General features: G+C 47.1%; 7 protein-coding genes across 8 annotated transcripts; 3 read left to right on the top strand and 4 right to left on the bottom strand.

Moving 5' to 3' along the window:
* Positions 1 to 679: 679 nt before the first annotated feature.
* LOC133922886 (phytochrome-interacting ankyrin-repeat protein 2-like) lies at positions 680 to 3,482 on the bottom strand. The gene is made up of 3 exons (XM_062368414.1): positions 2,730 to 3,482; positions 1,694 to 1,865; positions 680 to 1,223 (listed from the first exon to the last, which is right to left on the bottom strand). The coding sequence occupies exons 1-3, from the start codon at positions 2,841 to 2,843 to the stop codon at positions 1,012 to 1,014; spliced, it is 498 nt and encodes a 165-aa protein (XP_062224398.1). The 5' UTR covers positions 2,844 to 3,482; the 3' UTR covers positions 680 to 1,011.
* A 1,071-nt stretch (positions 3,483 to 4,553) lies between these two features.
* Positions 4,554 to 8,440, bottom strand: LOC133923279 (uncharacterized). The gene is made up of 9 exons (XM_062368681.1): positions 8,322 to 8,440; positions 8,126 to 8,202; positions 7,903 to 7,973; positions 7,610 to 7,663; positions 6,041 to 6,252; positions 5,852 to 5,925; positions 5,641 to 5,711; positions 5,068 to 5,121; positions 4,554 to 4,859 (listed from the first exon to the last, which is right to left on the bottom strand). Exons 1-9 carry the CDS (start codon positions 8,438 to 8,440, stop codon positions 4,749 to 4,751), a joined length of 843 nt encoding a protein of 280 aa, XP_062224665.1. The 3' UTR covers positions 4,554 to 4,748.
* Positions 8,441 to 9,185: 745 nt separating this feature from the next.
* Positions 9,186 to 10,605, bottom strand: LOC133923280 (uncharacterized). Its single transcript, XM_062368682.1, has 3 exons — positions 10,452 to 10,605; positions 9,709 to 10,201; positions 9,186 to 9,597 (listed from the first exon to the last, which is right to left on the bottom strand). The coding sequence occupies exons 1-3, from the start codon at positions 10,603 to 10,605 to the stop codon at positions 9,204 to 9,206; spliced, it is 1,041 nt and encodes a 346-aa protein (XP_062224666.1). The 3' UTR covers positions 9,186 to 9,203.
* A 24,957-nt stretch (positions 10,606 to 35,562) lies between these two features.
* LOC133922887 (E3 ubiquitin-protein ligase UPL3-like) lies at positions 35,563 to 44,922 on the top strand. Of its 2 annotated transcripts, none has more exons than XM_062368415.1 (18): positions 35,563 to 36,509; positions 36,685 to 36,795; positions 36,899 to 37,015; positions 37,118 to 37,285; positions 37,375 to 37,536; positions 38,458 to 38,694; positions 38,792 to 38,913; positions 39,057 to 40,467; positions 40,841 to 40,936; positions 41,271 to 42,827; positions 42,949 to 43,179; positions 43,254 to 43,376; positions 43,485 to 43,565; positions 43,637 to 43,705; positions 43,797 to 43,925; positions 44,030 to 44,149; positions 44,253 to 44,468; positions 44,584 to 44,922. In XM_062368415.1, the coding sequence occupies exons 1-17, from the start codon at positions 35,793 to 35,795 to the stop codon at positions 44,316 to 44,318; spliced, it is 5,517 nt and encodes a 1,838-aa protein (XP_062224399.1). In that variant the 5' UTR covers positions 35,563 to 35,792; the 3' UTR covers positions 44,319 to 44,468; positions 44,584 to 44,922. The 2 variants fall into 2 exon arrangements, with proteins under 2 accessions (XP_062224399.1, XP_062224400.1); XM_062368416.1 differs by having other exon boundaries at positions 43,272 to 43,376.
* Positions 44,923 to 46,114: 1,192 nt separating this feature from the next.
* On the top strand, positions 46,115 to 47,895 carry LOC133922891 (SKP1-like protein 1). Its single transcript, XM_062368419.1, has 2 exons — positions 46,115 to 46,562; positions 47,502 to 47,895. Exons 1-2 carry the CDS (start codon positions 46,233 to 46,235, stop codon positions 47,673 to 47,675), a joined length of 504 nt encoding a protein of 167 aa, XP_062224403.1. The 5' UTR covers positions 46,115 to 46,232; the 3' UTR covers positions 47,676 to 47,895.
* Positions 47,896 to 48,380: 485 nt separating this feature from the next.
* Positions 48,381 to 51,517, top strand: LOC133922890 (glycerate dehydrogenase). Its single transcript, XM_062368418.1, has 13 exons — positions 48,381 to 48,754; positions 48,855 to 48,938; positions 49,027 to 49,167; positions 49,256 to 49,377; positions 49,496 to 49,577; positions 49,793 to 49,865; positions 50,027 to 50,118; positions 50,216 to 50,290; positions 50,401 to 50,508; positions 50,668 to 50,745; positions 50,858 to 50,902; positions 50,994 to 51,108; positions 51,255 to 51,517. Exons 1-13 carry the CDS (start codon positions 48,632 to 48,634, stop codon positions 51,275 to 51,277), a joined length of 1,161 nt encoding a protein of 386 aa, XP_062224402.1. The 5' UTR covers positions 48,381 to 48,631; the 3' UTR covers positions 51,278 to 51,517.
* Positions 51,292 to 53,662, bottom strand: LOC133922888 (GDSL esterase/lipase EXL3-like). The gene is made up of 2 exons (XM_062368417.1): positions 52,969 to 53,662; positions 51,292 to 52,738 (listed from the first exon to the last, which is right to left on the bottom strand). Exons 1-2 carry the CDS (start codon positions 53,384 to 53,386, stop codon positions 51,927 to 51,929), a joined length of 1,230 nt encoding a protein of 409 aa, XP_062224401.1. The 5' UTR covers positions 53,387 to 53,662; the 3' UTR covers positions 51,292 to 51,926.
* Between the last annotated feature and the right edge of the window lie 7,750 nt (positions 53,663 to 61,412).

The following is a 61,412-nucleotide window of genomic DNA, read 5'->3' on the forward strand; positions in this document are numbered from 1 at the left end:
ATTGGAAAAAATGATAACTCCACTTGTCGCTGGCCAATCAGCTAAAACTTAAGACTATAAAACTCTTTCAACATCATTGTACGGGATGTCATTGCTATACAACTCACAATATTTATTTATTCCATACATAAATTAAGAAATTATTACGAGACAACTGAAAAGACAATCCCTGAAATGAGTTGATTGTTGAATCATTTCAAAACTATAGATCAATACATAAGGCAGATTATAAAACGACACCAATATACTTGCCCTAAGCATGCATCTACTATTTAGATCATTGATACCTTGTTTTTAAAACACTTCTCGTAGTTTTGTGGTTTGACAGGAGTATGATTTAAACCTTAAAAAGAAACTAGTGGCTAAAGCTGCCAGCTGCGTCTTTGTCCAAAATGCAGCGTCGCTGCATCGTGAACGGAGCAGCAGAGAAATTGAGCTCACATATCGATCGGACGACATGCATGAGCAAGGAATATATGCTTATGTACAACGTTAATCGACGCATATGATGCGGACGACAAGCAAAGGCAACATATGATGCATACTGCAGGACCATTCATTGAAGAACAGACACTGCTATTGTTTCATTAGCTTCGGTTGGGCAGACAGATAAAACATCAGTTTTCACGAACAAGAAACCAATCGCGCTGACTGCAAGCCATCGCCAGCACAAGAGAGAGAAACACCCAACACCCTATGATTTACTTGAATTAATATGTTCACTCACATATTAAAATGTGTAGCGGAGGCCATTTGTACCAACGTAGCAGAGTACAATGCAGTAACATACATAGCACCAGGACCCTTCCAGCAGAGCATATGGAATCAAAATATCCATGTAGCAGAGGACACGCAATGTTGGTTACCAACACAACATGGTAGCGACTTCAGGACATATGCTCGTGACACCACGCGCTACAACATGATATTATAAATCCAGTTCCAGCATTACCAAACAGCATGATGTACCTCCTCCATGTTTGGAAACTGTCAAAGTGCACTTGCCTCCCTCTAGTTCTCCGAGCTCAAGGAAGTTTCACCAGCCGAGTTGCTTTCATCTTGCACGCGTTTCATCTCATATGCCCATTCTAACCCAGAGCAGTAATGGAGGGGAGGATTGAACCTGTGATCATTCATCTCTGGAGGCAGGAATGCACCATTCTCAATCAGGAATCTCACAGCCTTCTTGTTTCTTTCCTTGGCAGCAATGTGTACAGGTGTCCCTGGATTGAACCAAAAAAGAAGGCATGAAACTCCCAAGACAAAAGCAAGTTCACTCATATTGTTATTTTGTAAGCATGTTTTAATGATTTTCAACCACTACGGAAGTAGGAGAGCATAGAATTGAATCAACAAATGATTTATTCCAGATATGAATGGAAACCATACATGTACATCATTCACATAAATTTTCTGATTATAAATGAGTGAAGTTTAGGTCCAGAATAAGCAAGGCCTCGCTATTGCAGATTTGTAAACTAGATGCATATTAACAGCAGATTACTAGATGGAAGGGCAACTAAGCAGATGCATATCAACAGCAACAAGCCAGACAGCACATGATGGAAAGTATGCGCATACAATGGCATTAACTACTAAAACAATATGACGAATGACTTCAGCAAATACACATACATTAAAACTCTACTCTCTAAAAAAAGCAGGCAACGACTCTGAGGAAGTGTGAACTTACAGCCACAAGCCCCTTTTGTTCGAGCATCAATATTTGCACCACGCTCCAGTAATTCATCCATGATTTTAACATGCCCGCCTTGAGCAGCCAGATGGAGTGCAGTAGCACCAGGTGATTTCGGTCCCCATGTAGGTCCATTGACGTCCATCCCCTCATCCAGGAGACGTCGGACCTAGCAAGAAAGAAAATACCACACTTAACATTCTGCAAGGTACTAACAATAGAAAAAGAGAGAAAACCTGAACTAAAAGATGGCCTAGGATCAATGTCAATCTAAAGAACTAAAAAAGTATTAAATTTTGAGTGAATATATGCCAATTCTTAAATATTCATCCATCTAGTGTTTAGTTTATTGCTAGACAATGCTAACAATAACATAGCATCAAGGAATGAGAACAAGAGCGATCAATATGTACAGCCAGTCACGGATGAATGCTCTCAAAAGAACTGAGAGGAGCAAGAAATGAGGATCCAAACGATCAATATGTTATAACAAGTAACAGATGAAGGCTTGCATATTAGCTAGACAAGCGTTTCAGATTCTATATGGGATAATCTTCCAGAGCTAGGAGTAATTTGTTTGGATACATCAACTGAAAATCTGAGACTAGTTTTTGCTCTCTTTTTTTTTTTCCTTAGCTACGGTGCGCTAAGGCGAAATCATGATATAATGAAGCCCTGATTATCTTAACACGAATGTATGTGCTCATGTATGATGTGTGCACGCAGCAGCCCAAGTAATGTATGTTGCGATCTGTATCTGCTAGGCTGCTGAAATCTATTCATGTTCTCAGTATTTCCAGCTTGCCGCCTATTTTAAATTACATTACTACTCATGTAGTCATGTATTCGCTTTGCTGTGGAAACATATGTATATACCTTGGATTCTTATCATTTCAATCATATAAATCATAGTTGCTTTGCCAAACAATGAATACTAGTGCAGTCAGTTGATGAGAAGCTGCGAACTAGGCAATAGCAGTTGTACAGAAATTATGAAATGAAAACAAGAAAGAGTATGCATGCATGATAATACCTCCTTGAGGTCTCCCTTGCGAGCGGCGACATGGAGCAGGTTCCAGCCGCGGTCATCAGCATCGTGGCTGCTCCGCAGCCGGCTCATGCTGAGCGACCTGCGCACCTGCACCATGCTAGTCTTGCACTCGGCGTGGGGTCTTGGGAAGATCAGGCGAGCCGGCCTTAGATCCAAAGCAATCAAGCAAGCAAAAGGGGCACGCACCAGAGAGGGAGGAGGGAGAAGCCGGAGTCGGAAATCGCTTATAATGATGAGCAGCAGCAAACGGGAGATTGAGAGGAGGAGATGATTAGCGGGAGGAAGGAGAGGAGTAGTTGCCCATGCCGAAGGGAGCGAAGGGATTCAAGCCAGGGCCGAGCGCGCGGAGGTTCTTGTGTAGCATCGGCGAGGAAGAAGACGACGGCGATGGGCGGCGCGGGGTGTGCACCATAGTATGCAGGCGCGTGCTCGTGGTGGTGGATCTGTTCAATCGAATCCGAATTCGATTGCGAGGCGAATTCAGAGGAAGGGGGAAGGCGAGGACGAGTTGGGGATCATAGCGAGACGATTATTATGCTTCTGATTCTGCCGACGTGGGATTTGGGAAGGGAAGAAGCGATGAACAACCAAACCCTAGAAATCGAAATCGAAATCCTCTCCTCCTCCTCTTCGAGATCGAGATCGAGAGAAAGATAGTAGGATGGATTTGTGGACCAGAATATCCCTTGATTGAAAGAGGAGAAGAATAATGAGATTGGTTGGGGGCACTAATGGTCTTATTTGTGGCTCCTTATAAATATTATAGTTTTGAAGTATGTTATTACAAATTCAATATTTAAAATATATTATTATAATTTTTTAATTATATTTTATATTACTATCATTGTAAATCAGACATATGTCATCGTAACTTGAATTTAATTTTAAAAGATTTATGATAGAATAAAATTTAATTTTAAAAATTTGTAATCGTATAGATCTAATTGTTAGAAAATTAGTTATGATATAAATATAAGTTTAAAATACTCATAATATTATTTTGCAAGGAGGGCAAAGAGGAGGATGACCATAACGACAACTAGGAGGAGGACTACTTGGGCGTCAAGCCCCTCATCGAAAAGTTCAGAGGGTGTATTATGAAGTGATAAATGCTAAGAGCCAACAGTAGCCGGTTAGTAGCATTATTACATGTCTATCTGCAACAGAACTTGAGGAGACATTAGCATAAAGTTACCTATCAGTATGAGTTGTTTTGGTATTTATTATATTCTTCGGTCACGTATAAGTGTTGCTTTGGTTACGTGTAATTAATATTTTTAAATTTAAGTTATAAATTACTCTTTATATATTAAATTTGGATATTTAAAAATGATACGGATAGATTTGTTTTAAAAGTGGTTTTATAATAATATTACTTTGCTATATTCTATAAATATTATATAAAAAATACTAGTTAAAGATGTGTTTTGAGCTATGTTTGATACTAAAACGAAACGACACGTTGCAAAACGGAGAGAGTATAGTTTATTCTCCCTGCATACCGTTGTGTACGGATGACGGATTAAATTAGTTGAACACAGACAATTGGTTTCCTATGTGAAACTATCAAGGACTTGATCATCTGTGCAGGGAAAGACTGAAAGACATGGGGTGGAATACTTCCAGTTGCGTGTAGCTAAATATCTGACTGATGGAATGCATGGGTGCATCAGCGCATTAGCTTGGTGTCAGTTGGAGCATTTCTTTGCCGTCATTTGTGAGCTGATACATGAGCAAGCGCAGACATGCCACTGATGATCTCCAAATGCAGTACTAACTAGTTGCTGTCTTCTGAAAATAATATAATTGTAGAAACGAAAATGTAAGATGGTGATTTATTCAGGTACATATTATTGATACAGTATCACCACAATGACTGATGGGTGTTGCATACAGATTCAGACAGTAGCAGGACAATACTAATATATGGGTGTTGCATTCCCTTGCGTTTATTTTGACACAGGAGCAGAAGAGTAGATGAATTGCAGGCACTGGATTCATTCAGGCGTTGGGTGTGGGTGTGGCCTGCTTGTCATCGGGGATGTGGACGGGGAAGCCATTGTCCACCCAGGCGATGTAGCCACCTCCCATGTTCTTCACGTTCTTGAATCCCTGCAGGCATGCGGATAAGATCGATCACAGATGCAAACATTATGCCCTCTATATTGGAGCTGCTGTTAACTGCTCGCAAACTGTATATATAATCGTCATATATAGACGTATATACAGAGAGGCATCGACATCGAGCATGGACAAGGAACATAGACGTACGTATATACAGAGAGGAAAGTAGCGGATCAAGAGTAGAAAGATAACATACTGCTGCTTGGAGATCAATACATGCCAGCTCGGATCTCTTGCCGCTTTGGCACCCCTGCTCGATCGAATGAATACTAGTTAATCAGAGGAGTGTGTTCTATTGTCAATGAGGTACCATCAAATTATACCGTCGGTGTTACCGAAATTTAATATCTAGTACCCAATTTAGGAGTTTTTTTAAAGTAATATTAATTTAATGAAAAAATGCAAAATAATATGTATTTTTTAAAAATTACAAAAATAGTATCCTATCATGATTTGCTGACCGGTGGTTAGACACATGTGGGCTCCTTTGGGAATAAAAGTATGTTGGCAAATTAATTGTCGATAGGTGCTTGTTGGTAGGCCAATTACCGACATGGTACTGTTTTTACACTTTTTAAAAAATACACATAATCTTTTCAAAATTTCATTAAATTGTTATTGTTTTAAAAAATCAAATTTTAGTACATCTCTAGTTATAATTTTTAGTACCTCCCAAAAAGGGTTAAAAAAACTCTAATCAAAATCGTCCAACAATTGGAAACGGATTAAGAGAGAGAGAGAGAGATAAAGGCGACGGCCGGTGACGTACCACAACGACGTGTTCCTGTTTGGTGAAGAGCGACGCAACCCGCTCCACGAACGCAGGATTCTTCATCCGCCCTGCTTGCTCGTGCATTACATATGCGCATGTTAGCTACGTCGTGCTACTTAGGTAAGATCGTTGGTATCGATGTTGTAATGAACTTATATTTGAGATAGAGAGTATTTAGCTAGGTACTATCAGTGAACTGATTGCTTGCCTTGCGGGGTGATGAACATATAGGGCACATTGAGAGTGTTCTCCAGATGCCCCTTGCTCAATTCCTCCTCCGTCCTACAATGGAATGAATTACAAATCACATCAATTGACAAACTTAAGCTTAAGTATGTTGATGCATGTAACTGACACCGGCATAATTGATTGAGCAACCAAATGTAATGGACCTGACCTGACATCCAGGTAGCGGTGGCCGGCAGAGGTGACAAGATCCCTCGCCGCCGTCACGTCCGCCGTCACCACCGCCGGTATTTCTGCTGCCGGGCTGCTGCCGTCGCTCTCGTGGGGAGGAGGCGCCATGACCGACCCACAAGATGAGAGAAAGAAAGGAGTAGCTAGATCGTGGGAGGAGCCTGCTCTGCTCTGCTTCTTTTGTTGCTTCTCCTACTTTTCTGGCATGGTATTGGCAGCTTCTTTTATCTCATTCCCTCACCAATAAAATACTGTTCCTGTAGGAAGCACAGACTGGCCCCGCATATAGATTCATTTCCACAAGGATATGATGCAATTGATGATGTCATCCTGCTCCTCTGATTTTCTGTGATCAGAAGCATGCGATAATGTATGTATTGGGTTTTCATAGACCACACGTCCACACGCCTCACGGGGTAGCTTGCCAAAAATAAATAAATTATGCTGTCAGAGTACTACGTGATCTTTCTTTCTTAAATGGAGCATTGTACCAATTATGCTTCACCGCTGCCTAGGCGGACGGAAGAATGCTTTTCACGCAAAAGTCTACGGGTGCATACTTAGGATCTACTTGTTTTAGCTGTGATTTAAAAAACAGTTTATAAATTATGAATCGTAAAAAATTAAATTATAAAAATATTTTAAATTGTAAATATATAAAAAAAAAAATCAATTCAGTAAAACGGAAAAAAAAAACTTAGTAAAATCAACTTTTTAGATTTCTAAGATCCACCAAACAAATTATAAAAAGCTATTACAAAGAACTATCTTTGTTTCAGTTTTTAATTATAAAAGCTGAAAGAAATAAAGGTACCTTAGTTGACGGCTTGACTTTTGGGCCTTTCTCTTTCCTTTTACATAAACCCATCGCTCCATCAGGCCGGCAACAAGGTGTCGATGGAGACAACAAGTGAGCCGGTGTGCTTGCATGCGACCTGGCATCAGGCCGAGGAGCGGCTCCAACTTGTGCACGCATACTTGTGCGCTCCCATCACTCCACAGAGGTGCCAAGGTCGCCACCTACCACGCCGGTATCAGCTGGCGCGCGCAGTGCCGGCGTCGCCACTCTCTCCGGCAAGTTGGAGCCCTCCATACACAAAGGGGGTTTTGATCTCTAGCTTGCTGAAACCTATGAAGAGAAGGAAGAAATACACCTGCCGCTGGAGAATCGGAGCTGCTGCAGGTTGAAATGGAGGACACTGCACTGTATCCTTTTCTGAAGCTGACAGAGAGAAGCAATGGGTTGAGGCAATGGACCAGGAGATTGCCTCAATTGAGAAGAACAAGACATGGTCACTGACGGAGCTGCCGGCTGGGCACAAACCCATCGACTTAATATGGGTTTACAAACTGAAGAAAGATTCAGAGGGGAAGGTAGTCAAACACAAAACTAGACTACGTGCAGCAGCGGCAAGGAATCGACTATGAAGAAGTTTTTGCCCCTACATACTTGCGTATATATAGTTGCATATCAATTGTCTCTTTTTCCATAGCAACCTGAGTTGAAGTAGAGTTATTGTTTCAAGTAAAGGTAGCAGTAGAGTAGTACCGCGTTGAGAAGGTCTGCAGTGGCGAGCTTGGACCGACTGCCAGAGCGGCAACCCTGCGTGCGTGGTAATATATATAATCGATCAGAAACATGCAGGTAGAGCAGCTCGAATCAGAGATTTAAGGTCTCAAGTGGTAATGGATTACTATATATTCAGAGAAATATATACGATATCGGATCGTATCGGTGATGCATGCATGTTTGTAAATTAAGGAATTAATCATATAGAAGGATATATACTCCTGTATATATTATGATTAATGAATGAATGAAATTATATACGTACGTAGTACCACGATGAATCGGTCGTCCTTGCCATAGAGCGCGGCAACGTGCTCCACAAAGTGGGGATTCTTCTCCGTCCCTTGGAAGTTGGAACGAAATATAGAAATTAGCAGCAAGAAGAGAATATAATCGATCGTCAGAACCAAATCAACCAATCGATCAATTAGTAAGATGGCTGTGACTGATCAGTGAGTGATGAACTCTACTGCTGTAGGTATATATAGTATGTACCGTGTGGAGAAACGGAGAGGTAGTAGGGAACATTTCGAGCCGCGGCGACATGGCCCTTGTCAAAGTCCTCCCACATCCTGAGCATCCAAGGTACAGCGCGTACTTGATGATGATCATTAACAGCCGGGCCGGCTCCGGCTTGGAGCAGATATATGGCATCGCAGCTAGAAGAAGAAGAAGAAGCTAGCATATATACCTGACATCGAGATACTGGTGACCGGAGCTGAGGAGCGCGCATGCCTCCTCCGCATCCACCGTCGGTATCGCTGTCTCCCCCTTGTCGCTGCTGCTGCTGCTTCTTCCGAGAGAACCCATTATTGGCAGCTGGCTATCTCATCTTCGTTCTCATCCGCGCGCTAGCTATGCATAAGGTGGGATCGATCAGAGGCATCCTGTACTCCTCCTCTCCTACTTCCTCCGTTTAGAAATAGTCAAAATTTATATACTTTCACTAATATTTAGTTAAATTATAAAAATGTCTAGCGCATAAAAAATATATAATAAGATTTATATTTAAAATAATTTTACACTATATATTTTATAACTATAAATGATATATTTTATAAGAAAATTTTAACTTGAAAACCCATCCCGGCCCACTGCAAGGAAAGAAAAACCAAAACAGGTGCGGCCTTGGCTGTTGCTGCGGGGGCATGAGGTTCCTGCCCTTGCTTCGACTGCTCCGGGAGCCGCAAGGTCGCCGTCTCCGTCTCCCTACAGGGCGGGGCGATGGCGATGGTGGCGCGGTGCGGCGAGTGCAACGAGAACGACCTCGTGCTCTGCCCGATCTGCGGCTACTTACATATCCAATGCTGAATGAATGAATGACCATCACGCCTCCACTACCACGCTAAGACTACAGATGGTTGATCGAGGAGTATGCAATTTGCAATGCATGGCAGTCCAATCAGTAAACAAATCATCATCTCATCGGTTAAGAAAGTCAATCAAGTGTGACACAAGGGGACTTTTTGGAGTAACCAAAGCAAAGCAAAGCAATTAGGAAGCTAGTGAGTGATGCATGCGGGCGGCAGGGAGAATCATGCACGATCAATAAGCAGCGAGTCCTGGATCGTAGCTAGCGTCGGGCCGGAGCGCAGGGCGCCAAGTCGCATGGCAGCCTTGTCCGTCCGTCTGGTCCGCCGCCGCCTCCGTTGGCCCTGCGGAAGCGCGCGCCCTCGATCAGCACCCTCTGCGTCGAGCTCAGGAGCGCGCCGTTCATGTGGTCGATCACGCTGGCCGTCGTCGGGTACAGGAAGGCCCCCCCGGGGGCGTTGTAGTATGCGTTCAGCAGCGCCGCCGTCGCCTCCCGGAGCAGCGTCCGGTACATGTCCCCGCGCCCCTCCAGCGCCTCCCGCAGCGTCAGCTCCGACCCGTACCTCTGACCCGCCAGGGGTCCGAACGCCATCGCCACCGTCGTGTTCGGGGTCACCACCTTCCAGTGGCAACTGTGCTCAGGCGCCGCCCACTTGCTGCCAATTTAAATTATTGTCATTCACCATTCCATCCATCGATCAACGCAATACCAATACAGGAGTTATCTAGCTAGCTGTATACGCATCAAGCATTAGTAGAGTACGTACTCGTAGGTGCAGGCCGACGCCGCTGGTGGCGGCACCGGTCTGGAACTGGGCTGGGGCTGGGGCTGCTCCTGCGGCAACGTCGGCGGCCGGCGCCAGATGGGCGGCAGCCGTCTTGGTCTGCGGCGCCAGAAGGGCGTGGGAAGCGGAGGAGCCGGCGCGGGCGTGGGCGCCAAAGGGGGAGAAAAAAGAGAGGGAGGGCGCCTCTGCCTCTCGTGTCCTGGGCACATGTCCATGGCCTCCTCTGGCTGCGACAAAAGTGGCGGCACGGTGTAGAGCGCGAGGCCGAGCATCCGGAAGGCGAGGGTGAGCTCCCGCGGCGCGCCGGAGGCAGCGGCGCCGCAGTGGCCGGTGCCCTGGACGACGCGGGCGGTGCATCGGTTCATGTCGGGGGAGCCGTCCATGCGGATGGAGAAGCCGCCGAACCAGTTGGTGTTGCTCTCCCGCACCGTCAGAGGGGTGTCGCCGCCGCCGCACTGGATCGCCACCCGCGCGCCTGCGTGCCGTGCCGTGCCGTGCATTATGTATATTGTTTGTTTGGATCGTGCATTGCATGATGAAGATGCAGCTGTGCATTGCTTGTTGGATGATCGATCTACTCTGTGAATGCGAATGCATGCACGTCTAGCTCGTGATGCGTGTTAGGTGGGCAGAAGCAAGAGCATGGATGGATGGGCGTAGGTGAGCAGAGCACGAGCAGTTAGTTGACCGGCAGCCTCCTTAACAATCAGAATTAGCAATCATACCGTAGAGCGGGTAGTCGAAGAGGCCGCGGGCGCCGTCCTTGCACTGGTCGCAGAACACCATGCCGGCGACCACCGTGCTGGCCGGGCCCGTCGCCTCCGCCGCGGCGGCAAACGCGGTGACCACCGCCAACAAGGCGAGCAGCCTCTTCTTCATCGCCACTGCACCCTGACGCTGCATGGCATGCAGATGGATGGATGGATCGATGTATATATGAGCGCAGCTGACCAACTATATATGTATGTATATTGATCGGTGGAGCTGGCTGCCGATTTTCCAAGCAGGCAATCGATGGGTGACCTAAGCATTCCCTGCTCCCTGGTACCTTGCTTATATAACTCCTCGATCTCCTCCTAGTTGCACCCTCACGCTGCATTGCATTCGGGAGTAGCTACTTTGTGTGACACACGCGCACACCACAGCACAGGGGCCATCTAAATTCTAAATTCTAAATTCCAGAACCCACAGCTAGCGCGAGCGCCAAATAATATAAACGGGCTTTGCGTGCTGCCTTTTTAAATCTAAATTTGTTGGACTACGTAGTTAACCTTGGATTGCTTCGGTCCTCATGCCAAGGGAGACCTGCTTAAGCCCAGGGAGAACAGGAAATACTCCTACTCCTGAGGAAGCTCATTTTGTACTACTAACTAGTAATATATCCATGAAATGGACTGGATTGTACTAGGACATTTCAATCTGATCAGGTCACTGATGCGAACGAGATACTTGCCTTCACTGAAGCCATTAGCAACTTGAGTCTGGAGAAATTACCTCTCAAAGGACGTGCTTACACCTGGTCCAACAAACAGCAAAACCCTCTTCTGGAAAAAATTGATTGGTTTTTCACATCTAACTCCTGGACAGCATGCTACCCTAGCACTATGGTTTCAGACCTCTCTAGAAATACATCTCATCATGTGCCTTGCTTGGTCTCCATCACCACAACCATACCCAAAGCCAAGGTCTATAGATTTGAAAATTATCTGATGGAACATTCGGACTCCATGCAAGTAAAGCGGCACGACTGGGCAGTGCCAACTAATCAGATAGATAAAGCAAAATCAGTTGTTGCCAAGTTTAAGATCCTGTGAAGAGTGTTAAGAGCTTGGCAAGCAAAACTTTCTAGTCTTGCCTCTACAATTGCAAATACAAAATTAATCATCTTATTTCTTGACACTATGGAGGAAATCAGAGACCTAACCTTGGAGAAATGGAATTTCAGAGATTTGTTGTAGCAACACCTTGCTGAATTGTTAAAACAACAAAGGATCTACTGGAAGCATGCTCAATACAAGAGGTCTTCTCCATAGAATGGGTATGGTTCTTTATTCTTACACTTGTGAGCTTTGTATCCTTCAGAAGGAGGAAACAGTGGCATATGTTTTTCTACACTGCAGCTTTGCACGAGACTGTTGGGCGTCCATTGGTTTACAACCCTTGCAAACTCTCAAGCTTTTCAAGACATCTTTGGCTATTCCGTTTCTCATAGAGAATAATTCTGATGGCTTGGACAGTTCGAAATGATTGGATTTTCATTGCAGTTGATCCGACAATTGAAATTTGCAGATCAAGATTCATTCAAGAATTCACCTTGGTTATCCAGAGTGAAGATCAGATACCTTCCTAAAATTAGGCAATGGCTAGAAGCTTTGTAGTAGCTATTTTTTCTTTTTTTTCCTAGCTTTGTTTTTTAAACTCTGTGTTTAAATTAATACTAGCTAAGTGTTTGTTCGTTGCAATGAAAATATAAAATTGAACACAGTAACATCAAGTATAAACTCAAGGTATAGAGATGTAGATGCGTCATGGGAGCGCCGCCGAATGAATACGTCGGGAGCGATGCCGTAGTTTGATTTTAGATAGGATCTGAAAAAAGAGGAGGAGATTATCCGCTAATGTCCTTCTTAATTTCTTTATTTATTTTTATTAGTAAAGCAGGTGGAGATTATCCGCTAATGTCCTTCCTAATTTCTTTATTTATTATTAGTAGTAAAACGAGTTCTATATCCGTAGCAGGTAACGAGGAAGGGATGTTGGAGGACAAGAGTGGATATCAAAAGTAGATAAATTATTTAAACTTTAGAGGGATTTATTAGATTGGAAAAGAGTAAGAGAAGACATAACATGGGAACCAACACCGACTCATGTTATATATATATATATAGTAGAGATATATAATCATCAGCGATCGTACGGAGCTCAAACCAACGGACTAGATGATGTTATTTTCTACAGTATTTTCTTTTCCACGTCGGTCCAGACCACGGCCTGTGCGATTCAATTTGCAAGATCCATCAGTCATGGATAGAGCCCGCCACCGCGTCGGAGGCTCCTCCGACCACCCTCCGACGGAACTCTCCTCGGCGCGCAAGGCCACCCCACCCCACTCACCTCCACTAAACACAAACCCTCATCCCTCTCCCGCTTGCTGGACGATGAAGCAGCAGCCTCTAAGAAACCAAGTTAAAATGTACATTGATTTACTTGTGATGAGTGATTAACATTGATATTTATTTAGCTTGATGATCTTCGGTTTTGCATGAGCTTTGATGTGATTTAAATTGATTTAGGATTTCATTTGAGCATATTGATTATGGATTAACTGAAATTGGAGTTGGAGATATATGTTTTCTTGTCTTATGGTGTGCGGGTGATGGATGCAACTTGGCGGTCAACGACGGGATGATCGAGGCCAAGTGGAGTGCTTGATGCCAGACGATCAAGGAGGTCGGGCGGAGTCAAGGGTGATTCTAGCTGAACACGTAGAGGTCAAGCAAAACATGAAAGGCCGATGGAGATGACGTGTTGACAAAGTCAAGTAAGGGGATGTTGGTGCAAGTGACAAGGCGACCCCAGGGATCAGGAGCGGGAGAGACTTACCGGTGGTCAGGATCGCATGATGAAGTACACGCGTCGACATCGAAGCGTTTGCTTAGAGTATGCTACAACTGTAAGGAGCCCAGGCATATGATAGCCAACTGCCAACACAAAAACCCCACTGCAGCACGAGCCCTAACAAACCCCACAGCAAGTGCTAGGACAGCAACATCGGGAGTTGGACGTGGTGGATCGCAAGCCTCAGGATAGCAGAAGAAGACCATACAATCCTTTGGGAGAGGCCGTGTCAACCACATTGATGCTCATGAAGCACCGGACGTCGTATTCGGTGAGTTTATTGTCAATTCAACTCTAGCAACAGTACTATTTGATTCTGGAGCTTCGCATTCATTCATATCATCAAAGTTTGTTGCTAAGCATAGAATTCTAATTGTTTTTTCTTAAAAACCTCCTTATGATACGCTCTTCCGGAGCAGAAATCAAGTGCCTATTAGGATGTTCCTGGGTTAAAATTATAATAAGTGGGGTAGAGTTCCTAGTAAACTTAGTAGTTCTCTAATCTGATGGAATAGGTATCATTCTTGGGATGGATTAGTTAGCCAAATGTCAAGGCAACATAGCTTGCGACACTCGAAAGGCCACTCTAGTTAACAGCAATGGCATTAAAGTGGAATGCCAGTCTAAGGGATCAAAACCCAAGCCCATGTTGTGCAACTTGGAAGCCACAATTCTGGATGAAGTGCCCACATGAATACCTAGATGTGTTCCCAGAAGAACTATCTGGAATGCCACCTGACCGAGAAATAGAATTCATCATAGATCTTATCCCTGGAACACCCCCAATTGCCCAAAGACCCTACCGTATGGCAACAAATGAACTAGTAGAGTTAAAGAAGCAACTAGGCGAGTTACAAGAGAAAGGGTATATCATACCTAGCTCATCTCCATGGGGATCGCCTGTCTTGTTTGTAAAGAAGAAAGATGATGGTCTTATGATGTGTGTAGACTATCGAGCCCTGAATGGAGTAACGATGAGGAATAAATACTCACTGCCCAGGATCGATGACCTTTTTGATCAGCTACAAGGAGCCAAATTCTTCTCTAAGGTTGACTTGAGATCAGGGTATTACCAGCTGAAGGTTCGAGAAAGTGACATACCCAAAACAGTCTTTGTAATTCGGTATGGACAATACGAGTTCACAGTAATGTCCTTTGGATTAACCAATGTTCCTGCTTACTTTATGAGTTTGATGAACAAGGTATTTATGGAAGAGTTAGATAAGTTTGTTGTAGTCTTTATTGACGACATACTCATCTACTCTCAGAGTGCTGAAGAGCACGAACAACACCTAAGAGTAGTCTTGGAAAAATTAAGAGCACATGAGCTTTATGCCAAATTCAACAAGTGTGAATTTTGGCTAAAGAAAGTTATTTTCTTTGGACACGTCATAACAGAAGAAGGAGTAGCAATGGATCCTGCTAAAGTTAAAACAGCCACGGATTGGAAACCGCCGACTAACGTAACAGAAATCAGAAGTTTCCTTGGATTGACAGGATACTACTAGAGGTTCATAGAAGGATTCTTAAAAATAGCAAAACCTATAACTGAATTGACCCAAAAGGAAAAACCCTTTCAATGGACAAGGGCTTGTGAGAAGAGCTTTCAAGAGCTAAAGGATAGACTAATCACAGCCCCAGTGCTAACCTTGTCAGATATTAACAAGGATTTCACAGTATTCTGTGATGCCTCTAGGCAAGGATTTGGATGTGTCCTAATGCAAGACGGTAAGGTAGTTGTCTACACATCCAGACAGTTGAAAGAGCATGAGAAGAACTATCGACCCATGATTTGGAACTAGAGTGCATGCCCTTAAGCTCTCGAGACACTATTTAATTAGAAATAAATGTGAGATATTCACGGATCACAAGAGTCTGAAGTGTATCTTCATCCAACCAAACTTAAATCTGATACAAAGAAGATGGTTGGAATTAATAAAGGACTATGATCTGGATATCCAGTATCATCCGGGCAAGGCCAATGTCGTAGCAGATGCCCTTAGCAGGAAGGCTCATTGCTACAACCTCAAAATTTAGAAAAGAAGGCCAGAGCAACTTGAGGATATTCAACGACTAAACCTCCAAATAGTTAATGAATGTTGTGTTAATACCTTGATGGTCCAACCTACCTTAGAAGGCCAACTCCGAAAAGCTTAGGAAGAAGATGAAGAGCTACAGAAAATCAAGATCCAAACCGGAGAAAGCAAGGCACCTGGATTCCGAGTAGATGACCAAGGAACTTTATGGTACAAGGATAGGATTTGTGTTCCTAAGAAAGGAGAGTTTAGAAAACTCATTATGGACGAAGCCCATAACTCCGCCTATTTGATCCATCCTGGGTCGATAAAGATGTTCCTAGACTTAAAAGAGAAATAATGGTGGTCAGGGATGAAGAAGGACATAGCTAAATTCGTCGCATGCTGTGACATATGCCAGAGAGTTAAGTAGAACATCAGAAATCAGCAGGATTACTGCAACCACTCCCTATCCCAATTTGGAAGTAGGATGAAATCGGGATGGACTTTATTGTGGGATTACCCTGTACTCAGAGAGGACATGATTCCATATGGGTCATAGTAGACCGTTTGACCAAGATAGCTCATTTTATACCAGTAAAAATAGCTTATGGAGGAGACAAGCTAGCACAGTTGTATGTTGACAATATCCTCAAACTTCATGGTGTCTCAAGTAGAATTGTATCAGACAGCGGTCCTCAATTCACCGCAAGATTCTGGAAAAATGTACATGCCACCCTAGGGACCAAGCTGGATTATAGCTTAGCCTATCACCCACAGACCGATGGTCAGACAAAAAGAGTGAACCAAATCCTAGAAGACATGCTAAGAGCTTGTGTGCTCACGTATGGGAAAGATTGGGAGAAAAGTTTATCTTATGCGGAGTTGTCTTATAACAACAGTTATCAGACGAGTCTGAAGATGTCACCCTTCGAGGTGTTATACGGGAGAAAGCGCAGAACCCCTCTTATGTGGTTTGAGGTCTTAGAACGCTGTCTCTACGGGCCAGCTTTGATAAAGGACGCTGAAGAGCATGTAGCTAGAGTAAGGAAAATTTTGAAAGCAGCTCAAAGCAGACAAAAGAGTTATACCGACACTAGGAGAAGGAATCTTGAGTTCGAAGTGGGAGATCCTGTATATCTGAAGGTATCACCGATAAGAGGCACACGAAGATTTCGGATTCGAGGTAAACTAGCACCCCGATACATTAGACCTTACAAGGTACTAAACAGGATAGGTGACGTGGCATATCGTCTCGAACTCCCAGAGGAAATGGCGGACATTAACAATGTCTTCCATGTATCACAAGTGAAGAAGTGCTTAAGGATTCCTGAAGAACAAGTACCGTTAGAAGTGATGGACCTTCAACCGGACCTACGGTACCAAGAGCAGCCAATAAGAATATTAGATACAACAAAGCGACAAACCAGAAGGTCTGTGGTCAGATTCTATCAGGTGCGGTGGAGTAACCACACTGAGGCTGAAGCTACCTGGGAGCGTGAAGATGATCTTAGGAAAGAGTTCCCCTACCTCTTCGAAGAAGAACCTCAAATCTCGAGGATGAGATTTTCCTAAGTGGGTAGGTTTGCTAGATCCTTGATTTCTCAAAGCCCCCCTTCCCCCCCCTCTCTCTCTCTCTCTCTCTCTCTCTCTCTCTCTCTCTCTCTCTCTCTCTCTCTCTCTCTCTCTCTCTCTCTCTCTCTCTCTCTCTCTTCCCCTCCCCACGACCCCCGCCTTGCCCTGCACCACACCGCGCAGTGCCGTCGTGTCGCCGCGCTGGCAGTCCTCGCGTCGCTGTGCCGGTAGGTCTCGTGCCACCACCTCAATTTCATAATTTTTGTAAATTGTTCATTTGATTGATTGTGTGCGTTATTATCATTGTTGCGATTGTCAGAGGAAGGCGTATTCGAGGAAGACCCCGAGGATCCGGAGTTTGAAGAAGAAGCGGACGAGAACTTCAACGAAGGCAAGTCCTACACTGTTGACCATATTGATCCTATGTTTTCAAATACACCCCGTAGAGCTATTGTTTCAAACAATAGTGATATGTATGATTAAGTTAATAGCTGTGATTTTAAAGATATGCTATAATAGTTATGACCTAGCTTGTTTATGCCATGCCTTGATATTGTTACCTTTATTCCGTTGAAACCTAGAAGGTCCCCAACATCAAATATAATGATTGTTTGAATGAATGTTTGTTTACTAGCATGCTTAGGATTGCTTTGCTCAAAAGGAAGAACCAGATTATTTACATATGTTAATCATGCCTTTTTGAAAATGTGAAGTGATGTGTGCTTAGTGCGTGCGCGTGTAAAACTTGTGTTCTTGGGGAAAACTCTAGAGTACCCCACAAAGGTGGGAACTACCTTGGGGCAAGATTCGTCTTTGTGGTGTTCTTGCTGGAAGACTCTTGCCTCGGTCGTATAAGGACCGATTCGATGTGATATCTTACCTAGTATCCACTCGTACAACCACATGGCCTGAATGGACAGGATTTGACCTAACCCATCCGACTTACTTCGGTACTCACCCGGAGGCTGGTAGTGGCAATAGGGACCAGGAGAAGACTTAGGTGGCATGTAGCCCAAGGTCCGGCTGGTGATATTGTAAAGGCTATGTTAGAGCCTTGAGATTGCTAAGTGGTCCTTCATGTAGATCTTCTAAGGCCCCCGATATCTTAGTGCCCCATGGGTGAATATTGTGACTACGTTGTGAGGTCGTTGCGTCTCGTTATGACAGCTTCATCAGTTGCTAAGGTGGAAGCCTATGCATATCTTGTGGGTAAAGTGTACAACCTCTGCAGAGTGTTAAACCTATACAGATAGCCGTGTCCTCGGTCAAGGACGTGCTATGGTTCGGTCACAATGATTAGCTTTTTCGGCGTGAATACCTCCTTAGTGTGTGAGTGTGCAGTGTGTGAGTGTTTTAAAAAGAAGGTTTTGGCTATGTGCCCTGAGCATCCTGAACTGTGTGTCCGCCGACAAAAGACTTGTGGGAACTGGTGGGATGGAAGTATCTCCCCCAGGGTCGTCAACCCCCATAAGCTCAACTTACGCGTTACCTTCAGAAAGGCTCTTAAGGTAGTCTTTGCAAATTGAACCTTGCATCAAAAACTAGCTTTCTACAAAACCTAAAAGACTCTACAACTTTATCCTTGATCTACTTATATGCATCTAATAACCCCCTTGAGGTAGGATTTTGTCGGTGACACAGGAACCAGGGGTCCCCGAGTTTCGATGCCAGATTAGCAGTTTGTCACGTGACGCCCTCCCGCGGGGATCATCTCCGCGAGGTACGAGAAGACTAAGTCCCGGGAGAGGATGCTCGGGGCTATGAACAGTGGTCCCCAAGTACCCGAGTTCCCCGATGACCCGAGAAGACCAAGCGCCGGGAAGAGAGTGCTCGGGACCGTGAACAGTAACCCCTGAGCACTCAAGTTCCCCGACGACTAGAAAAGCCAAATATCGGGAAGGGGGTGCTCGGGGTTGCGAGCAGTGGCCCCCGAGCACCCGAGTACCCCGAAGACCTAAGGAAATTAGTTCCATGAGAGAGTGCTCGGGGCCGTGAACAGTGGCCCCCGAGCACTCGGTTCCCCGAGGACCTAGAAAGGGCATATCCGGGAGAGAGTGCTCGGGCTGTGAACAGTGACCCCCGAGCACTCGGTTACCCGACGGCCTAAGAAGTCTTTCACCGGTGGCCCCCATAGAGGTCCAGCGGTGAGGTGTCAACCAGTGAAAGGCCCGATGCCGCATTTAAGAGGGCGCGTGGCCTGTCACTTCCAACTGCTCCTCCGCGCTTGCTGTCAGTCCTTGCTACGGCCTGACAGAGAGGCGTTGGGACATTTAATGCACGGGTCCTATCGCGTCATCCAGCGCGCCTCGAGATAACATCACGAAGCCCAAGGCGCCCCGCCTGCCGCACTGCTGTGTCAGACCTGCTCTGACCGAACGGGCACGGCGGGCTACTCGGTGGCTGCCCGGTGGGCCCTCCCCGCGGCGCCCGTTGCAGAACGATATGATGACGGACAAGACCAGACGGGGGCGTGTTTTCAACCCTCCCCGTCACTTCGCGCAGCAGCCCATGATGGTTGCTTTCCATTTATGGCGCTTTGGAGTTCGTGCCCTCCCTTTCTGGGCACGCTACCGCCGGTGAGTATTTAAGGAGGGGCCGGTTGACACAGAAAGAAAAGTAAGAGAAAGAAAGAGACAGACAAGAAGAAGGTTGGGGACAGGAAGCCGAGGAAGAAGATAGAGTCTCAGTACTAGCGCAGAAGCTGATATCACCAAAGAACAAGGAGCCCGAAGCTCTAGGCTAGACAAATATTCTTGTAATCATCGACATCTCTGAGAGACATTCTCAGAGCATTTATAGCATACACACAGGAGTAGGGTGTTACACTTAGTGCGGCCTGAACCTGTGTAAAAACCTCCTGAGCATTTACTGCATTCCGCATTCGATCCTTCCATCCCACTTGCATCGCATTTACGCCCATTTATTTCACTCGCAAAACAGATTCAGAATCATCTCCCGGCTGAATCTCAAAAGGGGTCTCTCTGGATCCCTGCTTGAGGAGTTCACCCTCCGACAGACTTACTGAGTACTTTATGTACTCACACTTGCTAATTGTAGACTCAGATGATTCGAAGGCTAACTTCGTTTGTCGGAGGATGAACTCCTGTCGCAGGGATCCCGAGAGATCCCTTTTTAGAGATTCGGCCGGGGGGATGATCCTGAACGAGCTTGTCGGGGAAATAAATGGGAACGGAAATGAATGCAGTGGCTGGTGGTGGGAGATGATCGACCTAGTGCAAGAAAGATGGGTGCACCGGGGTTTAGACAGGTTCGGGCCGCACGGAGGCGTAACACCCTACTCCTGTGTGAGTGCTATATCTTTCCTTGAAGGAAATTCTTCAAGGATGTATCTGGTTACAGGGGTGAGCTGCTTACAGAGAGCTTGAGGCTCTCTGTTCTAGCTTGGCTTGAGCTTGTTTGTGATGTTCTTCGCCTTTTGATCTGGGCTTCCTTGCCTTGTTCACCTTGTATTTTCGTCTGTCTCCTCCTCTTTTTCCTTGAGTTCTCAATCCTTTCCTTTTATAGGTGCGCCGACCTCGACTTATCCTGAATGGGAAAGAGGGGACGCACGTGCCAAGGTGCCACGGAGAGAGGTGTCATCATTCCGCTTCGGCGAAGTGACAGGGACGGTGGAAGATTGCGGCGTGTATCCGACCACCCACCACTGTGGAGGTCCCCCGGCGCCATTCAGGGGGCCCACCGGGCAGCCGCAGAGGTGCCTGGTGCGCCCACCCTGTCTTGTTCTTCTGCCGGGGCAGGGTGGCAGGCGGAGCGCTTCGATTCTGGTAACGTTATCCCGAGGCACCCGGGTGGAACGGGACGGGACCCGTGCATTAAATGGACCCACGCCCCCCCGGCCAGAGCATGGCAGGGTCTGACACTGGGGCGTGGGCAGCTGAGAATGTCAGGATGTCAGGCCGCGCGTGCCTATTAAATGCGGCATTCGCGTCTTTGACTGGCTGACACCCCGCCGAGGGGACCCTTTGGGTCGTCGAACAATCTTGCGCGAACCTTCGGGGAACCGAGTCCTCGGGGGCTGCCACGTGCAGCCCCGAGCACTCTCTCCCGAGCACTCTGGTGAGACCTTCGGGGAACCGAGTCCTCGGGGGCTGCCACGTGCATCCCCGAGCACTCTCTCCCGAGTACTTCCTGCCTGGTACTTGGACTCCGCGGATCATCGGGGAACCGGGGTGCTCGGGAACCAGAGGTGGCGGTCCCGAGCACCTTCTCCCGGGACTTAGCTTCTTTTTATCTCGCAGGGGCGGACCTCGCGGGATGGTGACGCGTGGCGGATGGCCGGCTCGGTCTCGGGACTTAGGGACCCCTGGTTCCTGATACACCGACAGTAGCCCCTGGGCCCATTGGTAGGCGACGGGACAGAGACAGCGGATGGACCCTTCGTCGCGGCCGAGGCCAAGGCTAGTGCAGACGCCACGTGGCAGGCTTTCGAGAGGTGGTTTTTACGGACCCAGACCTCAAGTACCTCCCAACGGGAAAACGAATGGATGCGTGTCCACACAACTTCCGAAGGGTATGATGACCGTACGGACGGCACGCGCGGTTGCCACGCGGATCGAGGAAAATACGCCTGGCAGCCGCTGACGTCGCGCGATCGGCGGGAGATTCGTCTGGTGGTTGCGCCGATCGAGGCGACGCTTCGCTGAGCGAGCCGTTTGGGTGGCAGTTTTTGAACTTTCGAGATAAAAGGGGGATATGATCGGTCCGTCCCCCTCTTTACGCTTCCCTGCTCTTGCGCTCTTGCCTTCTGTGTGCTCCGAAGCCCTTAGGAAATTCTCAGGCGACCAGAGCACTCTTCCTTCCCTCTCTTCCCACCGCCAAAACACCTTTCATTCTTGTAGAGATGCCGAGGGTTGGAGGAGGATGCCGGGACAAGGCTTCGGACAGCATCTTGCCGGAGTCTCGTCTGAGGAACGAGGAGGCGGCAGACAAGATCAGGAAGCTGCTGGTGTCGGAGGGGCAAGAAGGTGCTGTAGTGGTGACGCCGGCGACGACCGTCCCAGGGCGGATCGTCCTCTTCACCTCCTTCGTGGCGGCGGGGTTGGTGCCGCCGTTCTCCACCTTCTTCCTGCAAGTGCTGGAGACGTACGGCATTCAATTGGTGCACCTAAGCCCCAACTCTGTGGTGGTGTTGGCGGTCTTCGCGCATCTCTGCGAAATGTTCGTGGGGGTGGTGCCGTCGGCGTCGCTGCTTCGCCATTTCTTCGTCCTTCGGCCGGTGGGGAAGAAGAGGGGGCACTCCACGGCGGACGTCGCGGGGTGCTGCAACCTTCAGCTCCGGGACGGCCTTGGGGATCATTACATTCCCCAGGTGCTGCGCAGCAAGTGGGAGGAGTGGTGACGGGACTGGTTCTTCGTCGACGTCGACCCCCACGAGCGCCTCGAGCTGCCAGAGGCGGCGGCGGAACCTCGTTGATCGACGTGGGAGGCGCCGCCGCCAGAAGACGCGAGGCTGAAGCCGGTGTTGGAGCGCATCCTGGAGTTGCGCGAGTCCGGGCTGACCTCCGTCATGGTGGTTGTGGACTTCCTGCGCCGTCGGCTGGCGCCTCTGCGAGAGCGGGTGTCAGGACCCCGAACCCGGGTTCCCCTGTGCCTCCTGTATCAGTCCTTGGATCAAGTAGCTGATACGCACAGAATTCAACAGAATGATATCAAATACATACTTCGAATACAAATAAGTAAAATAAATACCTGAAAAGAGAAAAGATGATCTGGTGGACAAGAATCCATAGCAGACCAGCCAGGCAGAAGAGCCTACAGCGCAGCGGAGCGAAACGACGATGCAACCCAATGCCACAGGCAACTCGGGTGCGGACGCGACCTTAGACTTCTTCTCTTCGAATTCATCTGGGTTGAGGTTGATTTCCAACTCAACAATCTGAAAGCAACAAGACTGAGTACGGAAGGTACTCAACAAGTCCTATACTACTTCAAAGGGGTTGATAGATGCATAATGAATATTTCAAGGATAAGGCTTTACGGCATAGTTTTAAGCGTAAAGCAGGTTTTATGCAGGTATCCAGTTATATTCTCCATTGTTAACCTTTTTGAAATAAATGTAACAAAGCTTTTGAAAACAAAGGCAGGCATCTTCTGTTGGTACTGAGTATCACCTCAAGTCCCCAACGCATTAGAAGGTAACCTGATAACAAAGCTTTCAAAACGGTTTAGAAGTAAAACGGTTCAGGCATCTTCTGTTGGTACTGAGTATCACCTCAAGTCCCCAACGCATTAGAAGGTGACCTGATAGCAAAGCTGTCGAAATAGTTTTTAAAACCAAAACCAAGGTAACAAGTTGTATCTGGGGGGTTTTCAGTCCTGGGAGGGGCTATACCTCACTCCGCAGTTCCTTTTATCACATCTGGTGTACCTCTAGTACCACACAGCTTCTGACGGATCGAGCCAGGAACCACATCACACGGACATCTAGTCCACACACTCACGCATCAAGACACACACACCCGGAGTCTATTCAAGTGAGGTCAATGCTTTGCATGTCCATGACCGTGGACACGGCTATTCGAATAGGTTTACACTCTGTAGAGGTTGTACAGCTTTACCCATACGATATGCTCAGCCTCCAACCGTTGCAAGCGGAGGAGCGAATCATACCGAGACTCTCCAAACACCTTTCCTGCCGGGCTTTTCCACGAGACACGCCAAGTTCCAGAGCTGCATGTTCCGAAGATCAGCCTCCATTTTTAAGCCTAAGCCGGTCCCTGAACCTCCAAACAGCGGGACAGATAGACCCCTGGCTGCTCGTTGCTCTCAGCCTCCTGGTATGATGCCCAACTCAGTCCAGTGAAGGAAAATCAAGTCCTGACCATACAGGACGCATGGTTGCACGGGGTGACTAAGCATGACGGCGCAAGACTCGGTCCTTAAGCGGCCGGGCTAGGCATCTTCACGGGTAATGAATACCATCATGTAACTCACGCCCCCATGAGCATCCTCCCCGGAGGACCACTCTACCTGCCCGCGCCAAAACAGTTTTCACCTATTTTTACACATCACCTTCCATGTCCCACATGACATCAAGGATTTCACCACAATCACGGAATTCACAACCATCAAGGAATCATGGTATATGAGTTATTGTTGATAACAGTAAATCTTGTCTCCGAAGAGAAGTGTTTTAAAAGCAATATCTCCGAGGAGACGTATTTTATCCTAAGCATGCTAGATATCAAGGTGTCGTCTATTGTTAATATATGTAACAACAGGTATTCCTAGGGTGATATGTATTCTGGATGATGACATGTATGGCATGGCAGTGTTGATAGGGTTAACTACTACAAGTAGTTTGAAAGAAAATGCAATATGTAGCACATGCGATAATAAGTCCGATTTTAGTTGATCATATATATTATTCGAAAACATAGGTTCAGTATGATCAAGGAAATAGGACTTGCCTTCTTGAAGGGTCAATTCAAGATTGGTCTTGTCGTTCACATCTTTCAGGTCCTTCTTCATCGCTGGATCTTGCCTTCAGTTCCTTCCTCGCGTTCTTGCTTAGAACCATGATTTCGAGCCTACGTAGATTAACGACAAAAAGCGCACAACGACTAAGCAATTGAACACCAGAATAAAACCAAATGAAATATCAAAGCGGAAGAAGAACGACGAAGAAAACGACGAAAGCTAAACCTAGCGGAAGACGATCGATAACTCTAAGCAACACGAAGCTAGTACACAGAGAATAACGGAATAATCTAGCGAAGCTAGGCTAAGTTATTAACCTAGTTGTTTTATCAATTTAAGAGAAAACCTGAACAATCACGATTACTAGGTAAACTCTTATTAGATTAACTGTCGAAGGACGATAACTAGAGATTCTACGTGTAGGTGAGTGCACGTGTATCTACATAACATATGTGTAATACTTACATTTATATGTATGTGAACATGTATACATATATACATAGGTATAACTCTAGACGATTATAAGTGCTTGTGTGGAGATTAATAGTCTAATCTATAGCACTAAATATGGTTATTTAATGAATAATCTTAAATGTTTAGTGTTGTTTAATTGCCACACTAATTAAGTTATATTTATTGCTATCATAAAAGCATACATGCAATTAATTAATTAGATTAATCTATTCTTTGAATCTAATTAATTAATTACCAAAAGGTTACTCAATTAATTAATTACCCATGTTAAATTATTCTATCATATTCTATTAACATGTATTTATTTATTTAACCGCTACACGTGTTAATTTATCACCTTAATTAAACTAAGATTAACTTATAACCTATCACATGAAATAACAACATATTGCAACATTGATTAAAAGATTAATCTAAAAACTACCCTTTAACTCATATGATGATTAATCTACACTTAAGCGAGATTAATATAAGCAACTTAAACATGATTATATCTCAAACACATTTATGGAATTATCTAAACTCGATTTTATTTATTAAAGGAGAAAATCTAAATCTAGATCAAATGCCGCAATACAAATAATTACCAAACGAGAAAATTAAACGAACTTCAAACCTTACAAGATTTGGCATGGAGGCAGATTATGATTTTAGAGGAATATCGACGAAAGAATCTCCAAAATCGGAGTTGAATTGGAGGAGATATGGCTATCGGAAGATTTACCGAAAAGATAAATCTGGAAATTAAAAAGGACTACTGTTTCGCGAACTCGGTCTACGGAATTTGTGGACCAGAGTGGGTGTGAGGGTGGTGCACCGTGGACCGGACTTGGATGGACTCGGTTCATGGTCCGTGGACCGGTGTGGGCTGCGGCTGTGTGGTCCACCGTGGACCAGGCCGGTGGACTGGCCCGTGGGGCCCACATACCGGTGAGAGGGGGGGGGCACCAAAGGATAAGGCCGATCGGCCCTTTTCCCGTGTGGCACAGAGAGGCAGAGTGAGGGGCAGCCAGAGAGAGGGAGCGGCGGCGGAAGGGAGGTGGTCGGCCGGGCGGGGCGGCTGGCGAGCGGCCGGGGAGGGAGGAGAATCCGGCCGGGGAGAAGGAAGGCCGGTGGCGGGACGACAAGAGGGGTGACCGGGGCGATGAAGGCGGCGCTGCGCGGCTGCTCGAGTTGGGCAGCGCCGGGAGAGAGGAAGAGGCGACCGGAGAGGGTGGCGCGCCCGGAGGTGGTCGGAGCAACGCGCGGGCTGGTGGAGCAGAGGGAGGCGCCGGAGAAGAAGGTCGGCCGGGGCGATGAAGGCGCAGGCGGACCAGTAGCTCAGGCCAGCCGAGCGGCACGGCGCGGCGTGGGGCGCGAGAAGCCGGGAAGGAGCAGCGCGCGGCGGCGTCGGCGGCGCGACGCGCGCTGGCGCTCGACGGCGCGACACGCACTGCGGCGGTGCCACGGGCAGCGTGGAGCGCGCGGGAGCGGCGACCGAGAGGCCGGCAGGGCGGGGCGGGTCGGCGCGGTGGAACGCGGTGCGCGGACAGCGCTCAGGAAGGGAGCAGCACGGTGGCATAGGCGGACGGCGCGCACGGGATGGCGGCGTGAGCCGGTGGCTCGGATTCGGGCGGAGCTGAACAGAGGGAGAGGGTGAGTAGAGTAGGGAACTCACCATGGACGAATGGCGATGACACGGTAGGGGCGGCGCGTCAAGCAGAGGAAGGCCGGCGGCGCAAAGCACCACCGGGGCGGCTGGGACAGTGCGCGCGATGGCACGCACGGCGGCAACAGCGCGCTGGCGGGATGCGTAGCATGGGGAAGAGGAAGGGAGCGCGGAGGGAGGCTCACCGATGGCGAGCTGGCGCGCATGGCGGTCGGTGGCGCGGCAGTGCCGACTGGGACGACGGTGGCTGTAAGCGGCGGCCTTGTACCGTGGCGGAGCTCGGCTGTGATGTGTATGCCTGTGTGTGTGAAGGAGGAGGAGAGCAGAGGAGCTGCTGCTGTGTATATGGCGTGGGGGAGGACGCTTGCAGATGAAGGAAGAGAAGCCAATTTGGCTTTGGTTGCCGGCGAAAGATCAGAGGGAGGTGTGATGCACGGTGAGCTGAGAGAGGACTTTTGTGCATGATGAACAGAGAGAAGCATGGGGAAGGGGATGGGCTGAGGAGAGAGAAGGAGAGATGAGAGAGATATTTGTGTAACCAATTGATGTATTTGAGTTTGTAATGATTCAATTTGAATAGGTTAAATTGAATCGAATTGGCATAATTCAAATGAGTTTGAATTAGAAATTGATAAGACTTTGTAATGAGGATTCGAATTGCATGTGGGTACGAAATCGATAATGATTGATGAATCTAGATTTGAGATTGATTCAAAAAGAGTAATCGAATTTGGATTTGAAATGGAGTTAGGCATAATTCAAATAAGGGTATTTGAATTAGGAATAATACTTGAACTGGAAGCATCGGGATTTGGAAGATGTTTGAATTCAGAGAATTGAATTCAATTTGAATGTGGATTTGGGAAATTGCCGAGAAGAACTAGAATAGATTAGAACTGAGAAGCATTCATTTCGAATTGCTACGCAAGGAACCATAAGAACCAATAAACCAAAATGCATATGATCAATTCAATGCAATGATTAATTTAGAAATTAACTTGGTGCTTTCTGAATACTTAATCCAAAATAATATATTTGAATATATACATACAAGTATATATACATCAAATATATACTTCCTTGGTTTTATACTAGTTTAATAATTAGAAAAAGTTTTAATTTGGAGCGAGTTTTGCTATATTTTTATGTGCTAAAATTCAGGGTGTTACAGCGGGCCCGGCCGAGCTGGTTCTATACTGGACCGGAGGACATCACCAGGACCCAGATTGGCGCGAGCTGGGATCTGGGGCCGTCAGAACTGCGGGGGATGACAAGGGTGATCACCGGAACGGAGGATATGGGCCGGACGGAGCTCCCGTGGACGGAGATGGCGCTCTGTGCCAACCCCAACCGGGTGGCCATTATGGCGGGGCTGCCAGAGTTCGACGCCCAGGGGCCTGTGGACCGGCCAAGAAGCCGGAGTGCCGAGGCCTCCGAACTCCCCGGGCTGGAGGAGCTACTTGGCGAGGAGGTCGCTGGCAGCTCGGCGCGGGCTGGCGAAGGGGTCGCCGCAGGCAGCAACCGCCGTGCCAGGGAGGAGGGCGCCACTGAAGTCGTCGAGGAGGTGGCACCGGGAGATCGGGGAAAGCGTCCCCGGGCCCTGATCCTAGTTCTAGACTCTCCACCGTCGCCAACGGCAGCGGCGGCATTCCCGGTGCTGGAGCCGCGGCTGGTGCGGATGGGGCCTGCGCCGGCGCCCACGACCCGCACGGCGGAACCCAAGACCCGGGCGGCGGCACCCGAGGCCCGCGCAGCGGTTGAGCCGAGCCCCCAGCGGAAGAGGTGGCGGGAGGAGTCCGGACCAACGGCGCCGGACCCGGACATTAGGCTCCCAGCGGCCAAATGGCAGTATCGGTGAGTCTCCTTTCTTGTTTTTTCCTAGGCATTTCTGGCCCGAACTAAACTTTGGCGTTTTTCATCTGTCTCCCGTAGGCCGGCCGCAGGCGCTACTGCGACGGAGAAGGCGCGGGCGCCGAGACCAGAGCCGAGCCCGCCTGCAGCTCCGACGGAGGCGGGCACCGGAACGGCGGAGGCGCCAATCGTCGTGGCGGACAGCGGGAGAGAGGCAGAGGCGGCGGTCGAGAGGAGGACGGAGCAACCGTCCGGATCCTTGGCGCCGGCGGAACCTACCCCGGGCGCGGAGAGCCCGGGGTGGATGACGGTGGAGGTGGATGCTTTGCCGGGGCCAGCGGACAGGGTGGCCGATGTGGAGATGCGGCCGCCGTCCGAGTCTTCGGTGCCGGCGGAGCCTACCTCGGGCAGGTAGAGGCCGGGGCGGATGACAGTGGAGGGCCCTGCAGAGAGCTCGGCCCCCCTAGAGGCACTCTGCGGAGAGGCCTGGGCCCCACCGGCGCCCGGCCAGCCCGCCGACCCCTTCCTGGCCGCCATCGAAGGCGTCCAAGTAGCGGTCGGGCGTCTGGGCGCAGCGGTGAACGCCAAGGAGGGGGAGCTTGAGGCCGAGCGTGCCCGCCTTGCGTTGGAGAAGGCGCAGCTGGCGGGCGCCCAGGAGGAGGCCCGTGCGGTGGCCGCGCGGGAGCAGAAGCTCCTAGAAGATATCCGCGCGGAAGTCGCGCGGGAACAAGAAATTTTGAAGACCGCGCGGGCAGAAGCCGCGCGGGAACGAGAAGACGCCGCCCGCCTGGCTGAGGCGTCGAAGCAGCAAGCTGCCGAGGCCCTTGCAAGGATGGGGCAGGCGCAGGAGAGGGAGGTAGCAGTCGCAGCCCGGGAGCAGGCAGCGGAGGAGCGGCAAGCCGAGCTGAACCGCCGGGAGGGCGCGGCTGAGAAGACGCGCGCCGACCTCCAGCGCTGGGAAGACGACCTCCGGAAAGTCAGGGAAGAGATCCACCGCTGGGAGGAGGACGTCTCCCTTCGGGAGGTGGACGATGAGTTGTCGGCGTCGGATCTCGGCGCCCGGGAGGATTCGGTGGCCCAGCAGGAGGACGTGCTGGCCCAGCGGGAGGGCGAGATGAGGCGCCGAGAAGACGAACTGAGTCGTCGAGAGGGCGAGGCTGCTGCGGCGGCAGCCGCCGCTGCCACCAGGGCGGAGGAGAACGCGAAGCACGAGGCGGAATTAACCGCCCGTGAACGCGCCTTATCCGAGATGGTGGCCAAGATGAAGCAGGTCGCCGGCTCTGCAGCAGTCGGCGGTCCTTCCGGCCCGGTCGGGGACCAGGGACTTGAGGCGCAGCTGCGGGCCGCCAAGGAGAAGCTCGAGATCGCCTTTGTCTCGCGGGTCAACCTAGAGCATATGCTGGAAGACATACTCCGGCGGATGCGGCGGGCCGTAGAGAAGGGTGGTCTCGGACGGCTCGTTGAAGACAAGAAGGGCGACGGCCCCGCACGACAAGTGTTGGGGCTGCAGCAGGTCTGCGAGCGCCTTGAGGCCCTGCCTTGGGCAGTTCAGGAGCTTGCTGCCCGGGAGGGACGTGGCTTGGCACATGCAGTGGCCGAGCACATCCTGGCCTGCTACCGAAGCAGGGACCCGAACTTCACGCTGGAGCCGGCGCGGGAGGGAGTGGTCGAGGCTGAGGGAGAGGCCGCCCGGGTAGCAGTCCGGAGTACCGCCGCCGTGGTGGCGGCCGGCTTCAGGAGAGAGGTGCCACCGCCGCCAGCCCCCGGGGACGACTCAGAGGATTCACCCGACGCCTCCGCCGCCGACTAGATCTTTTGTAGCTTTTTTCTTTTGTCATCTTGATGAATGTAGATATAGGAGTGAACCCTTAGAAAATGCATTGTATATATCTTGTGAATATTAATGGCAGCTTTTCCTTGGGCTCGCAACTCCAATTTCTCTGAGTGTTTGATGTTTCTTCTGGTGTTTCACCTTGAAGCCCCGGGGAGTACTCAGTCGGGCCGTTCCCGACCTTCCCGTCCCCGAGAACGGAGTTGTCCCGATCGCTATTGCTGGCGCAGTCGTCCTTCGAGCTCTCGCGAGTCCGTATTGCCTAAGTTAAGAAACAAAGACACAGACTTCCCTGCCCGGTAGATAGATCTATTCCGCTCGGAACACGCCATGCCTAGTGAACACTTTTTCACTTTGCGACCACTCAGTTAGTAGAAGGGAGACGCGTGCGGGCGAGAATGTAACCAAGAGTCCTCGTGGTCCGGTGGTGCCCGGGCTTAAAACGGGCCAGTCCGAGCACTGACAGCCCGCCGCCGAGGCCTGAGCTCCGGACTACTCGAGCAGCTCGAGTGATAGGATTACACAGGGCACCCGAGGACTCGGTAGTGCTCGGGGTCCTTAAAAGCGGACCGAACACCACGACCACCACGAAGGGCTTTGGTCAGACATTACCGCACGCGCGGTACTTCTTTCTACAAACCGCTCTGTCGTTCTGGGGAAAAGGTAGATACGTGGCAGGGTTTTTGCGTGCGAGGAGACCATCTCGCCGAGCAGATTAAAGCGCGAGAGCCCCCGAGAAGGACTCGGGAACATAAATTTACTGAAAGCAGACTTGTCTGAATATAACCACTCACCGGACAGCTGTCGGCCTTCCGGCCCATCGATCCAGGAGGGATGTGTTTCCGAGCTCGGGTGCCCGGGGACTTGATTCTTTCAACGGAGCGCCCGAGTGCCCAGAGTCATACGAGGCTCCCTGGGTCGGGTGATCTCGACCACCCAGGCCTAAGTGGTAGGACCACCCGAGGACCCTTGGGGCCGACCGGAGACCGGGGCATTGAAGCCCTTGCGGTCGAACCGCCCGTGATTGCCAGCCTGTGACTTAAGAGAGAATATAGAATTTCTTTGTCTGGTGCGCACTGTTAGTGCGGTACTTGCCATAGACTGCTCTCGTTTTCGACCCGAGACCTCTTGAATACCCGAACCGGCGGACAAGAGCAGACGGAGGCATAACCCAGAGGTCCTATGGTTCGGTGGCGCCCGGATATGACAGACCAGACCGAGCACCGACAGCCCGCTCCGGGGGCCTAGGCTCCGGACTACTCGAGCAGCTCGAGCGATGGGATCACCCAGAGCACCCCGAAAACTTGGCAGTGCCCGGGAGCCTGTCACGACACCGAACACCACAGCCTACCATGCTGGGCGTAAGTCAGCAGCGACTGTTCGCATGCATACCGATTGGGATTCTTTTATCAGCGGGGAAAGAGAGAGAGTGAACTTTTTCTCGCATAACCGAGCACCTCACCAGACAGATTAAACATATGGAATCCAGAAAAAATATCTCGATACAGCGATTGCATATTGAAATACCGAATGTACAATATTTACAAGGTTGGGTGATAGCGACTTACCCAAGGGGCGGAGCCCTTGGACTGCTTGGACGGGGGGAAGCCCCCGGCCTTGCTGACCTGAGTTGCGAGCACGACCATCTATGGGTAGAAGCGTCGGAGATGCTCGATGTTCCACGGATTCGGGAGCGGCTGTCCTTCTTCCGTCGCCAACCTGAAAGAACCTGCCCGTGGGACCGCGATCACGGTGAAGGGACCTTCCCACACAGGGACAGCTTATTCATTCCTTCGCACGACTGGACGCGTCGGAGAACTAGGTCCCCCACCTCGAGAGACCGGGCCCGGACATGGCGCAGATGATAACGCCGCAGACTCTGCTGGTACCGAGCCGCCCGGACAGCGGCACGCCGCCGGCGCTCTTCCAGGTAGTCCACGTCGTCGCGTCTTTGCTGTTCCTGCTCACCCTCAGAGTATGCGTGCACTCGAGGGGAGCCCAGAGTGAGCTCAGAGGGGAGGACTGCCTCGGTGCCATAGACGAGGAAGAACGGAGTCTCCCCGATGGCGCAGCTTGGCGTAGTCCGATTAGCCCACAGCACAGCTGGCAGCTCGTCCACCCATCCCTTCCCGTGCTTAACGAGCACGTTATAGGTCTGGGTTTTGAGGCCCTTCAGTATCTCCGCGTTGGCGCGCTCGACCTGCCCGTTACTCCGAGGATGAGCGACGGAAGCGAAGCAAAGCTTGGTGCCGAGATCTTCGCAATAGTCCCCGAACAGGGCACTAGTGAACTGGGTGCCGTTGTCGGTGATGATCCGGTTCGGGACGCCAAAGCGGCTGGTGATGCCGCGGATAAACTGGAGCACCGTGTTCTTGGTCACCTTGATGACCGGGACCGCCTCCGGCCACTTGGTAAACTTGTCGATGGTGACATATAGGTATGCATAGCCCCCGATTGCTCGGGGGAATGGACCCAGAATGTTCAAACCCCAGACCGCGAAAGGCCATGACAGGGGAATGGTATGAAGAACCTGAGCTGGCTGGTGAATCTGCTTTGCATGGAACTGGCACGCCCTGCAGCGCCGAACCAGCTCGGAAGCATCCTGGAGAGCTGTAGGCCAGTAGAAACCTTGCCGGAAGGCTTTCCCGACCAGCGTGCGGAACGATGAATGGCCACCGCACTCGCCCTCATGGACCTCAGCGAGAAGATCGCCGCCTTCTGCCCGAGAGATGCATTTCAGGAGTACACCTCCTGCGCTACGCCGGTAGAGATCCCCATCTACTATGGCATAACGTCTGGACTGCCGAGTAACTCTTTCGGCAGACGCCTCATCCTCGGGTAGGAACTTTTCTTTCAAGTACCCTCGGATGTCAGGCATCCACGAGGCATCTTGAGAACATTCGGCGAGCGCAGCACACTCACCGGGCGGCGGCGCCCTGACGGGGCTTCCCACTGAGGGCACCGCCGGGGTCCCCTGAATTGAGCTCGAGGTTTCCCCTTCATCCTGTTCGGCAGGCAGGACGGAAGGCCGTGCGAGTCTTTCTTCAAAGACTCCGGCAGGGACGTGCGCACGTGAGGAGGCCAGGAAGGAGTGCTCGTCGGCGAAAGCGTTGTCGCGGCGAGGGATATGTCGCAACTCGAGGCCATCGAAGCGTCTCTCGAGCTTCCTGACCGCAGCCACGTACGCCGCCATTTGAGGATCCGTGCACTGGTACTCCTTAGACACTTGGTTGACGACCAGTTGGGAGTCCCCTTTGACCAGGAGGCGACGAATCCTGAGCCCCACCGCAGCCCGGAGGACGGCGATGAGACCTTCATACTCCGCCATGTTGTTGGATGCGCGGAACTGCAACTGCACGACGTACCAGAGCTCTTCACCTGTTGGGGAGGTGAGAACCACTCCGGCCCCTGCGCCTTTCAGCGAGAGGGAGCCGTCGAAGTGCATGACCCAGTACCCGGGCGCGTCGCGCCCGGGATAGGCAGAGATCTCTTCCGGGACGACATAGGGGACGGGCGTCCATTCTGCCAAGAAGTCAGAGAGCGCCTGGCTTTTGATTGCCTGGCGACTGACGAAGTGTAGGTCGAACTCCGCCAACTCTACCGCCCATTTGACAACGCGCTCGGTGCCCTCCCGGTTCCGGAGAATGGGTCCCAGTGGATAAGTGGTAACCACCGAGACCTTGTGTGCCTGGAAGTAGTGGCGCAGCTTCCGAGAGGCGACGAGCACGGCATAGAGTAGCTTCTGCGCCTGGGGGTAACACCCTACTCCTGTGTGAGTGCTATATCTTTCCTTGAAGGAAATTCTTCAAGGATGTATCTGGTTACAGGGGTGAGCTGCTTACAGAGAGCTTGAGGCTCTCTGTTCTAGCTTGGCTTGAGCTTGTTTGTGATGTTCTTCGCCTTTTGATCTGGGCTTCCTTGCCTCGTTCACCTTGTATTTTCGTCTGTCTCCTCCTCTTTTTCCTTGAGTTCTCCATCCTTTCCTTTTATAGGCGCGCCGACCTCGACTTATCCTGAATGGGAAAGAGGGGGCGCACGTGCCAAGGTGCCACGGAGAGAGGCGTCATCATTCCGCTTCGGCGAAGTGACAGGGGCGGTGGAAGATTGCGGCGTGTATCCGACCACCTGCCACTGTGGAGGTCCCCCGGCGCCATTCAGGGGGCCCACCGGGCAGCCGCAGAGGTGCCTGGTGCGCCCACCCTGTCTTGTTCTTCTGCCGGGGCAGGGTGGCAGGCGGAGCGCTTCGATTCTGGCAACGTTATCCCGAGGCACCCGGGTGGAACGGGACGGGACCCGTGCATTAAATGGACCCACGCCCCCCGGCTAGAGCATGGCAGGGTCTGACACTGGGGCGTGGGCAACTGAGAATGTCAGGATGTCAGGCCGCGCGTGCCTATTAAATGCGGCATTCGCGTCTTTGACTGGCTGACACCCCGGCGAGGGGACCCTTTGGGTCGTCGAACGATCTTGCGCGAACCTTCGGGGAACCGAGTCCTCGGGGGCTACCACGTGCAGCCCCGAGCACTCTCTCCCGAGCACTCTGGTGAGACCTTCGGGGAACCGAGTCCTCGGGGGCTGCCACGTGCAGCCCCGAGCACTCTCTCCCGAGCACTCTGGTGAGACCTTCGGGGAACCGAGTCCTCGGGGGCTGCCACGTGCAGCCCGGAGCACTCTCTCCCGAGCACTCTGGTGAGACCTTCGGGGAACCGAGTCCTCGGGGGCTGCCACGTGCAGCCCCGAGCACTCTCTCCCGAGCACTCTGGTGAGACCTTCGGGGAACCGAGTCCTCGGGGGCTGCCACGTGCAGCCCCGGGCACCCTCTCCCGAGTACTGGGGGAAACCTTCAGGGAACCGAGTCCTCGGCGGCTGCCACGTGCAGCCCCGAGCACTCTCTCCCGAGTACTTCCTGCCTGGTACTTGGACTCCGCGGATCATCGGGGAACCGGGGTGCTCGGGAACCAGAGGCGGCGGTCCCGAGCACCTTCTCCCGGGACTTAGCTTCTTTTTATCTCGCAGGGCGGACCTCGCGGGATGGTGACGCGTGGCGGATGGCCGGCTCGATCTCGGGACTTAAAGACCCCTGGTTCCTGATACACCGACATCGTTGAAAGGGAAGAAGGAGAATAGAGAAGCTGATTTCGTCTGCACTCATGTTGCCTGTAGGGATGAGTCGCTTTTGCGTTGTTTTCGTTGTGCTGTGAGGGTTTATTTAGTTATAAACACGAATCTTTATTGTAATAAACTCTGTGATATATCCTATTATCGTATTTAATCAAGGTATATCTGTGATGTTACTTTCTTTTGAATGTAAGCTATTAGAGCTTAAAAAAATAAAAAATAAGTAAAATAAAGGGAATACGATTAAAATGGTGTCACCACCCGAGCCGACCCCCGACTCTCTCGCCTCTTCTCTTCTTCCTCCTCTCCCCCAATCCGAGCGCCGAGCGAGGCAGTTGAGGCGAGTTCACCCCCTCCCTCCCGAAATCCCCAACTCCAATTCCATCGATCCGATCCAATCCGCACCGCAGATCGATTTCATTGATGCGTCCGCTGCCGCTGGCCGCCTAGTCTGAGGCAGCCAGCTGCCCGCCCGCCCTCTCCACGCCCGCCTTGTATGGAAACACGCAGCAGCCGCAAGCGCGCAGCCGCAGCCGCCGCCGCCTCACCAGCCTCCAAGCGCTCCCGCCCCAACACCCGCCGCAGCTCCTCCTCCGCTCCCGCTCCCGCTCCCGCGCCGGTGATGGACCCCTCGCCCTCCTCCCGCCGCCGCTCCCGCTCCGCTGCAGCAGACAAGGGCAAGGACCCCGACCCCACCTCCGACCCCTCCCCCCCTGCCGCCGCCGCCGACGATGACGACGCAGCCGCCGCCTTCCCCCAGTCCTTCACCTCCGCCAGCTCCGCCCTACAGGGCCTCCTCCGCAGGCTCGGCGCCGGCCTCGACGATCTCCTCCCCTCTTCCGCGCCGTCATCCTCCTCGTCCGCCTCCACTTCCGCGCACCTCAAGAGGATCCTCGCCGGCCTGCAGGCCGACGGGGACGAGTCGCGCCAGCTCCAGTCCCTCATGCAACTCTGCGAGATGCTCTCCATCGGCACCGAGGACTCGCTCGCTGCCTTCCCCGTCGACGCCTTCGTCCCCATCCTCGTTGGCATGCTCGGCCGCCAGGAGGAAGAGCCTGCCGCCAGCCCCGAGGTCATGCTGCTCGCTGCACGTGCCCTCGCCAATCTCGTCGACGTCCTCCCCTCCTCCTGCTCAGCCGTCGTGCACTATGGGGCCATACAGTGTTTCTGTGCCCGACTGCTCACCATTGAGTACATGGACCTTGCCGAGCAGGTGAAAACGCGTAGCTTCCTTTTTTTTTCTTTTGCACTGTGCTGGCATGCCATGGGTGTATCTGATCTCATATGTAGTCGTCTTACCAGGTCCACTTGAGAAATCAAAAACATATATCTTTCATTTCCTTCCCAAGATGCTAACATTTACTTCATTTCTTCTTTCATGTTCTCAGTCTCTACAAGCTCTTAAGAAGATCTCTCTGGAGCATCCAACTGCATGTTTGCGAGCTGGTGCGCTTATGGCTGTGCTATCGTATCTTGACTTTTTCTCCACTGGTGTTCAGGTACTTCAGAATTCCATTTCTCTCAAGTCCTCGGGTATACTTACCACTGTTAATATGTTAGGCACTGTACTTACAACTGTTCCCATGGTGGACATGTTTCTAGAGAGTAGCATTGTCTACCGCTGCTAATATTTGCAGGAAGCTGCCATCTGACGCATCAGAATTTGTCATGGAAGCTGTCCCTTTGCTCACAAATCTCCTAAACCACCATGATTCCAAGGTACTTTTCAAATTCAGACCTCTGATCTTTGATTTGGCTTTATCGATCCTATCAAGGTATATATATCATGCGATTCCAACTCTTTATTTATGTGCCTTACAGGTGCTAGAGCACGCTTCAGTTTGTTTGACACGCATTGCGGAAGCTTTTGCCTCTTACCCAGAGAAACTTGATGAGCTCTGTAGTCATGGATTGGTTGCTCAAGCTGCTAGCTTGATAGCTGTCGGCAACTCCTCGGGCCAGGCACCATTGAGTACATCGACATATACAGTATGCACAGATTTGTTTTGATATCCTTTCTTAGTGTTTTACCGTGCTCTCTCTTAATCTCTCTAAGATTGGGCTGTACATTTTTTCAGGGCTTAATCCGTCTTCTGTCAATATGTGCAAGTGGATCACTGTTGGCAGTTAAAACACTTCTTCTTCATGGCATCAGCAGCACCCTTAAAGACATTCTTTCAGGATCTGGTTTGATTGCTGGAACATCAGTCTCCCCTGCTTTAACGAGGCCTGCTGATCAGGTGATTATTTCTATTGCTGACATAGCTCCGCTGCTAGTGCAGGCTTTTTAACTAATTTTAGCCATCTTTCCTATCTAAGTGGCTTGCGGGTCAACCATAATTCAATTAATTCTAATGTGTTATATGCTTTCAGTGGTTACATCTTTCAAATCTACCCGCACAACTTTCTAGAACTTGAAAGGTCACATCACATGTTCGTAATTGTATGTACCATCGAGAAGTTACTTGGGTAATCTTCTGAGCATTGAAGATAGGTGCTAAAATGGGTTGAACTAGTCTCCAATTGTCTTGATAAACCAAATGATAATCCAAAAGAGATTTTTCTATTGATAGATTTATATCCCTTTTTATCGCCATTTTGAGCTCCTTTCTTGTCTAAAGCCAAGTATCAAAGCCATGCATCCTCGATCAATATGGTCACCATTCTTGAGTGAGTCATTTTGAGATGTTTTAACGACGCTGGTGGCACCGAGGCAAGGTACACTAAGGATCACAATAGTCATTTGGAACATGATAGAGCAAATTCTGCCATCGTTTACCAGGATTAAGCAGCTGTTGAGATTCTTGTCATCTTATTCCTTTTCTGGTGTGCAAGTAAATTGTGTGCTTGATGCGGCCATATGTGGTACAGATACAGAAGCGTGACATTTGTTGAGTATGAATGTATAATGTTGTCTGCAGCTGCTGCATGCTGTTCTCTCGCTTAGCTGCTCAAACCATATGTCTTACAGATACGAAAGAGTCAGACATTTGTTGAGTATGAACGTGCAGTGTTCTCTGCGGCCGCTGCTTGCTGTTCTCTCACTTAGCTGCTCAAATATCAATTTTTGAATCCTGCAAATGTTTGACCCATGAGTTATATATACTTGTATGTTTCTTGTTGTGCAAATGGTGCTCATATGTTTGCTTCAAATCCTGCAGATGTTTGAGATCGTGAGCCTTGCTGATGATTTGCTTCCATATATGCCTGCGAGAATCATTAATTTACCAACATACTATCATGCATATAAAGGCTCCTCAACAAAGAAATCTGCCTCCATCAAACAAGATGGGGCTGGTTCAACAGAAAATGAAAGGTCTGGTCGTGAGAGTCTATTGCGTGAGCACCCTGAGCTTCTACAGCAGTTTGGTATGGACTTGTTACCCACAATGACACAGGTTAGTGCCAAATTTATTTTCTTGCTCACGAGTTGCAATTGGTTTCTTTGGGATTGTGTTCTGTTTTTGGTACTTAACAGCATGTGTGCTCCGACAGGTGTACGGTTCCAGTGTAAATGCACCAATACGTCACAAATGTTTATCTATTATTGGGAAGTTAATGTACTACAGCTCCGCTGAAACGATCCAGTCCTTCCTTGGCACAACAAACATATCCAGGTTTTAATACAAGTTCCTTCAAAGCCTTGTTCCTTTCTTCTAGAGAAAGGTTTCATGGCATCAGAAGCTAAAATTTCTTGTACTATCTCATTGGACGTATCTTCTTTTCTGATCCTTCTGAGTTATATAATTTCCATTTGCAGCTTTCTCGCGGGCATTCTTGCGTGGAAAGATCCACAAGTGTTGATTCCTGGTCTTCAGATAGCAGAAATTATGATGGAAAAGCTTCCAGAGACGTTTTCTAAGTTGTTTGTGAGGGAAGGTGTTGTTCATGCTGTGGAGTCACTTATATGTTCAGAACCCTTGAATACACTGCCTTCGCATGTAGCACCGCATGATAAAGATAGTGATCCTGTGATGTCGTCACGTTCTAGACGTCAACGCAGACGTGGGGGTGCTGTGCTGACAGAAAACAGTTCACTAGATGAATCAAACAGTTCCAATCCTGGGACTACCTGCTCAGCAATTAGAACTTCAGAAGTTCCAAACACCAGCCTTCGTTTCACAGTTAGCGATCGTGCAAAGTCTTTCAAAAATAGATATTTCCCTATGGACCCTGATTCAGGTGATATTGGAGTTACTGACGACCTTCTTAAACTGAGAGCACTCTGTGCAAAGTTGAATTCTGCAACTGAGAATGTCAAAATAAAATCCAAAGGGAAATCAAAAGCCTTAAGTGCTTATCGTTTTGACATCTCAGATGATGTGGAAGAACAATTAGACACAATAATATCTGAAATGCTTGCTGAGCTTAGCAAAGTTAATGGTGTTTCCACATTTGAGTTCATTAGAGGTGGAGTTGTGACAGCATTACTTGACTATTTGTCCTGTGGGACATTTGGAAAGGAAAGGGTATCTGAAGAAAACCTACCAAAGCTTCGTCAGCAGGCCCTTAGGCGATACAAGTCCTTTATATCTATTGCCCTTTCTATCGATCATGGAAGGGTTGAAACTCCCATGGCTCTGTTGGTTCAAAAACTGCAAAGTGCATTGTCTTCGTTGGAACGTTTCCCTGTTGTGCTCAGCCAGTCTAGCAGGATTGGTATTGGGGGCTCCCGTCTGACCTCTGGTCTTAGTGCTCTGGCTCAGCCCTTCAAGTTGCGTCTGGCCCGGGCTCAAGGTGAAACATCACTTCGGGATTATGCATCAAATATTGTGCTTATTGATTCATTTGCAAGTCTAGCGGCTGTTGAAGAATTCCTTTGGCCCAGAGTTCAGCGCAGTGAGGTTGCTTCGAAGCCTATAGTTCCATCTGGAAATAATTCCGAATCTGGGCTTCCTGGTACCACAGCTGGTGCATCATTGACAGCTGCATCGGCTCAATCTGGTCGGCGCCCAACAACAAGGTCAAAGTCATCTGCTGCAAGTAGTGGTACATCTAAGAAGGATTCTCAGGAGGAAAGCACTAGTACTGCCAAAGGAAAAGGCAAAGCTGTTGTAAAACCGAACTCAGATGAACAAAAAGGACCTAATACAAGGAATGCTGCCCGCCAAAAATCTGCTTCCGAGAAAGAGTTGGAAATGAAGCGAGCACATGGTCACAGTAGCTCTGAGGTATTATTTTGTAAACTTGCCTGGTTTGTTTGATTACTGATAAAAGGAAATACTGTTTTCCGATTCTAGCAACACTACCTCAATGGTTCTTTTATTTGCTTTCTGAAAAATGAAGATATTGTTAATTGGGGTCATATCTAGTGCAAGCTCAAATGAACATGAGAATTTCGGTCTTCTGCAGATGTAGTTCTGAATTGAGACTAACTGTATAAGATGTATGCCAATCTGAAAAATCTCAGGATAAGAGGTTTAGTGCTTAGGGTTTAGACTACCTCTATAATAATTCTGGAAGTTATGCTTTTGCATTCTCATTTTTACTTGGGTTGGGAGCATCATAATTGGTAAGTAATATGTTCGACGTTGGTATATGTAGGATGAAGAGCTTGACACATCTCCTGTTGAGATTGATGATGCTTTAATGATTGATGATGATGACGACGACATTTCAGATGATGAAGATGATCATGAGGTAATTGTTCTAAATTGAATGCCCCTTCAGTTTTACTGCATTGCAACTACCGATAATTTGCATAAATTCATATATGATTATTGATTAGATTCATGATGCATCCTAGTTTAAGCTTGGACTCAGACCAGGATAAGCACAAGTTTGGTCCAGATTACCATATATATTTTCATGCTTGACTTCAAAATCTAAGCCATTCTTTGAAATATAAGAAGCCAGTGGGGTTATCGTTCTGTACTTTGCTTGTAAGATTATCCCTCACTAGGCCAAATAACCTCTTAGTTGAGCGATCATTTTCTTTCTTTCCGTCTAATTAAAAACTTCTTTAAATTCTTAGGTTCTCCAAGATGCGTCGCTTCCTATCTGTTCTCAAGATGGTGTGCATGACGTGAAATTGGGTGATGCTGATGACTTTGGTTCAGCCAGTTTTAGCCTGGCACAGACGTCATCTGGTTCCATTGCTAGAAACACTTCTAGCAGGGGAGCAGGTTCTGCTGAATTTCAAAGTGGAAACACATTTGGTTCACGAGGTGCAATGTCGTTTGTTGCCGCGACGATGGCTGGGCTGGCATCTGTTGGTGGTCGCAGTGTAAGAGGTGGCCGTGATCGGCGTGGTCTGTCAGTTGGAGGTAGCATGAATGAACACAATAAACTTATATTCACAGCTGGTGGGAAGCAGCTCAGCAAACATTTGACTGTATATCAAGCTATCCAACGTCAACTAATGCTCGATGAGGATGATGAAGAAAGGTTCAATGGGTCTGATTTACCGAACGATGGAAACCGCTTCTGGGGCGATGTATTCACAATAACGTACCAAAAGGCTGATAGCCAAGCTGAGAAGGGATCCCAAGGGGGTTCAACCTCACTAAACTCAAAATCAGATTCTTGCAGATCTGTCTCTGAAGTGCAAGGGGTTTCTCTTCTTGATAGCATCTTGCAAGGAGAACTTCCTTGTGATCTTGAGAGAACAAACTCAACATACAACATTTTAGCACTATTACGTGTGCTGGAGGGGCTGAATCAGTTATCCCCTCGTTTAAGAGTACAGGGAGTATGTGATGATTTTGCTGAGGGAAAAATCGCTACCCTGGATGAGTTTTATAAAACTGGAGCCAAGGTACCCTCCGAAGAGTTTGTCAATAGTAAGTTGACGCCAAAGGTTGCTCGACAAATGCAGGATGTTCTTGCACTCTGTAGTGGTAGCTTACCTTCTTGGTGTTATCAAATGACCAAGGCCTGCCCCTTTTTGTTTCCCTTTGAGACAAGGAGGCAGTACTTCTACTCCACAGCTTTTGGGTTGCCGCGGGCGTTGAATCGACTTCAGCAACAACAGGGTGACAATCACAGCTCTGGCGGTGAAAGAGAGGTCCGGTTCGGCAGGTTACAGCGCCAAAAAGTTCGTGTTTCCCGTAATCGTATTCTGGATTCTGCTGCTAAAGTTATGGAGATGTTCTCCAGTCAGAGGGCTGTTCTTGAGGTGGAATACTTTGGTGAAGTTGGAACTGGACTGGGGCCTACTTTGGAGTTTTATACTCTCCTAAGCCATGAACTACAAAGTGGTCGGCTGGGATTATGGAGATCTAGCTCTCCATATGATTCGGGAATGCAACTTGATATGAATGATGTGATTAATGTAGATCCTGAAGATGGCTCATCAGGAAAAGAACTCAACTCAGAGTTACCTGGCGATGGCAGGCATTTGATACAAGCTCCTCTTGGGTTGTTTCCTCGACCTTGGCCACCTAAAATTGATGCTTCAGAAGGTAGCAGATTCTTCAAAGTCTTGGAGTATTTCCGCCTAATTGGTCGAGTAATGGCAAAAGTCTTGCAAGACGGAAGACTTTTAGATTTGCCTTTATCAACAGCATTTTATAAGCTTATACTTGGACAGGTAAGTACATAGAACCTCTATTTCCGGGTTCTGTATTTGTTTTCATTTTGTTTTTGTTTATTTAATTTGTTATCTCTGTGTTGTATTCTATTTCATGACTTAATGCATTTTCGTTTACCAGGAGCTTGATCTGTTTGACATAGTCTCATTTGATGCTGAGTTTGGGAAGACATTGCAAGAACTGCAAGTTCTTGTTGAACGCAAGAGGTTCCTAGAGTCCACTTCGGGCGAGAATCCGCTAGAAGTTGCAAACTTGCGTTTCCGTGGCACTGCTATTGAAGATTTGTGCTTAGATTTTACTCTTCCAGGTTATTCTGATTATGTTCTCAAAGAGGGCGAAGGAAGCACAATCGTAAGTGATGAAGCCCATCTTAGTTTTTATTTATCTTGGTAATTTTCCTTTGCACCTTTTTATGTATTAAAAAGTGTAATTATCTTTTGCAGGTTAATATCTACAACTTGGAAGAATATATTGCTTTGGTAGTGGATGCTACAGTTAAGTCAGGGGTAATGCGACAGGCTGAAGCATTTAGATCAGGGTTTAATCAGGTGCAGCCTCATTGGCGTTATTTTTGGATTCTTTTATAATCATTTCATTAGCTGTTCTGTTATTTGTTTATTTTACTTCAATGATTCTTGTTTATTTTGCTATTTTAGGTCTTTGACATCTCAGCCCTTCAAATATTTTCACCTCAAGAACTTGATTACCTAATATGTGGTCGTCAAGAAATTTGGGAGGTAATGCTCTGTTCTCTTTGTTCAAGTTATATCATGTTAAGTCTCCACTGAATAAACCTGAGTTGCTGCAGCCGGAATCCCTGGTGGATAACATAAAATTTGATCATGGGTATACTGCTAAAAGTCCTGCGATTGTAAATGTAAGCTCGTCTGTCCTTACATGTTACACCTCTAATATCCAATTGTGGCCTTCAAGAAGTCTGATTCCTTGATTTCCTTGCTTGTTTGTAGCTGCTCGAGATCATGGCGGAATTTACCCCTGAGCAACAGCATGCGTTCTGCCAGTTTGTAACTGGTGCTCCTCGGCTTCCACCGGGTGGTTTAGCTGCCCTTAGCCCCAAGCTTACTATAGTTAGGAAGGTATTTTTTCTGGTCTATTTTGACATTTGCTATTGGAACATGCGTCTACTTATTCTGTTTCATGTTCTTTTTGGGGGTAACTTGGTGTTGCTTTTGATTATTAGCACCCCTCAAGTGCGGTGAATACCTCAAATTCAACTGGCGCAACAGAGTCTGCAGATGATGATTTGCCTAGTGTGATGACGTGTGCTAATTATCTTAAGCTGCCCCCGTACTCCACAAAAGTATAGTTGCATTCTTCAGACCTTACTGTTTTTTTTTATTATTATTTGGCATTCTGATGTCTCCCACTAACTGTGTTTTGGTATTGTTTGGACATTGATGCAGGAAATTATGCGCAAGAAGCTGCTTTATGCTATCCTAGAAGGCCGGGGATCATTTGATCTTTCATAATTGCCTAACAAACATACAGGGCTCACCATTGCATGCCCGTCAGTTTTATGCAGAATTAGTTTCTTTGTTGGTCTGTATAACATAGGTTGAGATTACCAGCCGCTCAGCAGAAGGCCTGGAGTGAAGAGGCAGGTCCTCATTCGGATGCAGGTGCTGCTATTTATCTTCTCTTGACCTTTGGCGACAAATGTTCACCCTTGTCACCAGTTATGAATATTTTATGATCTAGTCATTGAAGAAATTTAATATGCCTTTTTGGTTTCAGTTGAATTTGCTTCTGGTGGGCAGCCCCGTTAGCACCAGGAAGAAAGAACCATGAGCCCTTATTCGGTACATGTAAATAAAAAAGGCGCAGGAATGCATATTTGTCGAAAGGATCTGTTCATTGGTGCTGATACCTTATCGATCGAGAGTGTAATGTTAACGTGTAATGAATGATGACTGATGAGTATTCTCCAATAAATGCGGTGTAGTGTATTTTTGGCTGTCGTGTTGTGAGTTGGTCAGCAATACCAGGTTCTCCAATCCAATGCACATCACAGAAACACACTGTATTTAGTAGCAGATAATATCGCACGGTTTATACATTATTATTTTTATTTTTGATTGGGTGTTTACATTATCAGTCGCGACTGCGCTAAACTCGCAGCATTCAACTAATTCTGTTGATCCAAAGTGACTCCGAGTCATTCATTCCGCCAAACAATTTCATTCATATTGCTTTTCTCCTTTTCTTTTTTTAGGACTGGCAATTTTGGACCTCCAAGTGGCAAACCCTGAACTGCAATTCCAAGATAATGGCAGGGGCTTCCTTTTTCTCTTCTCCTTTATAAACAGATCCTCTGACGTACATGTACAGTAGCTGGGGAGGTGCAGTCGCTGCTGCCTTGGTAAGCTGTCTCTTGCAAGGCCCAAGCCCAACAATTACAAAGCCTCCATCTAAAAATAATAAAGCATCAAGCCTGCAAGAACCAACGAGATTGCTACTCAACTCTGAAGAAAGAATGATAGTAGCAGAAACAATTTGCAGTGCTGCACCGCTGAGAGCCTGGGACTAAATTGAACCTTTTAATATACTACAATGAATTCATAAGGATCTGGACTCAAGAAATATACCAAATAACATAGCACCATCCTAAAAATATGTTCGAATAATAATAACAATTGACTTTATAGCACATGATTGCCCAAAACAAAACAAATTCTCCGAAACTAAAATAGTTATTCAGCAACGTCATCAGTAGTTGGTTCCTGAAAATAAAAAGGTAAGATTTTTTTTGTAATATCACCATCACTAGATGCTTCTGCTTGTGCACCATCGTTAATTACTTGCCTCTTCCGGAATGAACGATAACACCGGAATGCAATTGTTCTTTAACAACATACCTTTCATTTTTTTTCCTTGTAATACAGTTTTACTTTGTCCTTTTTTCCTAGCTTGCGCCTCTAACTTCAAAGTCTGTATGCCCACCGTAGACTAGCAAAAACCTTCAAGCCTCATCCAGATTTATGAATTTCATGTCAATATGAGCTATCAAACTCGGTAGCACATTCTCTTAAAAAACCATAAGCGGAAGACAATTGTCAATGCAGAGAATAGGCCAGCAGTAACTAAAATTTCTTGTCACGATACCTGTTTTTCTCTATGTGATGTGATGTGATATATCATTGTCGTATGTTGTCACTGTCGTGTACGATTTATCAGTTCATTTATTTATATTGAGATTCACGTTAAAAAAGATTATAAAATAGATAAGAAAATCAACGAATAGATAAATATATCTGCGGTACGAATGGACGGCCGAGACAGATAGTTGTGTTGCAGAGTTGTATTTCCGGATCCGGTTCAGACGGGGGCGCGGCCGGCCCAATCCATCATCTCCATCCGCCGCCGCCGAAGCAGCTAGGGTTTCGATGGCGTCGGCCGACGGCGAGAAGAAGATGATCATGCTCAAGAGCTCCGACGGCGAGGAGTTCGAGGTGGAGGAGGCGGTCGCCATGGAGTCGCAAACCATCCGCCACATGATCGAGGACGACTGCGCCGACAACGGCATCCCGCTTCCCAACGTCAACTCCAAGATCCTCTCCAAGGTCATCGAGTACTGCAACAAGCACGTCCACGCCTCCGCCTCTTCCAAGCCCCAGGACAACAACGACACCGCCAACGCCTCCGGCGACGACCTCAAGAACTGGGACGCCGACTTCGTCAAGGTCGACCAGGCCACACTCTTCGACCTCATCCTGGTAATCCTCTGCCCTTCACCTCGTCCTCCCTCAACCCTAGTCCCCCCCCCCCCCCCCTCCAATTTTTAGACCTGTGGTTCGTTGCTGTTGGAATCTGTCCAGTCAGATCATAGATCGGTTTTCGATATGATGGCTATTCTTGTTTAGGTTGCGCTCTAACATTAGATTAGATTAGACTGAACTTGATTATGTAGTAGATTGCTTAATTGTGCATTGATAGCTACATAAATCTGAATTATGTAGTACTAGTAGTAGATGACTTAATTGTGCTGTGATTGCTATCCAACTCTTGACTACCAATGTGGGAGGTTGATGGTTTGTGATTCTATCTATGCCCTTATAGTGTGATCAATCTGTTATCTAACACAGCATGGATGCAGAGTTGCATCCTTCCCATGCCGATAGCTTCCTGTTTTGTCATCAGTTGATGAATGCAATAGTTGACTCTATCCATACCAAGTCGCAGATGTGCATGGCATTGGGTTTTGGTTAGCCACAGTCCGTGCTGGTAATTAATTCGTGGCGAGATCAGCCAGTGGAAAACATTGTGCTCTTTGAAAGGGAAGAGTTCTGCTGGTACTTCTCACGGTATCGCTACCAGCTACAGTACAGAATTGTTTGGTGTAGATATATTTTTCACTGAGATAGGATATATGTGACAATTCACATCTGTACTTGGAATTCCTGTTTAACCTAGGAGGTGTTGGTTGTGTGATCTGTTCTTTGATATCATGTATGCCTGTCTTCCTTTGTTTTCACTAAGGCAGTGTGCTATCTCAGATGTAACATCTTTAACCTAGGAGTATCATTTCACATCAATATCTGTAGGCCTGCCTTGTGTTGCGCTTATGTTTTTGTTGTGAAGACAGTTTATGCTTGCGCTTTGAGTCGTTAGTGTTGCTGTTGCTGACACGCACGCGTGTTGCATTTTACTTTCAGGCAGCCAACTATCTGAACATCAAGGGATTGCTGGACCTTACTTGCCAGACTGTTGCAGACATGATCAAGGGCAAGACTCCGGAGGAGATCCGCAAGATGTTCAACATCAAGAATGACTTCACCCCCGAGGAGGAAGAGGAGATCCGCAGGGAGAACCAGTGGGCTTTTGAGTAGAGGAGCGAGCATGGAAGCACTGATGCTTAGATTTCATGATGATGTCTGCGATGCAGTGCTAGTCACTCTTTTATGTGGTGGTAATGGTTGTAATTACTTTTGGAGTTGGAGGTAATATTAAATGATGTGGTCTGAACCGAACCAATTATCCGATCTGCAGTTGGTTGATTATCAACTGCGTCTCTTGTTCTTGTTAAGTGGATGATGCTTTGCCTCCCAACTGCTATGTTTTTGTGATGATTCTCCCTATTTTTAGAATCATGGCTGCTTTGCGATTCATTGCTGCATTTTTGCTTTCCCAGTCGCTACTTCTATGATAGTGTGATTGGTGGAGTTCCCCTAGCAGGGAGGTGGACGAAGGGGGAAGTGCCAGGGCTTTTTGTGAAGAAAGAAACAAATTCGAGATCCATGTTGAATTTAAAGTTTGTATAATAAAATAAAGTGATTTAAACATTTATTTTTTATTTAAAATAAAAATCAAATGACTTAACTAAATACTGTTGATTTATATATAACTTCAGATTCTGGATTTCTTGAAGCTGGATCTGACTAGCTTAAAAAAAAATACAGAATCTAGATCCTGCCAAATAGAGCCAAAGGCTCGCTCTGTGCTCCTCTAGTTCTTGACTGATGAAGATAAGGAAATGTGGTGTATTCATTCGAGAGCCACTCAGTTTCATGTCTAGAAAAAACTAGACTTGTCTCTCTTATCCTCCAACATACATTACATGGCTCTCCTCCTCATTTTAATTTGCAGATAAACAAATTTTGAGGTTGTCCTCCTCCACCCAACCGATAAGGGGAGAGCGGAGCAGGAGAGCAGGAGAAGAGAAGGAGCAGGAGCAGGAGCAGGAGCAGGAGCACTCACCGAGTACAAGTAGCAAGCAAGCGTCCCCACCTCCTCCCTGTTAGGTTACTGCTGCTCTGCTCCCTCTGGCTCTGACTGAAGAGCATCAATGGCGAAGCCCATCTCCATCGAGGTGTGGAACCCCAGCGGCAAGTACCGCGTCGTCAGCACCAAGTCCATGCCGGGCACCCGATGGATCCGCCTCCTCACCGACAACGACTGCCGCCTCGAGGTGAGCTCCCTTGCTTTCCCTTGTCCATCCATCTCCATTGCACTGCACTGCACTGCACTGCTCCTCCCTCAATAGTCAATACTATGCCTTGTCCATGCAGATATGCACCGAGCAGAAGACTATCCTCTCCGTTGACGACATCCTCGCCCTCATAGGTGATCGCTGCGACGGTGTCATCGGACAGGCAAGTAGATAAATTCTAAATGACCTCGTCGGTAGCTAGCTTCTTCTAAATGGATCATCCATGATGCTCATGTCATGGCTGCCCGCAGCTCACAGAGGACTGGGGTGAGGTGCTCTTCTCTGCGCTCAAGCGCGCCGGAGGGACAGCCTTCAGCAACATGGCCGTCGGATACAACAACGTCGACGTCCAAGCTGCCAACAGGAATGGCATCGCCATCGGCAACACCCCTGTCAGCTGCTGTTCCTTCCTTGAGCTACCATATGACCCACATCCACACCTGTCAGTGCCAATTACTGTAATTGTTGCTGCATAAGCAGGGTGTTCTGACGGAGACGACGGCTGAGCTTGCGGCCTCGCTCTCGCTGGCGGCCGCCCGGAGAATCGTCGAAGCCGATCAGTTCATGAGGGCTGGCCTCTACGACGGATGGCTCCCGCACCTGTCAGTGCCAATTTTGTTTCCCCCCATTCTCGATCGACTAGTTAAGCCTAGCTTGTTTGTGCTGCATATATAATTAATTAATTGCTTCTTCAAATCTAATGCACCGTAATGATTCTAGGTTCGTGGGGAACTTGCTCAAGGGGCAGACCGTTGGAGTGATTGGAGCAGGCCGCATTGGCTCTGCTTATGCTAGGATGATGGTACATGCATGATTAGTATATACTTACTATGTATTCCATCCTACTCCGTGTATATATATATATATATATATATATATATATATATATATATATATATATATATATATGTATGTATGTTGGAGTCCTGATATAGATTATTTGGTCTGACTCCTCTTACCAAGTTAATGATCGATTACCATCCATGCTCTCCTTGTCCTTTAATCTGTCAATACCAGATCGAGGGCTTCAAGATGAATCTCATCTACTACGACCTGTATCAGGCCACACGCCTTGAGAAGTTTGTCACAGGCAAGCATTAGCAGCCACTGCTAGCTCTCTCTCTCTCTCTCTCTCTCTCTCTCTCTCTCTCTCTCTCTCTCTCTCTCTCTCTCTCTTATATATATATAAGCTGTCGTATGATGTGATAGCAATCTGATCAATAAAATCTCTTGTTTGCATACATTATTCAGCATATGGGCAGTTCCTGAAAGCAAACGGTGAGCAGCCTGTCACATGGAAGAGGGCCGCCACCATGGAGGATGTCCTCAGGGAGGCCGATGTGGTCAGATATATTATCTCTACTATTGCAAAACAAAAAGGCCAAATGTTCCTTTCAGAATAATGAATACGTTCGTGTCCTTTAATTTGTTGTGTGTCAGATAAGTCTGCATCCGGTGTTGGACAAGACTACTTACCATCTTATAAACCCGGAAAGGCTGGCCATCATGAAGAAGGTTTGTCGACAAGGCTAGGGCTAGATCATTCTTCTTGTCCATCCCGTTGTATATATAATCAAAGAATTCATTCATGCAATTGGTGGGCTGGTGATTTATTTACTTTACAGGAGGCGGTTCTTGTGAATGCAAGCCGAGGGCCGGTGATCGATGAAGTTGCGTTGGTGGAGCACCTCAAGGCGAATCCTATGTTCCGCGTTGGTCTTGACGTCTTTGAGGTAACTAATTGAGTATAACCACAGCATATATATTTATATACCCAACCCATTTGGCTGCTGCCGCAACTCTCGATCTCTATGCATGCATCATCTTAAGTTGATCGAGGACGATAGGTCAACATGAGCACTAAATTAAAGCTTGATGTTCATGTTGAACAGGATGAGCCTTACATGAAACCTGGACTGGCTGAGATGAAGAATGCCGTCGTTGTGCCTCACATTGCATCAGCCTCCAAGGTACGACACTGGCTCATTACAAATTTACAATTACAGGAAGCAAGTTCTGGTGGTGTCGTCGTCGTCTCCATTTTGTTTAATACTGTATGCCGTTTCCATTTTGTTTGTTCAGTGGACACGTGAAGGGATGGCGACACTTGCTGCTCTCAACGTTCTTGTGAGTCTGCACAACATTATTTAGTAGTCCAGTATACACATGCAAACTTGTGACGATGGAATCGAACTGGGGCTTGTTTTTCCAAAACCAGGGGAAGATCAAGGGGTACCCGGTCTGGGGAAACCCCAATCAGGTGGAGCCCTTCTTGAACGAGAATGCGACGCCGCCGCCAGCTTGCCCGAGCATCGTTAATGCCAAACAACTCGGTTGGTGAACGTCCATCTACTTTACCCAGCAATTTTTTTAAATCTCTCAAGTGAGGAAGAAACATGCATGCGTGTCTCCACAGCTACATCGATCATGGAGTGTGTATATTTCTTTCTGATGCCAACTTTGACCCCGTATGTTGCAGGCCTGCCATCTGCAAAGCTTTAGGCCTGCCATGTTGCTATATGCCTTATGGCATGGCTTCAGCTGGAGGGTGAGGTGCAGCGCTTGCAGTCAGATCAATAACTTTGGATCAGTTACGGTCCCGGAGCTTAATTATATATATAGATCGAATTCAGCTTGGGGTTTGGGTAACAATAACAGGCATGCAACTTTTGGTCAATCTAATGTGTAAGTATATCTCTTTAAGTTTTCAGCGTTGAATACAACACGAGTACTCTTTATGTATGTATGTTTGCTGTCAACGTACGTATCAGTACGTCTGAGCGACTATATATGTACCAATAGAGAGGCTCGGCGTCCATTTCTCACTCGCATTACTTGAAAACCAAGAAAGATAAATACAGGAAAGGATACCTAAGGTCGTCATTAGGCTGGTAGTAAAAAATAAGTTATACTCCTAGTCCTAGCTATTACAATGACACAAGAGTAAATTAAACAAGGATCATGCTGCTAATTGACTGGAATAAATATAATAACCATGATTAAGCTGGATGCTGTGATCGAGGACATTAGAGCAGATCGAGCAGAAGAAAGAATAGCTGCAAGCAGATGAATTGAGATCTAGGACCGGACTCGATCTCAGAGATAGAGGAAGCAAAATACTAGATGCAATGCAAAGCCAATTCCTAATTACTTAGATGATGAGCTTGACGTAGTTGTCGAAGACGAAGTCGGCGAGGACCTTGTATGCCTTCTCCGTGGGGTGGTAGCTGTCCCAGAAGAGGTAGTCGCCGACGTCGTCGCAGACGGCGGAGGTGATTCCGTTGCAGAGCACGGAGACCTCAAGGAGTCCCGTGCCGCAGCATCCCCTGGTTGACTCCGTGAAGCCGTACCTGCGCGGGTGCATCATCATGTCGTAGAGGAAGCCGTAGATGTCCATGAACACCAGCATCGTGCCGGGGTACTTGCCCCGGAGCGCCGCCAGCTCCTTCTCCAGCCCGGTGTTGTAGGCGACGGCGATCTCGTTGTGGCCCTCGGAGCAGCTGCGCTCGAGGCCTCCCGACATGGTGCGCTGCGAGGGGACGCAGCCGATGGGCGGGATGCCGATGACGGCGACGCGGCGCGCGCCGGCGCGGACGAGGTCCTCGACGAATGACGAGGCGTGATGCACCAAGAGGCGGGCGTAGGAGGCGTGGTCGTAGTTGCTGCGCGCGCGCATGGTGAAGTAGGTGTTGGCCACGTCGTCGCTGCCGGCGCAGATGGCGAAGACGCCCCGGGACAGGATCTCCGAGGCCTTGGCGTCCCCGCCCGCCGCGCGCACCTTGTCCAGGTACTCGTGGAACATGTTGAGCTGGTCGGGGAGCGAGATCACGGACGCGAGCTGCGGCGTGAGGGGGTCGAATCCGGTGCCCCCGGAGGCGAAGCTGACGCCGGTGAGGAGGTCTTGCTTGTCCAGCTGAGGGGACAGGTAGGCCGGCAGCAGGTCCTTGAGGCCCAGCCTTGAGGCTGCATGCATCTTCCATACGTCATGTATGAAAACAGGAGAGTAGCTAGCTAGCACGACATGGCCGGAAAGGGGAAACTTGTATACATATAATTTCCACGTATGAATGCATGGAAGCTTCTTAATTTTGCTAAAAATGAAGAAGCTAGCTAGCTAGCAAGTGTAGTGCCGATGGATATCATACATATGATGTACAAGGAAGGAATTGGTTGCAGAGGAAAATTATACGTACCGATGAAGTCGGTTGGTATCCTGCCGTTGCAGAACCTGCCGGTGGGTCGGTGGTTGAGGAAGTCGTCGCCGTAGGGCGGGAAGTTGGCCTTGATGATGGTGTTGATGTCGTTGTTGTTCCCGGGGTCGACGATGGAGTCGCCGAACACGATGAGCGCAGGCGCCTTCGCCTTCGCCTTGTGCTGCTGCTGCTGCTTCGGCATGGCCGCGGCTGAAGCTGCAGCGCCGGCAGATGTACTCGTCGCGTTTGCAGCACGAGTGCTATGGGCTGCAGCGCTACAAGTGGTGGTGGGGGTCAGCAACAAGACCAACAAGAACAGCAGCAGCAGCGGAAAGCAGCTGAGGCGCGGCATGGTGTGAATTGTAGTATTAGCAGCAACGACGACGACACGACGATCGCCTCTCGGCTGCATTTGCATTGCTTCAATCCCTTGCCGGCTTAATTATATATACTATTAGCTTGTTGCTGTATGATGGATGGATCGATGCTGAGGCAGGCAATAAGCAGGAATAAGTGCGTGCAGCTAGCTTAGCTTAAGCTTTTGATGGTTTGGTTTGGACTGGTCGCTGCTGCAAGCAGCTCGATGCTCACACTCCACTAGTGAACTAGCTTAGTGAAGTGTGAAGCTGCTGCTGCTGCTAGCGATCGATTGAGCCTGGTCGATCTGTAGCTTCTCCCCTCTCTCTATATAAGTTTATCCTGTGCCTAGTGCAATTGCAGTCACTTTTACACCACCTAATTTACGGCTATGAAATTTATCCTACGTAACTAGGGTATATACAGAGGTGAACTACGTAACTTCTAAGCACAAGATAAATTAGTTACTGCAAATATATATTGACGTAACTCTGTACCTTCTAATCGTAATTATATACTACTTTTTATCACGTGATCGTGGCTTATTCATCTCTGTGCACAACTAATCTCAAAAATATTATAGGTACTATCCACAAGATATATTAATTATATTATTACAAATATATATAATAATAATTATATACTTTTTATTATACAGTCGTAACTCAACCATCTACAGCATCGTAACTCTCTCTGTATATACGTACCGTACGTACCAGTAGTACTGGTGGTTCTGATTTATGGTAGTAAATGCGCTTTAACTACATATGGACCCGGCCGGAGCCGTGGCTGCTGCTTCACAATCACGTCACATGGTCGAGTTAAATGCCACGACGACGAGGCGAAGAGGCGTCTGGATCGATCGGCCTCTCGTCATGCATCCATCTCTTCATCTATCTATCGCCCAGCTGCTGCCTGTACACATACTCCTATCTAGAGTATAGAGTACGTACGATAGATACATGATGATATCTTTCTGGAGTATATATTACCAGTACCAGTACTACACACACTGTAAGTCCACTACTGTTATACTCCACATACATAGTGATGCAGATTGGAGTATTGCAGAGCAGAGCCACTGGGATCTGGGAGGGAAGGAGGGTCGGAGCTATAGCTAATGCATGGTACATTCCTCAATTCAATTGCATTAATGATATGATTACCGTGCCACCAGTGCAACTGCATGCATGCAGCTTTACTGTAATAGTTACCGACCGACCGACCGACCGCGCGCGGCTCTGCATCATCATCTCCTTCTCCGGTAGGAGCTGAGGGAGATCACAATACCAGTAGTAAATCCTCCATCCAATTTGGACGCCCGCGACCGCGAATCTATCTCTCTCTGCATCGATCCATCTATCTCCCTCTGCATCGATCTATCTATTAATGGCCGGGAAGGACCGGACTTGCATGCATTGGGACAGCTAGCCTGCCTGCTGACCACTGGAGTACTGGACTCACAGCACAGCAGTACCTTCCTTCGTCTTTCCCGGCCGGCCCACTGCCACTGGCGCGCCAACTTGAGTCTTTATTTATAGGGACAAATGCAAAATCCTTTGAAAGTTATTTGGATTTTGATTTTCTCCCTAAAAATTATTTTGCTGCAAAAGAACTCCTAAAAATTTGACTTTGTTGAAAAAATCCTCCAAATTTTTTTTAAAAAAAAACTAGAGACAATTCTAAGAACATCTGTGATTTTTTTTTTCAAAAATAATATCATTGGCATCATATATATTTCATGGAGAGGAAGTTGGAAAAAAAGAAAAACGTGCAACACATTTATTAACTCATATTATTTTAACTTTGTCATGTCTACCATTATTTTTTCTATACAAATCATTGTTTAAGTAAACTAATAAAAGTGGTTTCACTAATTTTGGGGTGTTATGAATTAGTTATGAATTAATCTATCTGCAATAGATTTACTCAATCCTGCACGTTACAATAACTATTTCAAGATTTCATGTATTTTTAGAAGATAGAGGATCATGTAAGAAGAATAAAAAAACTGATTTTATGATTTTTAGATTAGTAAATAATTAACTATGCATTTAACTCGAATTAATAAATGAGCTACATGTTTTTCTTTTTTTAACTTACTCTCCATGAAATATGATGTAAATGATATTATTTTTGAAAAAAAAATCACAGAAGGTCTTAGAATTGTCTCTAGTGTTTTTTTACAATTTTTGTGATTTTAATTTTGTTTTGAATTTTTTAGGGTGTTTTTCAACAAAACCGAACCTTTGGAGCGTTTTTTTTGCAACAAAACAATTTCTGGGGGAAGTCAAAATCCAAATGACTTTTTGGGATTTTTGCATTTCCCCCTTATTTATATAACCAGCTAGCGAATTATACGGCCCTTAACTGTTGCTAGGAGTATTTGATTAATTCAATTCCTGCATGCATCATCATGCATATATGTCTACTTCCATGCATCTCCATGTGGAGAGCTAGAGATGCATATGCATGGAGCACGTACTACACACACTTCATGCGCATGCCTCTCAGCTGCATTGGATATAATGTATCTAGTCCTAAAAACGAAATAAAAACTGCATAATGCAGTTTTTAAGGTAACGTAAAAACTATTCCAGCCTGGGATGCTTGTAGCTAGTCTTGTTCATTATTACAATATAATGTTCATCTCAGGACTGAGTACTCAAAGAAATATAGTAACAAGCCACACAGAGTTTGGAATATCAACCGACACACATAGCCTCCAAATACCAACATAATATGACTACGTACCCCGATCCCAACCCCCAAATACCATTCCCCGGTCATATGGCCAATATTTCTAGGTGGTTTTAACCTAAAGCAATTTGGACCATAAGCCAAATTGGTTTTGCAAAATGGCAAATAAAGAAAAGGTGTTGAATGCTTTCATCATTGACTCCCATTCCAATTTTGTTTTGCTAAATTGTCCTTGGTTAGAATCACCCCTTTTTATAGAAATGTACCTTTCACTAGAAAACATCCCTTTCTGACCACTAATTCTTGACTTGCAGTTAGTTTATCACCTATTGTCACTCCACGGAAGGAATTTTTTAGCGGTATATATAGTGCTCATCACTTCCGCTATTGTGGTATGATTTTTCCTCACAATGCTGAACAACAAAGGTATTATTCACTTAGAGGTTTGTTTCCCAGCCATGTATCTTCCCAGCGCCTTATTTGAGTTCCAACCCTTATACTGAATGAACCCACAAAGGAATTCCTGTTTGAGAGTATCCTGTTTTCCTTCAACTTGTATGAGTGTCTTGTTTTTTTTTAACTTGTTTCTGAGCAGAGTTTGCCAATCCCCATCCTCAGTAGCTTGAAAAGTCAATTACTGAGTTTTATTTTTATTTTTGCGAGGAAGTGGCAGTGTGCGTTGCTTGGTTTTATTTTGAATTTGTGTGTACGGCTTATGTTTTGCTCATATTCCTCTGATTTTTGGTTGAATGTACATGTTACGTACAGTGCATAATTTGGAAAATGATTTGCACAGGATAAAATAATCTTGCAATGGAAAAAATAGAGGTATTTTTAATGATCTTTGTGCAGTTTTCAGAGGTGTACAGGAAGTGTACCTACGGGGTGCATACGTCATTTGAACAAATCCAGCAAATCAAAATATATTTTATGTGTACAGGATTTGATTTGAGGAAATTTTTAAGTAAAATATGCAGGTGAGATAAAAAAAAAGTGCCACAAAAAATCAAATTTTGAAAAAGGAGAGCATTGTGTGTGTCTGTGACAGCCCAAAATCCTTAAACCTGTCATTAAGTATTAATGAGCATCAATAGCATCATGTTTAATTGTTTTGAGCAAATTTAGCATATAATTTAATTTGAACCTAAATTTTTAAATTTAATATTAAGTGGTACTTTGTAAAGAAACTTACAAATTTATTATGAAACATATGGTTGGAAACAATTTAGAAATTAGTTAGTGGTATGTGAAGAATATTAGTGAAATTTTCCAATTTTTTGGGAATTAAATTGGAGCCCTAACTTTGAAACCAATTTTTTTAGCTTTGTCTTAACATTATCTACATGTTAAAAATGCTAGGAACCATGAAATATGTACTGCAATTTCTTTAATTAATTAAATGCATTTAAGTTTCATTAAATCATAATTAATTATTGGTAACTCCAAAGTTGATGAAACCAAATATGTTAATCTTCATATTTTATTACTGTTCATTAAACATATTTACCCTCATGCTAAGCACAATTAACTTTCTAATTATGATTAATCTTTGTTTAAGCTTAATTACTTCAGGAAATTAGTAAATGATTAACACTAAGCATACTTAAGAAATAATTAATGCTTTAACGCTCGTGTCATGATGCATTGAATCTCCACTTTGGTCCTACACTGTTGAGAATCTCTCATCGTATATCATCCATACTCATTGCGATGCCTCATTCTTTTATTTAGAAGCCGATCCGACAGTGTCACGTGGTTGAAGCCATAAATGAACAAGCGGAGTCCTGTGCATATTGTGCAGGAAGCATCAAGGAAGCACCAGGCAACCATCTATCATATCTCTCATATGTTTTGGTGAATAGTTGGTCAATATGTTAGATTTTGCTATATGTCGTAAATGCATGTGATAAGGAGTCGATGTCAGGAATCGGGTAGAACCTATTTGTTGCATCGTGCCTGCCTTGATAAAATTGTTAATCCTGACCCTTGTAGCCTGGGTATAACGTATCATGGTCCAACTTAAAAGTGATACGAGAATTGCTTAGCCTTTCCATAGATAATCGGTAAAAGTTGAGCGATGGATGTTACCGTCGTTCGCGAGCTGCAGAAATTTCAACTACAGTTAAAAAGAAATGATATGTTGGGATCATGAGTTAGAAAAATTGAGACGAGATGTGAGCAGGTGCTAGGGAAGTTCGGGAGAGGAGATTCGGATGTCATAGACCGCTTGTATCATTTAAACATCGTCTATTGGTGTCGTTGGTTTAAGCACTTTTCGTACTTCCACATATCGATCTATTGGTAAGATAAGCCGATTATCGTATATCGTACTGATGCTTGCCTTGCGTCCCTATGACGCGTAGAAAAAGTATGAGGAGATGCAAGGTGGCGGGGAGTCGAAGATGTCCGGAACATGCTCGCAGTAACCCCGGTGACATATGAGCAAGTGCAAGTGGGTAGTTTCGTGTATGAGAATGGTTGTCTCAGGTGCCAAGAGGATAGACTTGAGTCATATGGGTAAAGATGTACCTCATATAAGGTATAAGAATAATTTGAATTGTCGGGCTCTAGGTCATGGGCATGCTTAAGTTTCATCCGCATCAATCGTAGAGTTTTTGATTTAGTTTGGAAAAAAAGGAATGGAAAGTATGTGGGCTTCTGGGAGAAACACGTGTTGATACATATTTGAGATAAGCAAGTTTACTTTATTAAAGAGGTTTATTGTAGTTAATGCTAGTTTTTCATGTCAGATTACTTAGTTAAAATACCTTTCGTTGAGTCCACTTAACTTTGTGGCTATTCCTTACTATTCAACTCAATGCATTATTCTTAGAATTAGGAATATATATACTCATATTGTATAAGTCTTACAAATACTTTTATACTTAAGGTGCTGCCCTTAAGTTGATGCAGGTAATAAAGAACTGGTTTACGGTTACTTTTATCCTACTGATGCTGGAGATGGCCAGGAGTAGAGATTGAATGTCTGAGGTAGTCTCGATGGTGCCTTATGGGCAATGGTACCACAAGTCTTTTGTTTTATTAGTATCTTTCCACTGCGTATGAAAACTCTGATCTAAGTAAAAACTAAAACATAGAGCAATGTCTATAATAAAAGTTAAAATTTTTATACTCTGTTCATATCTTGTGATGAAACTATGTTGTTAACGGTATATGCTATGGTCTTAAACTTTGTTGAACATATATCGTGACTATCGGAATTACTTCCGTTTTAATCAACTTAATTGTTAATTAAATCAGGTGTAATTTGATCAGGTTTAACAGAGTCGGGCTATCCTCACTCCTCTCACCCTTGTGTACAGGTAGAAAATTCCAAATACAATCAAATAGTACTACATAGGAGTGCACGAATGTCGATGGCAGTGGGAGGTGCAGCACCGTCCAGATATAATTGGAAGACCCAGGAAACTTGATGCTTTTCCACAATCAAATACATGTGTGCCTTTGTTAGAAAGTCAAAGGCAACATAGTGTATAGTAACGGAGTATATCTTTTCTTTTACAAATCAAGAAAAAAATTATGCCTACTTGGTACTTACTTTAGTCATAAATACTTAATATTTTAATTAAGATCCGATTAATTTTTAAAAAAATTTTGACTATCGATGACTTCCAAAATATTTAGTTTAGAAACATAAAATCTTACGTGTAGATTTATTTTTAAAAATAATTTTATAATATTATATTTTTATATATTTAAAAAAATAATGGTTAAAGTTACATATCGAATACCGTGTAAAATAAAAAATATGATGTATTTTGACGGAGGGAGTTCCATGCGACAAACAAAAAATTATATTTAATTAATTTGGTGGGCTGATATCGTCGTGTCCCGTTTGAGGAGCCGTTTTTCTAGCTAGTTTTATAATAGTGACAACCCGGCCGGCCTGCTAATTAATATGCGCATGTCGGACGTGGAGACAGTTCATTTAGGCAGGATGCATTTAAGACTACCTACAAATTACTCGGTCCATTTCATTTTATAAGGCATACAGTTTTTTTCTATCTTTTTTCTAAATAAAAGGTTTTACTTTTACCTTGTTCGTCAAATGTTATCTCAACTACATGCACTTAATATATAATTATTCTGTCACGTGGTTCCAATGGGTCATTTTTTCTTCTCATTCCCTTGGTTTCATACACTCCTATCTTGTGCTCTATCTCAAGTACATGCACTTAATATATAATTATTCTCACGCGTGGTTCCAATATGCTCGTTCATATACCGATGGAACGGACGTGTACGTACGTACAAGTACAGGTCAACAAATAATGGGCGTCGTGGACGCGCGCGCTGTCGTAGCTTTGCGCGGCGCCGCGGGCACGACGGCACCTGATGATCGAAGAAGAGGGAGCTGAGCAGCTGCACACGGTGGAGATGAAGCTGGGCATCGACTGCGAGCGCAAGATACGGAAGGCGGTGGATGGTGAGAGCCGACAAGGAACACCTCACTGCATCCATCATTGGCGCCGGCAGAGTAAAACCGCTCGGATCGGAGACAACTCGGCAGGAGACGCACCGTACCGTTGTGGGAAAGCAAGAACGAGAGCGGAAACTGATCAGCTGGTAGAAGAGACAAGGTGTTTCGATACGAGAAACCTGAATACTTGTCCCGAGAGAGAGAGAGAGAGAGAGAGAGAGAGAGAGAGAGATTGTCCTCATACATGGTCCTGGTAATAAGTAAGTCATACAGTTAACAATTCAATTTTGGTTGAGTAGGTAGCTAACTCCCCTAGCTAGTCTCCTGGTTGTTAGGATAGCTTGTTGTGTACTGTATCTCGTTGAGATGGAGATCATTATCTCCTTATTATAACCCTGCGCGGCTCTACATTTGATCAAGCAAAGGGAGCACGTCATTGCGTGTTCTTCCGCATAAACTCACGCTTTCAATCTCTCACCATCATCAGGCACATAAAAATTACTGTTGTAATCATTACATATTTCAAAAAATAGTATATATTTAACTTATAACGTGATACACCCCACACACACATATATATATATATACACACACACTAGTAGTTAACTATGATCTACCTATGTGTTGACGTAAAAACGTGGCACGTCAACACACTGAGCACCTTGTGTGTAATATTCGGTGAGTAGTATCCAGGATACTCTGGTCGTGGCACTGTGTCATCGGACCTTCCTTGTCACTTGCACTCGGGAGGGACCTCGTCGGAGCGCGGGTGGCCGACGGTTTATCCTTGGTCGTCGAGATCAAGAACAGGAAATAATATAGATGGAAAAAAGAATGGGACTACGAGAGCTAGACAAAAGACGAAAGGTAAAGATTAATTTGATCGATTGGTTGATGTCCTCAATCGGCCATGACCCTATCATATTTAAAGGGCAGCATGTCTTAG

The sequence above is a fragment of the Phragmites australis genome, chromosome 6 (genome assembly GCF_958298935.1).
Source record: "Phragmites australis chromosome 6, lpPhrAust1.1, whole genome shotgun sequence".
In the NCBI taxonomy this organism is placed as follows: Eukaryota; Viridiplantae; Streptophyta; class Magnoliopsida; order Poales; family Poaceae; genus Phragmites; species Phragmites australis.

Excerpts from the sequence above, each read along its gene's own strand:
- LOC133922886 (XM_062368414.1), bottom strand. The coding sequence starts at position 2,843 with ATGGTGCAGGTGCGCAGGTCGCTCAGCATGAGCCGGCTGCGGAGCAGC. Across the intron at positions 1,866-2,729 it reads GCAAGGGAGACCTCAAGGAG|GTCCGACGTCTCCTGGATGA; the intron begins GTATTATCATGC and ends CTTTCTTGCTAG. Across the intron at positions 1,224-1,693 it reads AACAAAAGGGGCTTGTGGCT|GGACACCTGTACACATTGCT; the intron begins GTAAGTTCACAC and ends GGTTCAATCCAG.
- LOC133923279 (XM_062368681.1), bottom strand. The coding sequence starts at position 8,440 with ATGGGTTCTCTCGGAAGAAGCAGCAGCAGCAGCGACAAGGGGGAGACA. Across the intron at positions 7,974-8,125 it reads CCTCTCCGTTTCTCCACACG|GGACGGAGAAGAATCCCCAC; the intron begins GTACATACTATA and ends CCAACTTCCAAG. Across the intron at positions 5,122-5,640 it reads AACAGGAACACGTCGTTGTG|GGGTGCCAAAGCGGCAAGAG; the intron begins GTACGTCACCGG and ends TCGATCGAGCAG.
- LOC133923280 (XM_062368682.1), bottom strand. The coding sequence starts at position 10,605 with ATGAAGAAGAGGCTGCTCGCCTTGTTGGCGGTGGTCACCGCGTTTGCC. Across the intron at positions 10,202-10,451 it reads CTTCGACTACCCGCTCTACG|GCGCGCGGGTGGCGATCCAG; the intron begins GTATGATTGCTA and ends CACGGCACGCAG. Across the intron at positions 9,598-9,708 it reads GCGTCGGCCTGCACCTACGA|CAAGTGGGCGGCGCCTGAGC; the intron begins GTACGTACTCTA and ends TTAAATTGGCAG.
- LOC133922887 (XM_062368415.1), top strand. The coding sequence starts at position 35,793 with ATGGAAACACGCAGCAGCCGCAAGCGCGCAGCCGCAGCCGCCGCCGCC. Across the intron at positions 42,828-42,948 it reads ATAAGCTTATACTTGGACAG|GAGCTTGATCTGTTTGACAT; the intron begins GTAAGTACATAG and ends TTCGTTTACCAG. Across the intron at positions 43,180-43,253 it reads AGGGCGAAGGAAGCACAATC|TGTAATTATCTTTTGCAGGT; the intron begins GTAAGTGATGAA and ends TGTATTAAAAAG.
- LOC133922891 (XM_062368419.1), top strand. The coding sequence starts at position 46,233 with ATGGCGTCGGCCGACGGCGAGAAGAAGATGATCATGCTCAAGAGCTCC. Across the intron at positions 46,563-47,501 it reads CACTCTTCGACCTCATCCTG|GCAGCCAACTATCTGAACAT; the intron begins GTAATCCTCTGC and ends TTTTACTTTCAG.
- LOC133922890 (XM_062368418.1), top strand. The coding sequence starts at position 48,632 with ATGGCGAAGCCCATCTCCATCGAGGTGTGGAACCCCAGCGGCAAGTAC. Across the intron at positions 50,119-50,215 it reads TCCTCAGGGAGGCCGATGTG|ATAAGTCTGCATCCGGTGTT; the intron begins GTCAGATATATT and ends GTTGTGTGTCAG. Across the intron at positions 50,291-50,400 it reads GGCTGGCCATCATGAAGAAG|GAGGCGGTTCTTGTGAATGC; the intron begins GTTTGTCGACAA and ends TTTACTTTACAG.
- LOC133922888 (XM_062368417.1), bottom strand. The coding sequence starts at position 53,386 with ATGCAAATGCAGCCGAGAGGCGATCGTCGTGTCGTCGTCGTTGCTGCT. Across the intron at positions 52,739-52,968 it reads GATACCAACCGACTTCATCG|CCTCAAGGCTGGGCCTCAAG; the intron begins GTACGTATAATT and ends AGATGCATGCAG.